We start from the raw sequence: 72,089 nt of genomic DNA, 5'->3' as shown, positions 1-72,089 counted from the left end.
TGTCGGAGTGACTATCCAGATGTTTGATACATAAAAACAAGAGTGATTCAATCTTAGAAATCACACTTAATTCATCCGGAACTAAACCCTTAACTTCTTTCACATAATTGATTTTGCCCTTAAATGATTATGTTAGAACCCCAATCGTCTCAAGGGTTCTTCCATCATCTTTCTAAAATTTTATCCCAATGCATACGAGTTCATTTCTCATGGAGGTAACTAACTCTGCGAGTTGATTTATCAATTTCACGAAGTCCTCATAAGCCTATTTTATCAAAGAATTTCTCCATTCAATGTTCCTCTGGCACACACACAAAATACTATCATCCAAGCCTGCCATAGGTTTTTTAGCAAGAAACTTCATTACCCCATAATTTTGCACTTCTCACATCTGTGCAGCTTTTGATGCCCATTTAGCTTCCTTATTTTTCCAATTGATGATTTCAACCTCCAACTCCTTCATCACTTGTATCCCCCCATCATTTACTCTTCTTAGATTAACAAAGTATTCTCCACTAGACTTTTGAATTCTTTCTAACCACTCCATCACAGTTTTTGTGATGAATCTACATTTTTGTATTTGTTTCAAAGTCTTCTGATTTGTAGGGGACTTAAGAACAAAGGACATTGGAATTTGTGAAAAAGGTTGAGGGTTTGGAGCATAGATTGCCTCAATATATTATGCCATTCTTTGTAACATCTCTTTCATCTAATGCTTATCTTTCTCATCTTTCTAGGTCCTAGTTATGATCTTCTTTGTTGAAGCCTTAAGGTGAAGAACATATGTGGCTCGAGAAGCAGTTCCAATATTTATCTTTTCAACAAAAAGTCCTGAGCTATAAGGTTCTCTGTCTTTTCATCTATTAATGGACATGCAATCTCCACAATCCAGTTCCCACTATTTGCATCAAAATCAATTTTTGACATAGTTTGTTACTTCTTCGCTTTAGGAGTTTTTCCTAGGCATTTACTCACCACGTCTTCTACTCAAATCGAGGCTGAAACAATGTTTCTCTTCTTGCTGCTTAACATGTTTTCTATCCATACTGGTCCTGAAGGAACTTGAGACTTATCTAGATCAGTTCCAGTTTCCTTTCCATCCCTTACTACCATAGTAGTAACTTCATTTAAGGTGTCCTATTCCTGTTGATTATTAACCTCATCATCCAAGCCTTATTGTTCTTTGATTGGATCAATTGACGTGGTATCCATCTCAAGGTCAACCACCACAGTATCAATAGGCAAGGATTGACTTTTGCCCCTTGTTCTGGAGTAGATGAATCTAACAGAATTTGTCTCCTCTTTGATTTGCATTATCTTTGCACTTTGTCCTCATTTTCCCTATTTCTGTGAACCTACAACACAAGATGGGACAAGAGAATTAGATACCAACACCTCAGTGGGTGAGGTTGAATCTTTCCTTGAGTTTCTACTCAGTCTTTGCTTTCTAAGCCACTTCTTTGTTCTTCGAATGACCAAGATTGTTCTGGTTTCAATCTGTTCTTCCTAATCATTTTTCCAATCAATCTTTGGTATTGCTCCTTGCTGCCTATCATCAACAAATTGGGGATCAAGCAAATAATTTTCATCATCCACAATATTTATAGTGTTTCTCTTCAGACCATAATCCCTAATTTGTTGCAATATGAGTCTTAGGTGAGCTCTTTTTTGGACTTCATACTCATCCACACAATCCGCCCAAAAGTCTTCTAGATCAGGTACATGTCAAAAATTCTCCCTAAATGTAAAGTGTGTCCTTGCAAATCCTTTAGTATCAAACTTAGTGTGGGGAAAATACAACTAAATGTTGAAACCTTTGAACTCTAATTCCAAATTCAAAGCATCTGACACACTGTTACAAGTTTAATGTGTCAATTCAATGGGAAAGGAAACCCCTGTTTGGTCTTCTTCCCCATATTTCTTATCTATATGAACAAGTTACCCGCAAACTTCAATTAACACTTTCCTATGAAAGACATATCTCGACAATTTGTAGGGTTCTCCTTCAAAATGACCAACCCTCAAATAAGTGAACCTGGAGAACTGAATATAAAAGTGGCCATATATATTTATAAACTCCATAGCTTCCTCAGTTAATATCTTATGAATATTTCCTTTCAACTCAAATACTGGCCTGCCAAGGAAAATATTATGAACCTTGTAATAATTTTCAGTGACCCTCTGTTGTTGCAAATGCGGGTGATATTCATATATCCTCATATCATTCTATCAAGTTTCATGATACAAACCTACTCATTGATGGGTGCAGGCTAAATAGTATATGAGGTAAGAGGACATATGAAAATTTTTGTTTCCAAAACAACTTAAACCCTCATGCATTCTTTCTGCAATTAACTCTGCCCAATCTATGTATCTCTTTTCACCAAAAATTACCTAAATAAAGAAATACATCCAATCCTCCCAATAAAAGGCTATCTGATTTCCCCACATTCTATGTAATAAAATTACTATTTCCCTTACTTCCTAAATCAGATGCTCTTGGGTTAATGGGCTTGGCAATATTGAACCCCCTTCTAAAATTTCAATAACCAATTTCTTGCAATGAAATTCCTATAACATGACTTCTTCTCAGAGAAAAGTGCTTGCGACTTGCATACCATCCAGTCCTCATATTGCTCCTTCTCTGGTATTTTCATTACAGTGGAAACAACCTCCTGACTAATTGAAAGAAAAATATTACCCTCTGCGTCTCTCATACACCTCTCTATAGGATCGTATATGCTCATACATTCCAAAACTATTTCTGGACATGACATAGCTAGAGGAAATGTTGTAGCTTCTACCAACCCACTATCTGAAATTTTCTACATTAAAGGGGAACTAGCAGAATTTCACACTCTTTCATGGAATTCCTCTAGTCTACTAACAGTAGAAAAGTATCTCCTATGTTAGGAAGGGAACTAAGTAACCAAGACTTTTGGTCTATTTGAGGTACTTCCAGTCTCATTTTAGCTTTACAATCAGAAAATGCACAATAGGAAGAATTGACTGAACCAACTGAAATATCAAATAACACTTTTAATTTATGAAAACCAATGAGAAAAGAGGAAGAACTTGCACTCACCTTTCATGCAGAACTGAGAATTCACAGAGTCAGGAGCAAGAAATGTCGCATGTGATAATCTTCTACTTACCAAATTGGGAAAATAATAAAGGTAAGTAACTTGTTTTAAATAAAACAGATCTTAGGGATTGGCCTAAAATATCAGTCCCATGATTCATCATGATTTGAAAGTTGCATACTCATCTATGCTAAATCATGCTGAAAAGATTAAATTCTGACAGTTTATTAATAACTATTCTCCTCCATATCCTTTACTTGAAATGATTACTTGGAATGATTATTCCCAAGTATGGATTTTCATCACAATTCATTTTCTTGAGGTTCATCTTTTAAATCCAAAATATTCCCTATATGTCGATACTTGTTCACTTTATCTCCAAAGTCATCAATCCTTGAAATTTGAACCTTGAACCTTGAACCCTTTGAAAATAAGTTCAAAGGTTCAAGTTCAAAACAACATTACTATGAAACACATGAACATGCCTACGCTTACCCATTATAAAACATGACTTACACAAGACTTTCTTTAACATGTTGAACCTTGAACCTTGAACCACTAGAAAGGTTCATGGTTCAGGTTTAATGAACTATGGCTATTAAGACCTTTAGCATCTTATTAAAAACAAAGTTGTTATACCACATACCTCACTTGAATTTGAACATTGAACTCTAGAATGGTTCAAGCGAGAGGTTCAGTTCAATAAAAATTGCAAAGGGGGAAAAATCTAAAGAATGCGAAAAAAAGACATAATACAAGCACAGACTAACATTGGCTCTGATAGGGGACTGGGACTGTAAAGGACCAAGACATGAACTTAGAATCTCTAGTTTCACAAGCAAACTTGCAGAAAGAAAGGACTGAAACACAACAAAACAAAACCAGCGACTAACTACACACAACAAAAATCTTATATACAAGACCTATAGAGGACTCCTGTTTACAATTTATATAATTTCAAATCATGTCCATTATAAGATAGGGGAAGAGAAGTACCATCTTGATATGCAAGTTTGAATGAATTTGGCCCCTTTACCTCATGAATCAAGAATGGTCCTTTCCAGATCAATTCGAACTTCATATGTGCTCCTTTTGGTTCCCTTCTTCTATCCCATAATAGTACCTTATCACCTAGCATGAATTTCCATGGCCTGGCCCACTTATCAGATATCTTCTTCACCCTTATCTGATGCTCTGTTATCAGGTCTACTAATTTATCTCTTTCTTCATCAGTCCTCATCAAATGCATAATCCGTTTTTCCAGAGAATCCTGAAAAATAAATGTCCTCAATGACAGTCTGTAACTTAGTAGCTGCAAGTTCCAAAGGAAGTGCTACTTGAGCCCCTACACCATAGACCAGTTCAAATGGTGACATTCCAATAGCTCTTTTTGGTGATGTATGATCCGCCCAAAGAGATTCATACAAATTTTTATGCCAATCTTTGAAATTTTCGCTCACTAATTTCCTCATAATATTTATAAGGTTTTTATTACTAGATTCTACCTGACCATTTCCCTGAGGATAATAATCAGAAGAGTGAGTGAGGAATATCCCATGATCATAGTAGAATAATGAAATCTCAACAAAAGAGAAATTAATGGCAATATCAACCACAATTTTTAGCGGAACTCTGAATCGAACCAAGATATTCTCCTTGAGAAAGTTACAAACAACCTTAGAAGATGTTTTCTATACCAAAATGGCCTCCACCCATTTAGTAAAGTAGTCTGTAGTTGTCAGTATATGTGTATGTCCTGCACTTGAAGTAAGCATCAAAGTACCTATAAAATCCAAACCCCATTGTTTGAAGGGTTCATCCACAATCACAAGTCAGAGCGGTAATGCTGCAAGCTGCGGCTTACCTGTGAACAATTTACATTTCTCACACTTGGCTACCCATGCATATGCATCTTTGAACATTCCTGGCCAATAATAATAATTCCTCAAAATTTTGTAAGTAGTTACTCTTGATGAAAAATGGTCGCTGCAGGCTTCATCATGAAAAGTTTTCAATAGACACTCTTGGAGCGATTTATCTACACAGTGTAAGAAAGTTCCATCTAATCCCCTTTTATATAATACATCATTAAAAATGACATATTTGGAAGCCTTCAATCTCAAGTTCCACTTTTCTTTTGAATAAAGATGTATTGGGAAGTCTCCATAGGTCAAATAATAAGGAACATCTACAAACCAGGAATCCTGGAGTCTAACAAACAAGACTATGAGCAATTCCTCTATCACTTCCTCCTTACTCTTAGTAATTAATTTGCACAAACCCTATCCTCTTACCAGTTTTGTAAGCTTAATATCTAAATTGAACTCTTGAATTTTTGACACCCAAGAGGCTCTATTGTTCATTCCTATATCTTGTTGTGTCAATTTTCTCTTGACTATGGAATGAGGCATATAAACAATGGCATGGGAATGGAGAATATAGTACCTGAACTATTTTATGGCCTTCACAACCGCATATTCTTGTTTTTCCATTAGTGAATATTTCAATTCATTCTTTTTCAATGGTACACTCATGAATGATATTGGGACTTCTTCATTACTCTAATTCTTCTATAATAAAATTCTTGACATAGTATGCTTTGAGGCATGACTGCAGATAACAAAATCCTTCCTAAAATTAGGATTAACCAGAACAAGCGCATGACCAATAGAATTCTTTATTGATTCAAATGCTTTCTTCCCTTCCTCATTCCATTTAAAGGCTTGTTTTTCACTCATCAAATTCACAATATACCTGGTAGTCTCTGCAAAATCTGGAATGAACCTCAGAAAATTTACCTATCCAAAGAAGGATATAACGACATTTCTATTTGATGGTAGACCTAGTTGTTGAATTGCTTTTACCCTTTTAGGGTCTATTCTTACTCCTTCCTTGGAAATAATATGGCCAAGAAACTTACCCTCTGTCACTCCAAACATTGACTTTTTTGGGTTTAGGGACACCCCATGCTCATGACATCTCTGTAACACTTGTCTTAGATCCCTCAGGTGATGTTTTATTCTTTTTGAGAAAATGGTTAAATCATCAAGATACACAACAATTATCTTATCCTTCAGATGACCAAAGGATAAATCCATAGCATACTGAAATGTCGCTCCTGCATTGATTAAACCAAATGGCATTTAGTTATAAGAAAAGGTACCCCAGGGAGTAATAAAGGCAGTTTTATGTTGATCACCCTCCAAGACACTGATCTGATTGTAGCTTGAAAATCCTCCGAGCATGGACATCATCTCAAAACTTGAAATTGTTTGTAAAATGTGGTCCATAGCTGGTAATGGATAGTTATCTTTTAGGCTGGCCTGATTCAGATTTCTAAAATCTACACAAATCCTTATTTCTCCATTTTTCTTCCTAACAGGAACAATGTTGGTTATCTATGTAGAATGATGGATGGGGTATATAATCCTAGCCTTTAACATTTTATGTACCTCCTAAAATATGGCCTCAGCTACCTTAGGATTTAAAATTCTGAGCTTTTGTTGAAAAGGACTTACTCCAGGTTTCAAAGGAATTTGATGCTGGAATTTGCCCTCTCTAAAATTCTTTAGATCATCATAGAACCAAGCGATTACATCCTTGAAATCCAGCAGGAGACTAATGAATCTCTCTTTTTCTGCAGGCATACAACATTTTCCCAGGTTGATATATTTAGGTTCATCTTCAGTATCGATGTTAATCCTTTCGTAACCTCCAACATCTTGAACTTCAGGAGACTTGTCACCTTTTTTTTTTTTCTTGTAGGCATCATGACGATGGAATAGATGCTCCAATGAAACCAACCCTTTAGGGATCTTGTTAGCTTTTAATTGCATAACTCCATCAGTCAACTCCTTGGCCCGTTCAGGTGAAAATTCCTTACACTCTGCATCTGAACCTTCAAAATATGTAGTAGAAAATGTTTCTACACTTTGCATAAGATTATTAATTTGTTTGTCATTTTCAAATACTTGCCAGAATTCAGAGTTATCTAGGACACTAGGTCGATATACTAACTCTACTCTATAAATATCATCAGCAAATTTAGGATGTGGAATCAATAAGGAGGCTGATGTGGATAAAAAATCTGCTTTTGAATTCAGTTCTCTAGGAATAGCCTCAATGGAAAAGGCACGAAAATATTTGATTTTGTCCCAAACTCTATTTCGATAGTGTTTCAACCTTTCAGTTTTTACATTAAACAACCCTCTGACCTGTTTTACAATCAATTCAACATCTCCTTTGACTCGCAAGAGTTTTACTCTCAATCTCCTAGCTTTGTCCAAACCTAACAACAAATCCTTATACTCAATTGTATTGTTGGTGTTCTTGAACTCCAATTTAAAAGAAAAGGGAATATGATTGCTAGAAGGCAGAATTAACACTACCCCTGCGCCTGAGCCTGACACTGCACAACTACCATCAAACTCCATTAACCATAAAATTTCTTCTCCCTTAGGCTATGGTGGATCTCCCACTACCTCATTATCAGACAAAATCATGTAGCTTCCAAATTGACATTCATGATACAAAATTTGAGCTCTTGGATCATCAGAAGGGAAAACAGTGAATTTAGACTTTGGTTCAGGCTACAGAATGACTCATCGTTTTCCAACAGGAATTGTGGCTTGAGACCAATTCATTTTTATTTCACCTCCTAAGTCTCTATAGAAAGTATGACTTAGTAACATGCCATAGATAGCTAGGATGTCAACTATTAGAATAGTCAACTTGATTCTTTTATTCGGGTGGGTGGCAAGAACTACTTGAGCATCCTTAATTTGTCCTAACAAAGGAATATGTTTTGAATCCATAGAGTAACATCTGCCAAAAGTTTTTGTCAAGGATAACCCTAGTGCTTTAACTGCTGTAAAAGGCATTATATTATCAGATGCACTTGAATCTATAATACAATTATTTAATTTATGACCATTTATAAACAATGATATGTAAAAGGGTTCAGGTTTTGACTCAAGGGAAGACAAAGAATCATCTGTTTGGAGAGAAGTTTTTTTAGGCATCCTTTCATGAGCAACAGGGTAAACTGATTCATCATTGTGTGAAGACAATATGACATTTACTGACTGTTGTGGTCTATTAGCTTCTAAAACATTATTCCCTTTTACAAACTGAATGAGTCTATCTATCTCTTTGAGATTTAACTTAAGATACTCGATAGATATAATTTGAATTTGGGAGGATTTGCAAAATTCTACAATATCAAATGAAATTTCCTTTTCAACAGACCTTAACAGTGAGGACTCTTGCAATTTTTGATCATCGTTATGAAATTTTGAAATAATCTCCTTACCTTTGAAATTCATAGCAAAAGATGAAGAGGTGCCCATAGGTTTTACATTTTGTTGATTCCTTGTAAGAACAACACATGAAGGATCTTCTAAAGTAACCAAAATGTCACCTCCTCTTTCTAAATCTGACTTGTACTCTAGGAAGTGGATTTCAGAGTCACCACATTGCTTTAAAGATTCTTCCTCACTCCACTCATTTGGGGTATCTTTAGAGTTCATCAATTGTGCATAACGCACCATCTCAGGATAGGAACTACCATCATTTTCATTTGTAACACACATACTCCCTTCAGGTGGCAGTGCCTTAATTGCCAATCTTTGTTGAACAGGGGGTAATTGCAAAGACTTGTTTCCAAAGCCCAAAGACTGATTTGCATTTCTCCTAGGTACGTCTTGATAGGGAGATGGGTGTGATGTCCAGGCTTTAGGTAATTGTCTTTTAAGAGTAATCACATCATTCATCAATCTCTAGATCACAAGGTCAGAAGAAGTAGAAGGTTGGGCAGTGGGTGTCTATACTTCTCTTTTCCATTTCCCTATCATGATTAAATCATCTTCCAATTCAACGACAAGCATTTTGGCATCACTTAAATTTGCAACTCTTTGCCTGCGGATCAGGAAACCTATTTCTAAAGGCATAGAATTTATTAAAAAACACTTCAAATTATCATCTAAGGGTTTTTGATTGAGCCAAGAGAGAGTGTTCATCTTCACCCACTTTGAATCTTGCCTCAAACCTTGTTTTCAAATCCTGCCAATTTGATATCACACTGTTTGGCAAGTGATAGAACCAATCCGTTGCTACTCCAGTTAGTGTTTGGATAAACAATCTTACAGTGATATCCTCATGTTGAACAACTATTATCCCATAAACCACATTGAATGCATTCAGGTGCTCATCAACAGTGATTTTCCTGTCATGCCCAAACTTTAGGGCAAAAACGGAAAAACAATTTTTTTTTAAAATAAAAATAAATGAGCTATAATAAAGATGGAGCAATTAAGTTTTGTCTTAACTATAGTTTAACTCAAGAAATAAAAGAGTGGTTTACTAAAGTTGATTTAATTAACTTAACCATGCAAGTGATAACAATTTAATGTGGAAATAATTCTCCAAAAGTGTCATTACCATTTTATTAATTTATAAATTAATTTAGCCAAATAATCCTTAACTTATTAGCCAAGGGATATTAATTATCTCAAATAATATTTAATTGCTCGTAGGAATAATTAAATTAATGTTAACAGTAAGATTATTAAATTTAAATAATCATTTGAGAAAATGTAAATAATGTGATTAGATTCGACTATAAAGTTAACTAAAACAATAATAACAATTGCTTATAAACATTCATCTCCCGAAATGCCAAATTTGATCCCCTACAATTATTAAAAAAATTAATATTTAATGTTGACCAATATAATCCCCTATAGACTAAATATTTACAATAGTCTTTTATTAATTCTCATTAATAAAATTTCCAAAAGGAATTTAACCTAAACACTCATATATATATATGTAAACATAGAAATAATAAACTAAAAACCCCTTTAAAATAAAACAATTATCCACATAACTAAAATATAAATGAGGTCACCCTTTTCAAATTTGAAAAGGGTTTTCCCCCCCTCATTTATTCTTTAAAATTAAAAATCCTATTTGAACCCTAACTAAAATTTATTAAATCTAAACCTATCCATACTTTTCTATCTCACAAAGCTAACCTTAACCTGAAATTGGGTTAGGGTTGCTTTGTTTTCTAAGAAACGAGAAATTTTATGTAGGTGTGTGTGTGTGTGTTATGCGATGGAAGTGGCAGAGGAAGGCAAAGAAGCAGCGAGATATTATATTGTAACCGCAGAGGTTTTAATGGCGGCAGCAGCAGAGGCCACCACTGCGGGTCGTGGCCCACAGCGGCACCGAGGCCACCACTGTGACGTCCCTGCGAGACACGCCCTGTAGTGGTAGTTGAGGCTGCCCCTAGAGGTCACAGCCCACAACAGCAACCAAGGGTCGTCCCTGTGGGTCACAACCCACACAAGGCCCCAAGCCACCCTGAGGCAGCCCGCATGGAGCTTCGGCTCCGGGCCACAGGGTAGGGTTTACACCCTTTTTTAATATTATTTATTTATTTATTTTTAAATATTTATAATACAAAGTATATATATGTGTGTGTGTGTGTGTGTGTGTGTTTTGTGTTTGTATTTCTAAAAAATAATCTAGAGCAGGTTTTAAATCAAATAAACAGAATGGACAATATTTTATATTCGTCCATTATCATGAAGTTCTCTTTTTTTTTTTAGAAATAAAATAACTAGATTTATCTTACTACATTTACAAAATGGAAAAAAAATAGCAGAAATTAATTTATTACAGCTGCAACTAATAATGTCTAAAATCATTTAATTCATAGACAACATAATGAGATGCAATACTAACATACACTCTAAATCCTATTTCCATTATTTTGCAATATGAACAATAGATAGAAATAAATGTTTATTTTCTTTTACTAACATCTATACTTCTACATTTTATCTATTTCCTTTCTTTTACAATATGCTATGAGGAAGAAATAATTTTCATTTCAAGAAGAAAATACAAGTAAATAATATCTCACTAACTATAGAAACATACTTCAACTTTTATTTTATTTCTTGCTTGCAAGATCAAAATCTAATAAAAAAATACATCTTAATTCATGATAAAACATAGTTTAAAGAATACATTTATTACATCATGGTAAACTTTACAAATAGGTAGATACCCAACTTAGCCTCTCATTTCTACTAAATGAGGGCTTCCAAAATAAATAAATCTTTTTTTTTTTTTTTTGCAACTAAAAAACAAATAACAATACTATCAACTCCTAGCTTTTTCTTTCCATCCTTTCCCAAGCAAACCTGCAATAAAAAGCTTTTAGGTTGTGATCATGGAGGCTCACCTCTCATCCTAGGCTTACTAGAAGCCACCCCAGAGCTTGGAGAACCAAGACCTAAATGGGATACACAAGCAATACACAAAAAACAAGTCAAACTTCACGACATTCACATTCCCATCCCAAGGCTAAACAATGTCACTTATGTGAATTTTTAAGTGGGGTAAAGGTAGACTAAATACCCTTGAGGATAATTCTGCAAATAGTGCACAAAATTCCATAACATGGCTACAAATATAACATATCCACAAGTTCCAAAATTGTCCCCTAAATTCTTTATAACCCCCAAGGCATACAAGCCACAACTCCCCTTATGACCCCCATTTTATAAACATAAAAATATGCAGCAAGGGCCACAATAATCCCTTGAGAATCACTCTCTTCCAAAGAGAGCCTCTCACTCAAAAGGGTTGTCAAACAACCCTTCACCCCAAGGCAACTCTACCCTCCCAAGGGTGAGTTTGGCCTTGAAAACTCCCATAAACAAGACATAAAAACACAACAAAAACAACAAATGGAAGGAATCCACATCTTCCTACACATACATAAAAACAACAAGGAAAAGCAACAAAGGAAACAATGCAACAAACAATCTTTTCAAATGCAAACAACCTCATACAATAGTTAGAAATTTAACCAACCTTAAGCTTCCAAAAAGGTAAGGAAATTTGTAGGAGAGCTGCCCAAATCCACAACTTTTCTCCTTCCAAACTTAGCCAAAAAACTTCCCAATACTACCCAAAATTTCTGCAAATTCCAAGTCTCCAAAATGGAGAGTGGGTGATCAAACTTTTCTCTCCCAAACTATTCCCTATGAAGTCACACCTCACTCTTTCCAACCCACTTGGGAAGGGTGAAGGATTCTCATTGGTTGGTCTTCCCAAAGCCTTACACACTCCCTAACCAAGGAACCTCAAAAAGGGAAATCTAACCAAGGAAGGCTCTTCTAAAGATGAAATTCGGCCAACTTGGGAAACTCACTTTTTGGGGAGATTAAACAAGTCCTAGAGAGTGGACACATGGCCAAATTTGGCCTTCATCCATAGGTACATCATATGGCCCACTAAAAATGCCCCAAACTTGACCCTGGGAGTTAGTTTAACCCCTTGGAAGTCCACCCAAAGTTTACCTACGGGTCAACTCTGAGTTGACCCTTCTAATGGCTCACTATCCTAGGTTTACTTGGGACCATCAAGGATAATTGAAAATATAAATATTGGTAAAATAAATCCTCAAAGAGAGACATGACAATGCCAACTCAACTTACAACATATGTGTCAAGTGACACTACAAAAAGAATTGCACATCACCAAAACACACATGGCAAATGTCTCTTTTGAAACAAATTTTCCAATTAAGCACTCATCCAAGCATAACATTTACAGATTAAAATACATTTACAAATGAGGGGTTGTCTCTCCAAATAGACAACCCCTGGCTTCACAATCATACATAGGCCTAGGCTTGATTCTCTGAATAATTTCCATGGTCACATGGATAATTTTCCTGCACATCTCACTTGCACATTAGTAATTCCAAAAATCACGTATAATATTATCAAAAGAATACAATTCAAACATTGCATAAAATTTCAATTATAAAATCAAGTATCTAATTATTTGATAACATCCACATACAATCATCTACTAAATGGCATCATCCTCATAAACGTGGAATTAAATCATTTATAAAACATGCATCCATAATTTCTAGTATAAAATGAAGTACTACAAATCAAAGTAAATGGCATAATCATATCGATGTTATCCATAACACAAGATCATATAAAATTTGGGTCCATAATGCATCAAAATATAGTATCCAAAATAGGTTCAACATGAAAATAACAGAAATGCTATGATGGCTCGGGGTAGGGCCTCACATTTCCCATCCCCATTGAATTTTGGCAAGTGATCTCTGGCACCTTTGGGTAAGGGATTCAGATTTAAACCTAAGTTTAATGGACCTACAATGGCCCCCCAAGGGTTATTTACTACCATTGGAAAGATGATATTGAGTGGAGTTAGGTTGATTATATTTGGTAAAGCAATACCATGCAAGGTCAGAGCTTGACAAACTGAGGACATAGGAGATGATGGCGATGAGGAAGGAAGCCTACTTCTTGCTCATCTTTGAGGTGAAAAAGTGGGTTGAAAATTGAGGTTCTATAACTCTTAAAAAATATAATCAACTATCCCCTCCCTTCTTTGGGACCTAGTCTATATCTTTGACTCTAGTCTTGTAACAAGGCAACCAGTCTTATGATTTGACTCCCTAGCAGAGTCACCAAAAATCTGTTGGTTAACAGATTTGTCCCTTTCTTGAAATTGTCATATTTGTTTTCACTAAATGATAATATGACTTCTATACGCCCCTTAATGAAAGGACACAAATAAGCCAACAGTTGGATGAACTAATCAAAATCCATCCTCTGTATTAGAGGGCAACTCCTCATATGATTTGCAATAAATTTTACACATAAAATATTTGAAATGAAGATGTTTTTAACCATAAAGCATAGAAAGGCTTTAGTATTCATCTATCAACACAAAGGAATGCCATTAACATAAAATAGCGATAAAATTTTGAAGATTAAATAAGAGCTCATAGACTTTGTCTCTCACATAGATTCATTTCACAAATTCAGAGCAAAGAAATTACAAAGCAGTATTGATTATGATCAATACTCTCTCATGCCTCACAGGGCAAGGGGGGTCAACACAACTCAATCCACAATGAATCTGCTAACAAGTAATAATAATAATGATTTCTAGAAAATCTAGAATTAATTGATATGAATAATTGTATCATGCACATAGCAGATTTTCTAAGAAAGATTGCCCATCTTTAAATGCTCAAATTCAAAGACTGCACACCATAATCATTTTTATTTATAAATCAGTCATTCTAGTTCCAAGGAATTCAAAACATAAACAGATATTGTTTGTTGCTAAAAAAATCACTTATTTTTGGACCTTTCTAGAGTCTCAAAAACATAGTTATATAGCCACACCCTGGCCAACGGTTATAACGGGAAACATGAAAAGCCAACAATTTTCGTCCCGCAAAGTCAATGAAACCAGTATTAAAAGAAAAATAAAATTGTTTTTGCAACTAAAAAGTGAAAAGGATCTATCATCAACAAAAAATATTACTATGCAATTATGGGAACTGCTTCTTTCTTCCAATCCACATAAACAGTGGCAAAGTGATGAATGATTGTGTTATGAGGTAATCCCAGGTGTGCCTTTCATTTCTTCCAGACCTCTTTTTCCCTATCAACTTGTGCAAAATTCTCAGAGTGACTATCCAGATGTCTGATGCATAAAAACATGAGTGATTCAATCTTACCAATCACACTTAAGTCATCCAGAACTAAACCCTTAGCTTCTTTCACATAATTGAGTTTTCTTTTAAATGATTTTGTTATAACCTCAATCGTCTCAAGGGTTCTTCCATCATCTTTTAGACATTTTATCCCAATGCACATGAGTTCATTTCTCATGGAGGTAACTAATTCTATGAGTTGATTTATCAATTTTGGGAAGTCCTCATAAGCCTATTTTATCAAAGAATTTCTCCATTCAATGTTCCTCTCACACACATACAAAATACTATCATCCAAGCCTGCCATAGGTTTTTCAGCAAGAAACTTCATTACCCCATAATTTTGCACTTCTTGCATCTATGTAGCTTTTGATGCCCATTTAGCTTGCTCATTTTTCTAATTGATCATTTCAACCTCGAACTCCTTCATCACTTGTATCACTCCATCATATACTCTTCATAGATTAACAAAGTATTATGCACCAGACTTCTGAATTTTTTATAACCACTCCATCATAGTTTCTATGATCAACTTGCATTTTTGTATTTATTCAAGAGTCTTCTAATTTAGAGGGGACTTAGGATCAAAGGACATTGCAATCTGTGACAAAGGTTGAGGGTTCGGATCATTGATTTCTTCAATATATTATGTCATTATTCGTAACATCTCTTTCATTTTATGCTTATCTTTCTCATCTTTACAGGTCCTGGTTATGATCTTCTTTGTTGAAGCCTCAAGGTGAAGAACATATGTGGCTCAAGAAGTAGTTCTAATATTTATATTTTCAACAGCGAAGTCCTGAGCTGTAGGGTTCTCTATCTTTTCATATGTTAATGGGCGTGCAATCTCCATGATCCAGTTCTCACTATCTGCATCAAAATCAATTTTTGATATAGTTTTTGACTTCTTCACTTTAGGATTTTTTCCCAGGCATTTACTCACCATGTCTTCTACTGGAATTGAGGTTGGAACAATGTTTCTCTTCTTGTTGCTTAACATGTTTTCTAACCATACTGGTCCTGAAGGAACTTGAGACTTATATGGATCAGTTCCAGTTTCCTTTCCATCCCTTACTACCATAGTAGTAACTTCATTTAAGGCTTCTTGTACCTACTGATTATTACCCTCATTAGCTAGGCCTTGTTGTTCTTTGATTGGATCAATTGAGGTGGTATCCATCTCAAGGTCAGCCACCATAGTATCAATAGGCAAGGATTGTCTTTTGCCCCTTGTTCTGAAGTGAGTGACTCTGATAGAAGTTGTCTCCTCTTTGATTTTCACTATCTTTTCTCTTTGTCCTCCTTTTCCTTATTTTTGTGAACCTGCAACACAAGATGGGACAAGAGAATTAGATACCAACACCTCAGTGGGTGAGGTTGAATCTTTCCTTTAGCTTATGCTCAGTCTTCGCTTTTTAAGCCACTTCTCTATTCTTCAAATGAACAAGATTGTCCTAGTTTGAATTTGTTCTTCCTCATCTTTTTTCCAGTCAATCTCTCGTATTACTCCTTGCTGCCTATCAACAACAAATTGGGGATCAAGCAAATCATTTTCATCATTCGCAATATCTGCAGTGTTTATCTTCAGACCATAATCCCTAATTGGTTGCATTGTGAGTCTCGGGTGAGCTCTTTTTCAAGCTTCATACTCATCCACATAATCTTCCCAAAAGTCTTCTAGATTAGGGACATGTCAAAAATTCTCCTTGAATGTAAAGAGTGTCATTGCAAATCATTTAGTATCAAACTTAGTGCGGGGAAAATACAACTGAAAGTTGAAACCTTTGAACTCTAATTCCAAATTCAAAGAATCTGACACACTGTTACAAGTGTAATGTGTTAGTTCAATGGGAAAGGAAACCACTGCTTGGTGTTCTTCCCCATATTTCTTATCTATATGAGCAAGTTTCCTGTAAACTTAAATTAACACTTGCCTATCAAAGACATATCTCGACAATTTGTAGGGTTCTCCTTCAAAACCACCAACCCTCAAATAAGTGAACCTGGAGAATTGAATATAAAATCTGCCATATATATTTATAAACTACATAGCTTCCTCAATTAATCTCTTATGAATATCTCCTTTCAACTCAAATACTAACCTACAAAGGAAACTATTATGAACCTTGTAATAATTTTCATTGACCCCGTGTTGTTGCAAATGCGGGTGATATTAATATATCCTTATATCATTCTGCAAAGCTTCATGATATAGACCTACCCATTGATGAGTGTAGGCTAAACAGTATATGAGGTAAGAGGACATATGGAAATTTTTGTTTCCAAAACAACTTAAACCCTCATGCACTCTTTGTGCAATTAACTCTACCCAATCTATGTATCTCTTTTCGCAAAAAATGACCTGAATAAAGAAATACATCCAATCCTCCCAATAAAAGGCTATCTAATTTCCCCTTATTCTATGTAATAAAATGACTATGTCCCTTACTTCCTGAATCAGATGCTCCCGAGTTAATGGGCTTGGCAGTCTTGAACCCCCCTTTTGAAATTTCAATAACCAATTTCTTGCAATGACACTCCTACAACATGACTTCTTCTCAGAGAAAAGTCCTTGCGACTTGCATATCATCCAATCCTCATATTGCTCCTTCTTTGGTATTTTCATTACGGTGAAAACAACCTCTCGACTAATTGCAAGCAAAACCTTACCCTCTGCATCTCTTATACACCTCTCTACAATATCATATCTGCTCATACATTCCAAAACTACTTTTGGACATGACACAACTAAACGAAATGTTGTAGCTTCTACCAACCCACTCTCTGAAATTTTTTGCATTAAAGGGGAACTAGCATAATTTCACACTTTCATGAAATTCCTCTAAGTCTACTAACGACAGAAAATTATTGCCTATGTCAGGCAGGGAACTAACTAACCAAGACTTCTCGTCTATTTGAGGTAATTTCGGTCTCATTTTAGCTTTACAATCAGAAAATGCATAGTAGGAACAATTGACTGAACCGACTGAAATATCAAATAACACTTTCAATTTATGAAAACCAATGAGAAAAGAGGAAGAACTTGTGCTCACCTTTCATGCAAAACTGAGAATTCAAAGAGTCAGGAGCAAGAAATTTTGTGTGCTCTAATCTTCTACTTACCAAATTAGGCAAATAATAAAGGCTAGTAACTTGTTTTAAATAAAATAGATCTTAGTGACTGGCCTAATATCGGTCGCATGATTCATCGTGATTTGAAAGCTGCATACTCATCCATGCCAAATCATGCAAAAAAGATTAAATTCTAACAGTTTATTAATAACAAGTCTTTTCTCCTCAATATCCTTTACTTGAAATGATTACTTGGAATGATTATTCCCAAGTATGGATTTTCATCACAATTCATTTTCTCTAGGTTCATCTTTTAAATACAGAATATTCCCTATATGCTGACACTTGTTCACTTTATCTCCAAAGTCATCAATCCTCGAAATTTGAACCTTTAACCTTGAACCCTTCGAAAAGAAGTTCAAAGGTTCAAGTTCAAAACAACGTTAGTGTAAAACACACAAACATGCCTAAGCTTACCCATTATAAAACATGACTTACACAAGACTTTATTTAACATGTTGAACCTTGAACCTTGAACCACTAGAAAAGTTCACAATTAAAGTTCAATGAACTATGACTATTAAGACCTTTAGCGCCTTATTAAAAACATAGCCGTTATACCACATACCTCACTTGAACTTGAACCTTGAACTCTAGAATGGTTCAAGCGAGATTTTTAGTTCAAGAAAAATTGCAAATGGGGAAAATTTTAAAGAACACGAAAAAGACATAATACAAGCACGAACTAACAAAAAGCAAGTTAGAACAACATTTAAGAGCATTACTGAGAAATCCATTAATATTCTTGATTTAATTCATACTATTTTATGTGGTCTAGTAAGAACAAGAAGTCTATAGGGTGATAGAAACTTTATGCTAATAATTGATTATTATTCTAGAATGTGTTGGGTTACTTTTCTCAGGGAGAAATCAGAAGCTTTTGAGAGATTCAAGATATACAAGAAAATGGTAGAGAATGAAACTGGCAAGATAATCAAATATTTGAGATTAGATCAAGGAGGAGAATTTACATATATTAAGTTTAATGCCTTCTTTGAAGTGAATGGGATCAAGAGACAAGTATCAGCACCCCGGACACCCTAGCAGAATGGAGTTGTTGAAAGGAAGAATAGAATTTTTCTGGGATGTAGCAAGAACCATGTTGATGGAAGCAAATCTACCTCATGTGTACTGGAGAGAAGCAATGAATACAATGGTTTATTCTTTCAATAGAGTTCACATCTAAAGTGAAACTGGTAAAACCCCTTATAAACTATGGTTTGGTCATACTCCTACTCTTAAATACTTCAGAATATTTGGAAGCAAATGTTATATTAGGAAAGATGAGTATATTGGAAAATTTGATCCTAGAAGTGATGAAGGAATATTTCTTGGTTATTCATTTATAAGAAAGGCATATAGATGTTTTAATAAAAGATTGCAGAAAATCCTTGAAAGTACTAATGTAAAAATAGATGAACATTTTAGAGGAGATTCAAGGTTTGTAGATTCTAAACCGGTAGTTTAAATAATTATAAATCAATCGGCATAGATTGCACCAGTACATAATGTAGATCTAGTCACATCGACATCATCAAAGAACTCAACTGTGACTAAAGAACAACAACATACGAATGTAAATCAGAATAAACCCAGGTATGTTAGATTGAATCATTTAGAGAATCAGATAATTGGAAACAAGAATCAAGGTGTTATGACTAGAGGAAGATTGGCTAATGAAGAGGTATGTTTAATATCTCAATTTGAACCAGCATCTATTATTGAAACATGTAAAGATGAACATTGGGTAAAAGCAATGGAAGATGAATTAGAACAAATTGAAAAGAATAATACTTGGATATTGGTTCCCCGACCTAATGAAAAAAATGTAATTGGAACTAAATGGGTATTTAGGAATAAACCTAATGAAGATGGTGAAGTAAACAGGAACAAAGCAAGATTAGTTTGTGAAGGTTATTCTCAAAAAGAAGGAATTGATTATAATGAAACCTTTGCACTAGTAACTAGAATTGAGGCAATTAGACTATTTCTTGCATTTGCAGCTCATAAGTACTATAAAGTTTATCAGATGGATGTGAAATGTGCATTTTTGAATGGAGATCTTGAAGAGGAAGTTTACATTGAACATCCTAATGGATTTTCATTAACAGATGATAAGGAAATGGTTTGCAGGTTAAGGAAAGCTTTATATGGATTGAAGCAAGCTCCCAGAGCTTGGTATGCTAGATTGGATAAATATCTTTTGAAACTTGGTTACACAAAAGGTAATGCTGACAACAATTTGTATTACAAAATCACTAATGATGACATTTTGGTTATTGAAGTTTTAGTGGATGATATCATTTTTGAAGGTGAAGATGGATTATGTAAAGACTTTGCTAACAAGATGCAGGAAGAATTTGAAATGTCTATGATTGGAGAGATAAAAAAGTTTCTAGGTTTACAGATTTCACAAACAGATAAAGGTATATTCATATGTCAAACAAAATACTTGAAGGAACTCTATAAGAAATTTGGTATGGAAAACTCTAAACTGGTAAGTACTTCTATGACTACAACTGATAAATTGATACTGAAGGATGATTCAGCGTCTATTAATATGACAAGATACAAATCTATGAATGGAGGTTTACTATATTTGACACAAACAAGACCTAATATAATCAATGCAATATGTATTGTTTCAATATTTCAAAGAAATCCTAAAGAAAATAATGAATCAATAGTAAAAAGGATTTTCTAGTACCTATAAGGCACACCAAATCTTGGTTTATGGTATCCTAAGAATGAAAATTCTTAGTTATGTGCATACACAGATTCAAATTGGGCAAGAGATGTAGATGACAGAAAGACTACCACTGGCGGTGCATTCTTTCTTGGCAGAAGATTGATTTCATGGATAAGAAAGAAGTAGACTTGTACATCATTATCAACACGAGAAGAAGAATATGTTGCAGAGGGAACTAATTGTACTCAGGTATTATTGATTAAGAAAATGTTGAAGGATATAAAGATAAAATGCAAAGAACCGGTAATTATTTATTGTGATAATTCAACACCAATTGATATATGAAAGAATCTGGTATTTCACTCTAAGACAAAGCATGTTAATATTAAATATAATTTTTTGAAAGAGAATGTTGAAGCAAATGAAATAAGATTGGTTTATGTGAATACTAAAGAGCAAATTGCAGATATTTTTACAAAGCCTTTGCCTAAGGAAACATTTGAATATCTCAGAGAGTAGCTTGGGGTAATTTCCCCACCAGCAGAGACTTAGATGTTGAAGATTGGCATCAAACCGATAATGACTAACAGAAATATCTTTTTTCTGGCTTCGATGGAGGAGAGATACTTCTCAAGGGGAGTTGTTGGATGAATTTTATGTTTTGATTCTTAACTACTTTGGCATTTGATGTCAAAGGGGGAGAGATATCTATGGGAAAACATTCTACCTTGGGGGAGAGATATACTCTTTGGAGTGATGTATTTTGGTTTCTATTTTTGTTATAGAACTTTCTATTGATCTATCTTTGGGAGATTGTTGTTTTATTCCTTTTTGGCATTCTATTTTTGGCACTTAGATGTTTTTCCATCTAGTGTTTCCATAAATGCCAAAGGGGGAGATTGTTGGTATTATGGATGAATTCATCATGTGTTGCATTGGTTTTGTCACTTATGTCAACACTTGTCCTCATGGAGGTCTATATTGTTCACCGACATGGTTAGTGGCTTATGCACAATCATCGGTATATGCTTCACTGGTAGGTTATATTGTTCATCGGCAGTGATGATAACTTGTTATCATTTGGAGATCATTTGGTTATGTTGAAGACATGGATTGGATGTTTGGATTCTGTGTTTTTCTTATTGGTCTAATTAGGTTGGCATGTTTGCCTTTACCGGCAAATAGGTCTAGGTTATGGACCAATACATGATATCTATTCCAGATCAGCACTACACGTTATGGAGAAGGTTTATTGATTGGATAATGTATTGAGCTGACATATTGTATCACATCAAGACTTATTTTGTAATTGATTTAATTGTAATATCTTTAGTGAGCTGACCTATACATTTAGTCTTAGGTTTTGTATAAATAAATGTAAGATCTCATATGTGAGATATGACATGGTATGGATATGGTATGAGTGTGTATTGAAGAGAGAAAATAAGTAGATCCTTGTGCGAATCATGCAGACATTATTTGAAGGGTGAAGGAAGGTTATGAAGGTGTTTATCACTCATGTTCAAAGCTTAAACCGGTACTAAATCCAACATTATAGATACTATTTTGCGTAGTACATTGTATTGGATTTAACCCTCCAGCTCTAGTCAGTGTGACTCCTATTTTGTGATTGAGCAGTGAGCTCTAGGCGGTTGGCCTTTTTGCATGTGCAAACCCCATTTGTATACACTTACTATCTACAGTAGTATCATCTGATTGTGGGTAAGGTTTCCCATCATGGTTTTTCCCCTTTTCGGGCTTCCATGTCAAAATATCTATGTTATGTGTTGTGGATGTTGTTTCTCTTTCTCTTTCATGCATTAAATTTTACCGGTACTGCTATAACTGTTAATCTGTTATATAGACATTTAAGTTTGGTTTACTAGAACTAATTTTAAGTTGGATTAATTTGTATTTGGGTTATAGATTATATACAATTGGTTAACAAATGATTCACCCCCCCTCCCCTCTCAGTTGTCCTTCTGGTTCTTAACATCATTTGTCCTTGATATTAAAAAGGGGGAGAAAGGAAAAAGGAATATGAATTCAAGGATTATAATTTTGAGGATTTGCATGAGTAAGGGGGAATTGGCGCAATCATGTTTTGAATATGTTTTGCCATCAATGACAAAGGGGAAGATAGTTAGACTTGTGTGAATAATCTTGTCACTGATATCAAAACAATCACCCAGTTCTATACCAGACAGTGTATGCAGGCCCAAATATTAGTCGAGATATCATGGATGTTATACGCAAAGTATTTTGGTTTTTGGTTAGAAGTTATTATGAAACATGGATGGCTTTGGATGATGATCTTTTGAGGTCCCACTGAGTTCTCATTACCCTAGTATTTTGATGTTAGGAATTTTGGTTGATCCCTATAACACTTATGTGTCTCGGTGTTTTTAGCTTTAGTATCTATCAAAAGTATCTCTTTGAGTTTAGTAATTGTGGTTTCCTTGGTACATGTGGAGTTTACATTTTGGATATATTGAGCATGATCTTTTTGTGATAGGTCCATTCTCTTAGGTTTGGATGACCCTTGTCCCTTTTTTGGTAATCATAGTATATAAATTAGTAATCAGAAGTATGTAAAGGAATTGTGTAGAAGTATTGCAGAGGCTGATATGGCTTATTAATAATGTGTTGGGCTTGGCTGAGACACTATTTTATAATTGTACCCTCTGGTATATATACATGTTCATGAGTGGTGGATGAGATCAATAAATCAAAAAGGGGAGTGTGTGTGATGTGTAGAAGATAGTTGGTAGTGAAAGAAGCAGTGTATGTGAGAGTTGCAGTCAATGAAGGTAATTAGTAGTGTAGTAGTCCTTTATTGGACTTGTTGTCTGAGTAGTGGTGTAGATATCTCTAATCGGATTTTCTGTATAGTCAAATATTTGTAATATGAGCTTAAATTGGAAATAATCTAATGCATTTGGAGATGCAAACCTTCTCAGTTCAACCCCTTTCAATTCCAGTGAACATTCTGACAGCTAGCCATTTCTTTTTGTATCTGTAGTGAGCAGTCCGATAGTGAGCCATTTTTTTTAGTCTAGCAGTGAGCTACCCAGCAGTGAGCCACCTATTTGTAAACACAACTATAACTAGTTATATTTTCTCGAGAGTTAACACTCTCCATGTTTTTTCCCATTTTGGATTTTCCACGTACAAATTTCAATGTTTATCTTGTGGTTGTGTAATTCTTGTTTATTCTGTATTAATTGTTTTACTTCAGTCAAGTCTATTTGATATTTTGAGGACAACTTCAATTGGTGAAAAGTTAATTGTTTTTAATTAAGTGGGAATATTGATTCACCCCCCTCTCCCACACCTCTCTGTATTTTAGTGCTTTCAACCTGATCAACATGTATGTGTCCAAGTAGGTTAAAATCAATAATTTTGTGATAGACATATACTATCGATTGGATAAACTTTTTAAGAAGATAAACTTAGACAGGTGCCCTAGGCATGATAGGATAGGATTAGGGTCAAAATCAACCACCATATGATAAACATGTAAAGCCTATTGGATAAAATATTGAGAGGATACACTCAAATAGATGCCCCTAGGTGAATAGGATGCTAAGAATGTTGGCATTCTGCACTCTAATGAGAATATGTTTGATGTTGTCATTGATGGCAACCAACTGGTATTAGGTCTCTACACACATCAACAACGACATCATCACTGATACCATCTACTAGCACCAGCAGGCATATTCACTGGCAATGAAGTATATACATCATTTTGTATTGTATGGTGTGGGAGATAATTGAAATAAAGGAGATTATTGTATGAAGTGATATCGTGGACAATGAAGGTTTTGGTTAAGGTATCTAATTGAGCTTAAACTGGTACTGAACCAAGCATTAGAGATTCTATTTTGAGCAGTACATTGTATTGGATTTAATTATCCATATTGTAGTTAGTGAGACTTTTCTATTGAGCAGTGAGCTCTAAGTTGTTGAACTTCCTGCATGTGCAGGCCCCTATTGTAAGTAATATTTATTAATATTGGCCAATGAGTAAATATTGTGGGTCACAAATTCCACTGAGGTTTTTCCCACACTAGGTTTCCTCGTTAAATATCTTGTTGTATGGTGTGCATTTATGTTGTCTTTTTAATTTATATTTACTACATTATTTCTTGCTTACTGGTACATTGATGTGGGTTGCAAAGTTATAAATAAGTTCAAATATTTAATTAACCGGTTAGACACTGATTCACCCACCTCTCAGTGTCTTTGGGACTGTCATTACAACTAACAATTGGTATCAGAGCCTAGTCCTCTATTTGTAAAAACCTAATAGCTCAAGGAAGATTTTGAAACTGGTATAGATGGAGAGTTTGAGAAAACAATTGGAAGGAGATCTTGAAGATTTTGATGCACAAAAATTGAAGAATATAAAACTTGAATATGACTTGAGGACTACACAGGAATTCATTAAAGGACTTCAAGAGAACCTGGTTATAGCATAAAACAAGAGGAAAGAACTTCATGAGAAAATGCAGAAAGATGATGATGAAAAAGAATCTCTTAGAGACATTGTAGAGAAGCTGAGACAAGAGAACACTAATGTAATACCCTAAAAATAGTCATCTAAATCATGGGCCCCTAATCTCAACAACATTACCAAGGTCCTAACCAAAGGCAATTAAATCAATCTTGAGCACATTATCAATTCTTCAATCATCAAATGTCACATGGAAAATCAATAACTCAATATTAATTAAATATTTATTTAATTAATTGAATCACTCCAAGAAAATCTTTTTGATCAATTATCCTATTTAATTTAGTAAATATCCTAGTATATTTAATTAATTAATAAATTTTCCATTAATCATGCAAAAAGGAATTAATTTATTACAAAAGAGGAATTAATCACAAAGTAAGAGTTAAATTGAAAATAGAATAAAAGAATTGAATTGAGAGAGAAATCAAACTTGAGATATTATTTCTTCTTCTAAATTGAGATGAACTTGAAATAAAAAGAGCAATTAAAAGGAATTTAATCATTCTCTAAAATTAGAACTCAAAGCTTTTGAGAAAAAAGAAGTTAAGTTGCATTGAAAAGACTCTTTTCTTGAAGAAATCAAATAATCGCATGAAATTACCTATTTTTATCACAAGTGCATGGAATTAATTAATTCCTATCACCAATGCAACTCAAACTTAGAATCTGAATGCATTTCAATTAAACTATAATTGGAATATATCTCAAGGTTAACTAAACCTGATTTCTCAATTATTTCAATTAACCCTAAATTGTGCTTTTTCTTGATCTCTCTTGTGATTCTCTATAAATTCAGCCTTCAGCTCTCATTCAAAACACCCTGGAGATTTTTTATTATATACTTTTTTCTCTAGAGTCATTGAATATATTGTGCTTTCTTTTTTATATTATTTGCATATTTAGTTTATCCATATTGCTTGAATCTTTCATCCATCTTGCATCCATTTAGCTTAATCTCATGCTCATATAGATTAAATCCTTCATCTTGGTGTAGTCTATGTTACAAGCTATGGTTGCCATTGCACCAAAAGATCAACCTGTCAATGCCTGATACAACCACTAGATTTATAGAATCCATAGGAGGCTATTAAACCATGTCATGAATCCCCATGAGGGACGCTGGCCCACTACTAGCAATCCCCCTCCCAGCATCACTCGTTGCGGCCTACGTGATTCGAACCTATGACCAAGCTCTGATACCACTTGTTACAAGCTATGGTTGTCGTTGCACCAAAAGATTGACCTGTCAATGCCCGATACAACCACTAGACTTATAGAATCCATAGGAGGCTATTAAACCATGTCGCAAATCCCCGCGAGGGACGCTGGCCCACTGCCAACAGTCTAGTCACTGGTATTGCTTTTACAAATCTAAGAGCAATCTTATACTCCCATCTTTTAGAAGGCAATTAGTCGATTTGTAATGGTTAATTATTCATGCTTATAACTATCTAACCATACATGTAATGACTTAATTCAAGTGTTGTGCCTGCACCTTACAGTCTTATTCCACTTTTCACACACACATTTTTGGCACCCACCGTGGGGAAGAAGACTACATCTTTCGGCCTCATAGACTAACTTTTTTTTTTCTCTTATTTTTTCAGATTTTTTGGTGCAGGAGTACCTCATCAAACCCTTCAAAATGGCATGACAAACTCTAATAAAGGAGGATAAGGCATTAACAATGTCTTTAGGATTTTTTATATAGGTTTTTAATCATGCATTATATGTTTGTAATAATGAATCCCATCTTGTGAGCCAAACTTCTATTATGTCATTTCTATGAGCCAATTAGGACTTTTGGACAATAGGGGATCCAATGTGTTGGTGTTGAGTGTTTTAATATGTTTTAGGAGGGGTTGAACTTGACCCAAGGCATTAGGAGGCAAAAGATGACATTTTGACAACTTTTTGAGCAACTTTTATGCACTTTTTGCATTTTGTAATTTGAAACTTCACCGATGGCTCTAACCTCTTGATTTTTGGTTGAGAGAAGTTGAGGACTAGTATACACACCTTGAGGATCCATTTTCCAAGAGTTTGTGATTGTACGAAGAAGAGCTTTGATGCAAACAAACCAATAAAATTATGAGTTTTCCTGCAATTCTGGAAGTTTTGGTCCGTCGTACGATTCTGTATGGACTGGGATCCATTCCCAATAATGTGAATTTATTTGAGAGGAGAGTTGAATCTATTTATATTTTGATTTGGAGACTTTATTGTGTGTGTTGCTCCTGATATTGAAGTTTTGTTGTAGGTACTCGGAAAACCAGGGTTTACCTTGGTTTTTCCTCATTCATGGCCATATCTTACACTTTATTAATCTGAGGCTCATGGGATTTGGTGAAAGGAAAGTATGGTCAATTTATTTTAGATTTATAAGATTTTTTTTCGGGAGGAGCAAGGGAGAGAAGTGTTTCAAGCGACCCTAGGTAGACATCTCTATGTGGCTACCTAGACCTTGAACAAACAAAATCACCTTGTGTGCAAACGGTGATGCTTCTAGGTGTGTAACCCTAGCATCCCTATTGATTTATGTTTACCAACATTTCCATGGGATTTTAATCCACCGGTTCATTTACCTAAGCATAGTTGCTTCACAAAAGAAACCTAATTAGCCCTTTTAGGACAACCAAATTCCTACCAGCAAAGACCTTTATTTTTAAGACCTTGACCCTTCCTTTTGGGGACTTGTATAACTTCCAAAAGGGTATTTTAATCCATAATTTTTTTACCAAGATGTTTGGTAAAATATTAACTTAAGGTCCCTTTACCCGCTAAATAGGGCTACAAGCGACTAGGGCTAATTGAGTGAGTTTCTTAAGGAATGTGTATGTACTCTTGTCACCGGTTCTTTGTTTGAACTTGGGGAGTTTTGTATGACCCAAAACTAGTGTAGAAATTATTTGTAACCTTTGGGGGTAACATGGAGTGTGTTGAAGCAAGATACCCCTAATTGAGTAAGAGAGGGTCTTGGAGATGTTGAGAAGATTGTACTAAATTTGTAGAGCCTTGCCTTGATAGGATCCCATCCATGTGTTAAGGGGTCAGTGTCATACATTTGGAGGTGTTTGGAAGGTAACAAGGAGGGCTCTACATCAAGTGGTATTAGATCTAGTAATGACTTAGGTAAGGAGATAGAGAATTGAGAGATGTCAGAGGGACAAGAAGAAGAGGTCCCTAGAGGACTAATCACCAACATGGAATTGGAAAAGATTGTAAGAGAGCAGGCCACTACTTGCTAGGCAATGCAAAGGGAAATAGAGAGGTTGAGAGGCAGAGTAGATGGGAAGGAAGATGGAGGCACTGGTAGTTGTGATGAAGGGGATGAGGATGAGATCCCTATGCCAGAGGAAGAGGTGATTCCCCCTGACCAGAGGGACTTCCTTAATACCCTCAAATCCATGGAGAGGAGAACCATGGAGTAGAAGATTGATTTGCCAACTTTCACTGGGAAGATGGAACCAAATGTTGTGATGGATTGGATAAACTCCTTGTCTAGTTTCTTTGAGTGTGAAGATTGCTAAGTCCAAGTTCAAGGGAGCAGCTCTAACTTGGTGGAAATTTGTCCAAGAGGAAAGAGAGAAGGACAATAATCCCAAGATTGTTTCTTGGAAGAGAATAGTTGTCTTAATCAAAGAGGCCTATGTACCCAAAGACTATGAAATACAACTCCATAAGAGGAGACAAAATCTCAAGCAGAAAGAGATGGATATGAACTCATATACAGAGGAGTTCCAAAGGCTATGCATGGAGTCAAAAACTAAAGAGGAAGAGAGTGAGAAAGTTGCCTGGTACCTGAATGGATTAAGGTACAACATTCAAGAAGAACTAAACCTTCTTAGCCCGGATACCATTGGTAGAGGCCATCAACTTGCTATCAAGGTGGGAGAGAAGATCAAAAGGAGAAAAGAGTCGAATAATAAAGAAAGAGGAAGAAAATAGAGGGGTGGAAGAAAAATTTTCAGAAGCAAAGGAAATGGCTTTGGAAATCAAAGTGAAACTAGTCAAGAAGGCACTAAAAGAGAGAGTAGTTCTAATAATAGTGGAGGATACAATCAGAGAGGTAATTTTAGAGGAAGAAGACCACCATTCAGAGGGAGATCTCAAGGTAGAGGTCCAATCAAATGTTATAAGTGCAATCAAGAAGGACACATGGCTAATAGATGCCTGGAGAAGCCTACTAGTTCCATAGGAGAAAGAAGAAGTAACTTGATTTTAGACGCTGACTACCAAAGTGTGGCAAGTGTAAACACATACCAAAGTATCAATACCCCTAATAGTTATGGATATCCTGAAAGAGGTAAAGCCTTGATGATCAGGAGAGCAATAACCACTATGAAGATTTTGATTGAGAACCCCCATAGAGGAAATCTCTATTCAAGACCACTTGCAAAGTAGATGGAAAGGTCTAGAAGGTCCTAATAGATTTCAGTTCAACTGAGAACTTTGTGTCTCTAGAGATGGTGGAGGAATTGAAGTTGAGGAGACTACCTCACCCTTGCCCCTACAAGGTCTCATGGCTCACACAAGGACAACAAGCTGTTGTGGAAGAGTAGGCTTGGGTAGAATTTTAGATTGGAACCTATAGAGATAGGTTGATGTTTGACATTGCAAAGATGGATGCTTTCCATCTCTTATTTGGGAGACCATGGCAGTTTGATTTGAAGGCACAACATGATGGTGCTAGAAATACATATTCCATTACCAAGGATGGTAAGGTGATTGAGTTGCTACCTTTAATGGAGAGTGAGGAGGAAACCAAACAAAAGGAAGCCAAGGTGTTGATATTAGGAGAGAACTAGTTCATGAAGAACATGGGAAATGAAGGCATGGTCTATTATGCCCTTATCCTATTCCAATAGTAACAAAGGTGGAGAGGTCTAAGGATAAGAAAGAGGACAGATTGAGATTGATTGACCCTATAGTGTAGCAGCTACTAGACAAATACAAGGGTGTCATCTCTGATGGCATGTCAAGGTCACTACCTCCCATGAGTGACATCAACCATTGTATAGACCTCATACCTGGATCCACATTACCTAACAAAGAAACATACAAACTCACACTAGATCAGAATGTTGAGATGGAAAAACAGGTTGAAGAATTGTTGGAATCCAGATTGATTGGAAACAGTTTGAGCCCATGTGCAGTCCCTACAATCTTGGCACCCAAAAAGGAAGGCACTTGGGTAATTTGCATAGATTCAAGAGCTATCAACAAGATTACTATCAGGTATAGGTTTCCCATTCCTAGGATTGAGGATTTGTTAGATTGTTTGGGGGGTGCTAGATATTTTACAAAAAATGATTTAAAAAGTGGCTATCATTAGATTAGGATTAGGCCGGGAGATGAATGGAAGACTGCCTTTAAAAAAATGAGGGGCTATATGAGTGTAAATTCATGCCCTTTAGCTTATCCAATGCACCTAGTACCTTTATGAGGTTAATGAATGAATTCTTGACAGATTTCATAGGGAAATTTGTTATAATCTACCTAGATGACATTCTAATTTTCAGTCAAACCAAAGGAGAACATCTAAAGCATGTAGACCTAGTCCTAAGGAGATTATATGAAGAACAATTAATGATCAACCTGGAAAAGTGTATATTTATGCAGGAAGAGATCATTTACTTGGGATTTGTGATCTCATATGGTGAATTGAAAATGGATCAAGAAAAGGTGAGTGCCATATTGTCTTGGCCTACACCTAGAACAATGAATGATGTTAGGAGTTTCCATGTCTTAACTACCTTCTATAGGAAGTTTATAAGAGGCCTTAGTCATATCTGTGCCCCTATGCTTGATACAATAAAGGGAGGACAAAAGTGCAGGTTTAGTTGGACAAAAGAAGCAGATAACTCTTTTGAAACATTGAAAAGAAAAGTTGTAGAACAACCGCTCCTTTCCCTACCTAACTTCAACAAGATCTTTCAAGCAGAATGTGATGCTAGTCACATGGCCATTGGATTAGTGCTCGGTGAAGAAGGAAGACATATTGCTTTCTTCAGTGAGAAGTTGAATGAGGCAAAGAGAAGATATTCATCTTATGACCTAGAGATGTATGCTCTAGTCTAGTCCTTGAAAAAGTGGAGACACTACTTGCTACCAAAAGAATTCATAGTTTTCATAGACAATCAGGCCCTTAGCTTCATAAGCAGTCAAGAAAATTTGAATCACCAGCACATGAAATGGGTAGAGACCCTACAAGCTTTCACTTTCATTCTTAAGCACAAGAAAGGAGTCAAGAATAAGGTGGCAGATGCTTTGAGCAAAAAAGTCCTAACTGCAAATTAAATTCAGTTGGAGAGTGTTGGAATAGACTCTTTGAAAACCATGTATGAAGATGAAGATTTTGGAGAGGCCTACAAGGTATGTACTTCATTTGATGAACGGTTTCATGTTGAGAATTCTGAATTTTTTATTCAAAATGGATTATTTTTTAAGGGTGCACAACTATGCATACCCAAATGCTCTATGAGACCGAATATCATTAAGGAAAAATATTGTGGAGCAACGACAGGACATTTTGGTCTTGACAAGACATTAAATTTGGTAAAAAGACACTATTTTTTGCCCAAACTATAGATAGATGTTAGGAGATTTGTGGAGACATGTGTGATCTGCCAAAAGGCAAAAGGAAAGTCCACCAATGTAGGTTTATACCAGCCTTTACCCATACCATCAAGACCATGGGAAAGCATAAGTATGGATTTTGTTTTAGGATTGCCTAGGACAAGGAAAGGATATGATAGTGTTTTTGTAGTGGTGGATAGGTTCAATTGGATGGCACATTTCTTGCCATGCAAAACAACTTGTGATGCTTCTTATGTAGCAGATTTGTTCTTTAAGGAGATTGTCCGGATACATGGCTTACCTTTGACCATAGTCTCTAGTAGGGATGTAAAATTTGTTGGTCACTTTTGGAGGACCCTTTGAAATAAACTTGGTACAAATTTATCCTTCTCCTAAGCCTACCATCCCCAAATAGATGGTCAAAATTAAGTTGTAAATAGATCACTAGGGAATCTCTTAAGGTGTTTGACTAGACAACATGGAGAAAGGTGGGATAGTATATTGTCTTAGGAAGAATTATCCTATAATGATATAGTGAATAGGAGTACTAGTAAGTCACCTTTTTAGATTGTCTATGGCATCCACCCAAGGGGTGTGTTGGAGTTGAGAGAGATACCTCAAGGAGAACCCATTAGTGCAGATGGAGAAACCTTTCCTACTACTATACAAGAGATTCATAACCAAGTGAAAACTCAACTTCAACAATCTAAAAAGAGATATAAAGCTCAGGCAGACAAAAAGAAGAGATATGTTTAGTTTGATGTAGGAGACTTGGTGTGGGTTCACTTGAAGAAGGAAAAACTTCCAAAAGGATGATACACAAAACTAATGCAAAGAAAGATTGGCCCCTGCCAAATCTTGAATAAATGTGGTTCAAATGTCTATTAACTTCAAATACCATCTGATCTTGGTTTGTCACCTATTTGTAATGTTTGTGACTTAACTCTCTATAAGTGTAGTGTTGATGCAGGAGAAGACATAATGCAGGATATTGAGCATGATGACATTCCTAAACATGAACCACCAAAGTTACATAAGGTTATAGATACTAAGGTTACCAAGCAAACTAGGAGTAAAATTTTACATGGATTATTTAGTGTCTTGGAAAGGACAACCTAATACTGAAGCAATCTGGATGACAGAGCAACAAATCCAAGATCATGGTGAAGACCTGTAGACTCTCATCTCAAGTGGACTTGAGATTTCTTCTTCCAAGGAGTATGGTGCAGAAGCACCTCATAAAACCATTCAAAATCACATGATAGACTCTGATAAGGGAGGATAAGGCATTAACTATGTCTTTATGATGTTTTATATAGGTTTTTAATCATGCATTATATGTTTGTAATAATGAATCCAATCTTGTGAGCCAAACTCCTATTTTGGCATTTCTATGAGCCAATTAGGACTTTTGGACAATAGGGGACCCAATGTGTTGGTTTTGAGTGTTTTAAGATGTTTTAGGAGGGGTTGAGTTTGACCCAAGGCATTAGGAGGTGAAAGATGACATTTTGACAACTTTTGCAAAAGTTGTCATGAGCAACTTTTATGCATTTTTTGCATTTTGTAATTTGAAACTTCTCCAATAGCTCTAACCTCTTGATTTTAAGTTGATATTAGTTAATTATTGGTACATAAAATTCAAGGATCTATTTTCCAAGAGTGTGTGATTGTACAAAAAAGAGCTTTGATACAAACAAACCAATAAAATTTTGAGTTTTCCTGCAATTCTGGAAGTTTTGGTCCGTGGTACGATTCTGTAGGGATTGGGATCCATTCCTAATGATGTGAATTTATTTGAGAGTAGATTTTAATCTATTTATATTTTTATTTGGAGACTTGATTGTGTGTGTTGCTCCTAATATTGAATTTTTGTTGTAGGTACCCAGAAAACTAGGGTTTACCTTGGGTTTTTCATCATTCATGGTCATATCTTGCACTTTCCCAATCTGAGGCCAATGGGATTTGGTGAAAGGAAATTATGGTAAATTTATTTTATATTTCTAAGATTTTTTTGTAGGAAGAGCAAGGGAGAGAAGTGTTTCAAGTGACCCTAGGTAGACATCTCTATGTGGCTACCTAGACCTTGAACAAACAAAATCACCTTGTGTGCAAATGGTGATGCTTCCAGGTGTGTAACCCTGGAATACCTATTGATTTATGTTTACAAACATTCCCATGGGATTTTAATCCATTGGTTCATTCACCTAAACATAGTTGCTTCATAAAAGAGACCTAATTAGCCACCCTTCCTTTTGGTTAATTGTATAATTTACAAAAGGGTATTTGAATACATAATTTTTGTACCAAGTTATTTGGGAAAATCTAAACTTAAGTTCCCTTTACCCGCTAAATAGGGCTACAAGTGACTAAGCCTAATTGAGCGAGTTTCTTAAGGAATGAGTATGTATTCTTGCCAATGGTTCTTTGTTTGAACTTGGGGAGTTTTGTATGACCCAAAAATGGTGTAGAAAATATTTTTAACCTTTGAGGGTACCATGGAGTGTGTTGTAGCAAGATATGCCTAATTGAGTAAGAGAGGGTCTTGGAGATGTTGAGAAGATTGTACTAAAGTTGTAGAGCCTTGACTTGATAGGATCCCATCCATGTGTTAAGGGGTCGGTGTCATACATTTGGAGGTGTTTGGAAGGTAACAAGGAGGGCTCTACATCATTCTTGTCCATACAATTTCTACAAATTATCGTATGCATTTTCCCACAATGTCAGACGACAAACTGCAAGTATCGTATGATTCTGTACGAATTATCGTACAAGTCGGTGAGAATTGTCATACAGATCTGTATTTTTGGGTTAAAAAGTAGATTTATTTTGTCAAGTTTTCTCATTAAATTTTTATCATACTGACGCTGACCCTGGCTAGTTTTCTATCTCTCTGAGAAATTTTCACAGCCTAATCAGTGTTTCCAGAATGCTTGTCGAAGACTATGCTTGTCGCACAAAGACTACGACTATTGTTTCGTTGTCTTTGCAGGTTACCTGAGGATAATTGACCAAACATCGTGTATTATTTAAATTCATTTTTGGGCACCTAACTTGCTATCTGGTTAAAGAACAAATCTATATTTTGTGTTTTAAGAAAATGCTAAGAGGTAGGAGAGTATGCTCTTGTCTTTATAGACAATCATAAATCTAGACCCTTGAAGCATTCTCTTTAAGTTTGAGATTTGTATATCTTTAGTAAGCCTATCCTCCCAAGGAGCTAATAACTTGATAGCCATTATGGCCAGTGAGAGGGGAACGACCCAAGTGGGAACAGTTAAACGCCAAGTACTCTAACCCATTATAAAATAAATGTGATTTGATGAAAATAAAGTCAATGACAATGCTCAAGAATAGGTCTCCTCTATACCTTCGGGTATATTAAACCATGGTTTTCAAGGCTGGGAGATGTCTTAATTGAGTTTATACCTCGATGTATTGAACAGATCCCTTACTAGTTCCAATTAAAATTAGAAGCTACCCGATTCACCTCCAAAATGGGGGATAATCTTTGTGCAAGAGAGATAGTAACTCTCCAGAGATACCTGTTATTTCATGCCCCCATTAGCATTTGGAGTTAGCTAATATGATGTTGAGAATCCATTGCATGAGACTTAGCGGTCGTATTCTAATTAGCTATTGGGTGTGTACCCGAGTCTACAAGAAAAGGTTTTCTTCTCTCATCAATTTCTGTGCGATTTGCATGTTATGATTGGAGTTATTATTCATATTACGTGTTTTCTATGTTTTAATCCCAAAAACTAAAATTGAAATAATAAAACTAGAGAAAATAAGAAACAATTCAGTGATCAAAACTCTATCCGTGTCAAAACTAGTCTATACTAGTCAAAACTCTATCTATGTCAAAACTAGTATATCCTCATCAAAACTCTGTCTGTGTCAAAACTAGTATATCCCAATCGAAACTCAGTCCCCCTCAAAGCTAGTCATACTCAGTCATTGAAAACTCAGAAATTTGCCTCTGTCCAGCAAACAGTCATACAAGTCTTCTGATTTATCGTCCTGCTACATACATATTTTTATACAATATTCCATCACTCCTAACACTGTCATTTATGCCCACATTCTGTGTTGTATGAGCCCTGATTATCTGTCATCCTATTTAAGGAATTGTTGTTTGAGCCTGCATCCTGTGTTGTATGGTAAACCATTACATTGATCAGCTTGTCGTTTTAGATATACCCATCTATCGTACGGTACTAGGCAGCAACTCATACAAAACACTATTGTCATCGTCCTAAAGCTTTTAAACTGTCATCTGGTCCTATAAAACCTCGATGAATACTAAGAGGGAGGTGAATTAGTATGCCTAAGAACATAACCAAACTCTTAAACAATTTTCCAGTAGATTGGTGTATTAGTTTAAACAACAAACTGGTTAAAACATAAATAAGCCAAATAGAAAATAAAGCATTCACCCAGAGAAGAACAATCACCATAACACAAGATATTTTGATGTGGAAACCCAAATGGGAGAAACCATGGTGAGTAAAACTCACAAGTCAACTATCTACAAAATAGTAACCAGACCAGTTAAGGTTAGACTGGTTAAGGCCTTATAATGTTCTTCACCAGAATAGATCTTGTTAGAAATCCATATCTCTATTAGGAGATAAGTCTTGTTCAAGACTACCCTCTTAAAGGATTTCAGATTCACGCCTGTGAACCACCTTGTTAGAGGATTTACAATAGGCTTGGCTGGGCCTACCTGGTTAAGGGTTTCAGACTTGTCAAAGATATTAGTAATCAACAAGTGAATGATCTAGATAGTAGCACATAATGCTTCATTAGATCCTTGACAACTCCTTTTTAATGCATTCAAGCATTACTTCAGTCTTCTATGATTTGCACTCTCAATCTTAGTCACAAGATACCTTTTCTCCTCTCAAAAATTTGTACATATCAACTTCTCTTCTATATTGAAAGCCCTAGACACGATGTCCTTATATAGGAACTTGATTTCATGTCGGTCCAATAGGATTAGACTACAATTTCCTAGGTACAGTGCATCTACACACATTTGGTAACATGACATAGAAATACTGCTAAAGTGTCGGTGGATGATAACTCATCACACATTACATGTATACTGGTTAATTACATATACCAATCACTGGTTAACAAGTGAAGACTAGAAAACTGGATCATAGTCGAGCTAATCAAAAGATTAACTGTTGCTCGGGGTCTTCATTCCGCTTAAGGTCTTCATACCACTACAACTGATAAGCTTCTTCTTCAAAACATCGATAGTCTTCAACAAATAAAGACTATACATACAATATCGGTTAGAATAGCTACTGGTTGAGAATAATTCATTCATCAAACAAGTGTGTATCCATCAATGACAATCACAACTAAACATCATCAAAATACCAACAAACTCATTGTATGAATCTCTGATTTTGTTAGTCCAGAACAGTTAAACTTGCCTAAAATAGAATACAATAAGAATTAAACTAGTTATCATTATCCCGAGCATAAGCAAATCAAAACATTGTACCTCTGCCATTTGTGTTGCACAATTTTGTCGATAATCTATCTGCTAGTTCAATCAACTACTTATAAAACTTAAGTCACTTAGATGACATCTTATACAGGATAGATCATTCCTGAAACCAGATTGAGTCTTAGTCACTTCTCTCGAATCACCTTAGACAACATCTTACATAGGATAGATCTTTCCTAAAACTAGACTAAATCTTAGTTGCTTCTCTCAATCAATACGTTAATCGAACAACTAGCTCTAAATTTGATCTTGACTTCTGCATTGCAAACAACTTTAGGTCACATCAATCAATAAAACTGCCTATTCAAACTAGAAGTTCTTGTAAGAAAGATGCCAAAGGAAAAGGGGAATCCTTTTCATATCAAGATAACCCATTTTACATGAATGACCTGCTCACTGATAAACCTTCATCATCAGATATTCCAGTTTTTTTATCAATCTTTATCTCCCACTATACCCGGAACATAACAAAATACCGAAGACAACCTCAGTATTCATGGTACCAATAATGATTCCTCATCAAGTGAATCTCAAGACTCTGAACCTCCAGAAATTGATATTCATAAATGTCAAAAGGATAAAGATTTCTGAAAAATGATGAAGGCTATCATGGCTAGAGAAAAAGAAGACTATTTTCTAGAACTAGCAAAACAAGGCGCTAAACTTCCTACTGGTTATGACATTCAAACTCTCATCACTAAAAAGGAATAATCACCTATAATAATGGTACATAGAAAATTACAAGCCTTACAGACTAAGATCACAGAACTGAAAAACAAGGATAAATCCCCAAAACAATACTCTTTGGATACAATATGCCCATTTCCGTTTGACAAAAACCTAAACATGCCTCCATTTCCTTCATGAGTTGAGATCCCAAAATTTGACAAATATGATGGTACCTCAGATCCTCAAGATCATGTCAAAGAATTTTGTGCTTCATGCATGGAGTTTATGCATGAACAAACGTATCTCATGCGCTTTTCCCAAGAAGTTTGGGAGGGCAAGCTATGATGAATAGTGTGTCCATAGGCTGTGAACAGATCATAGGGCAGTTTGAAGTTGTCGATGTACTTCTGTAACTCTGTTTGTAATAGTGTCTTCTATTTCAGATTATCTTCATAGAATAGGTGAGGTTGATAGATTTTACTCAAGAGTAGGTGACCTTCACCCATAGATGAACTTATATCATATTTTTGTTTAAGCAATTTTTCCTGGTTATAATTCATGTGTTGTACTAAGGCAACTGTGAGTGCCTTTCCATGGCTTTTATTTGTAGTGGTTTGGGCAACATCTTCCAAACATTGTACCTAGTCATCGATTACTATGCAAAGTAGTTTGAGCTTAGCCAACGAGGAGTCGAACTGGGGAGATTAGTATCGGGAATTAGATTGGAGAGGGTGTCAATGGCAAACTAAATGAAATCCTACTCTTTTTTTTTCCTTAGTTCTTCTAATGTCTCCTATGCTAAATGAATGCTTCATAGTAGCTTACTTTCATCAGCCGATTGGGTCAAACAGGCAAGAGTCAAATCAGTGGAGCTGGTGGAATCAACCTACTTGGCTTGATCTCCAGTTGCCTTAGGAATATGTTCTCCTTCTTTGGCCTAGACCTCCGCTTTGATAGTTCTGATACTTAATTTTTAAGTATAGATGGCAAGATAACAAGATGAGAGGGGGGGGTGAATCATACAAACTTAATCTTCCATAAAAACAACAGATTCAACCTTGGTAACATATACTTCAGCAATATAACCAAAACTGCTAAACATGAAAACTTATAAGCATATAAACATCGTAACCCTCATAACACCAGATTTAACGTGGAAACCCAAATAGGGAAAAACCACTATGAGATTTCGGACCGACTAAGAAATATACTCTTCTAGAGTATTCTCAGTTAAAAGCAAATCCTGTTAAAGATTACAAACACATTGCTAGATGTGACCCAGTTAAGGGATTTCCCTCAAATCTGTTAGGATCTTTACCTTGTTAGAAGTGACCTTGTTAAAGGATTTCAAACACTCAATTAGAATGTCACCTTACTAGAGGGTTTTACAAATAAGAGTGTTAAGTCCACTCGGTTAAGAGATTTTCTGTCACTTCACAAAATAATAGTAATAAAAATCTATCTGCAACTTCACATCTAAAATGCTAAAGCAAATTCTTATTTGCTCAATACAATCTAGTCATAGGACTTATCTTGTCCATCTCCTGGGCTCTATACTCTGTTATTCAAATAGGTCTTCAAGCTTCTGTGCTTGGTAATCACTATGTAGCATCCCTGTGCATACACTTTCCCGCATACATTGTTTATCAACAGTTCCTTATTTATAAATAATTTGCTAACCGCTTAATCTCCTTGATCACATATCCCATGATCAATCATAGCCATCAAATCTTCAAACTTGACCAGGTTCAATGTATCCTTCAATCTGAAAACATTTTAGCTCACCTTGGAACTTGTGCTAAGGTATTGCGGTTCAATCTGCGTTGTAGATCTTTCTGCCGATTTTCCTTTGCCATAGATTCTTAACAAACTTAATATACAACATACCAATCATTTAATCAATTCCAGCTCATCAGCTTCCTTCATTAAATAACGCTTTTAATCATTTAATGCATTCTGTTGCAGCTCAGTTGCAACTCGGTAAATACTAAACTTCACTCGGTAGACATTCCGCCTTCATTAACCGATAGCAATAACCTTAGGGTTTACCAACTAGGTTCCTTAGGGTTTACCGACTAGGTTCTTTGCTCGGTAACATAGTATAGTATTAACCTTACAATCAATAACATATGTAGGATATCAAAACAATCTAAACATCATGATCTCATCATTGTCTAACTCGGTAATAGTTGCCCATTGAATAACTTATTTCGCCCCTTATTCATCACATTCTTTCTGTGTCTTTTACCGACATCTTTATACTCACCAAATCATACTTCTTAAGATATGGCAACATCATACTGAATTAGAAAATAAATTTCTTGACATCAATGACAAAATAATAATATTAAGACAGTAAACATCCTTAATCAGTTATATCCATAATCATCAACAACCTTCTCAATATCCTTATTGAAATGCCAACAATCTCTTATTGTCTGTTAAAATGCCAACACGCTTGTCTTCTCTTCTTCTCTTTCTTGAGCTACCTTGGTAGCCTTCTCCTCTTGTTTCTTCCTCTCTTCTTCTCTCTGTTTCTCCTCTTCCTTCTTCTTCTCTATTTCTTTCCTCTTTTCTTCTTCTTCCTTTTTCTTCTTCTCCTCTTCTTCCTTTTTCTTCTTTTCCTCTTCTTCCTTTTTCTTCTTTTCCTATCGCACTTTCTCCGCTTGCTCTTTCTCTTGTTTTTCTTTCTCTGCTTTCTCTTTTTCAAGTTTCTCATTTTGCACTTTCTCTTTCTTTTTCAGCTTACTCCTTATCTACAGTGGTAACTTCTATTTCTAGTGCATCAACATCAATGGGGTCATTTTTTTCTGGTATTCTTTCACCCATACTGTCAAAGACTACATTGGGTTTGGTTGTGGATAGATCAGGTTCTTGTTCAGCCAACTGATTAGCTTTGTATACTTTTTGCATGTTGACAATAGTTTTCACCTTCAAATGGGTGCCTTTTTCCACTTCAGAAGATTTGACTTTGAGTAGCTGAAGTCTTCTTCTTCGCATGAAGAAAATGCCTTTGTTCTTATCAATGAGTTCTAACAATTCTAAATTAGAGACATCTAGAAAATATTGAGCAAAAATTTTCTCCCTGATGTCTTGCTATTTTTCAATAGTAATGCGCCATTTGTTGTCCAAAGAATCATACAAAGATTTAGATGTAACAGATTTAATCTCAGAAGGTGACCAATCATTTATGCATATATATTTAATAAGTTCTTGTTCAACATCCTCCTTTTCATTATCATTGAAATCATCAAAATAGTCTTTTAAATCATCAAGGACTTTTCTTCTAATATTCTTTATGGTCCTTTGACAATGTGCCATAGGTTTGTAAGAAGAAATATCTAATTTTACAGATGCAGAGATTGTTGGTACATTACCAGTTGACTTCATTTTCTTGGTAGATTGCCTTGTCTTCTTTACTTCTACCTCTGATTCAGAGTCTTCTAGATCTAGTGAGTTGTTCCTGGTTTTCCTCGTTCGTTTGAGCACCTTTGCTGGAATAGCCTCCGGTTTCTTTTTAGTAGGTGACCTTTTGGTCACTTTGGGATTAGCAGCAGATGTAACTGGTGCCGATGTTGATGGTACTGCTTTACCTTTAATCTCCTTTGGTTCCCCAAAAGATTTGATCCTCTCTAAATATGTACCAGTCATCTTCTTTTTGGGTTCCAGTGGTGAGGCTAGTAGATTTGAGGCATATCCTGTCAATATATCATTTACCACCTCATAGCCCATAGACCCAACTACATCTTTTCCGGGTTTGACTACTTCCATTATGCATTCATCTATTTTGATGATGAAACAGATGTCATCTTCATATTTCTTAACTAAATTACTAGATATTCTCATTCTTTGGTTCATTTTTAGTTTGAATTCATCAAAATATCTATTCAAAGTCTCCGAATATGTAGTTCCTACTACTTGCAGACTCTCCTTTATTTGTTTGGAAACTAGCGAATCAGTTGACCATTGAACATCATCGACTCCATGAAAGTAACTTTGAAAGTAGAAAAAATAAACCAATAAGTAGTTGACCAAACCTGAACCTCTGAGTTTTATCTGATTTGATTGACTTCAGTTTATCTATGAGTAGTTTCTACATACAAGTACATAGGTCACATTCTGCATTTTCTTTTATCAATCTATAAGCGGCATGCACCACAGCTGAAGGAACAAAATTTATTCTGTTAGCATAGAATATTTTGTATCCAATTATGATACATGCATATTTTACCAATTCATCTCTAATGGTGTTGACAGTCATTACTCATTGGTCACTTATAGAACCAGTGAGCTCTATTACTTTGGTTTTGGGGATTTTTCGAAGAACGGACACTTCCCCAATATTGCAAAATCTGGTCATGGCATGAATTTCCTCTAGTGTAATGTCATGAGTTTGTTCAAGGTACATCTTCTCACCATGAACCCTACTAAGGATGATCCTGATGTGTTCCTTGGTAAATTCTTTGAGAAAGTATACTACATTGTGCAGTTTCTTCTTTTCTATTATGATATATTCAGGTTTAATATTTTTATCCTCTCCACAGAACAGACTCAACTGGGAGTGAATTACTAGGGACCCTAGGTCTTCTAGTCTGCAATCAATGTATCCTAAAAAATCACCTTGGACAATGACTCAGATGGGAATTTGGGATAGAGCATTATATCTCATCTTAAGAAGCTCAGGTGTGTCCTCAGATTCAGTAGAACTAGAGGGGACATTAGATGCAGATGCCATATCAAACGAATTCCAAATGATAAGAATATTTCAGTGATAAATACCTTTATTTTTTGAGCTTAGATTTTGCTGATGATGAGAAAAACACACTTCTCCGGATGCTTGATTACCACTTTGACTTTCACACTAATAGTATGAAGTGGTTGCAAGTTTTTGTGCAAGATTCCTTTCTGAATTCTTTTTGAATGCGAGATGAATAGCTCTGGTTGTGCTTCTCAGAATAAACAAAGTTTCTCAGAAACTAGGTAAGTAGAAATGATGATAAAAGTCACTTTTAAACATTCTCCCACCTACCATAATAAATGCATCACTATTAGGGTTCAAACCCTGATTTCACTTTTTACCACTCTGATTCTTCTCTTAGTTGATAGGTAACAACTATCAATAAAAGTGTTTTACCGATATACTCAGGGGGTTTCTAAATATTTATATTGATAAGTTCCCCCTAATCTTTTTGAAGCTTGGTTTACTGATTCAGGGATTTCCACACTTGTGCGAAAACTATTTCATCATGTGGCTTCACTTCAGATTTCTTTTTCCAAGTTTTGTCCATATCCGCTTGAACGGTTTCAACATTAATATTCCCTTCACTATTGATCGGTATGTCTCCCAATGGATTCTTTCTCAGTCTACATGCTCTGGTGGTGTGTCCTAGTTTGTTGCAGTGATAGCATACCATTCCAGGTGTTCTCCATGGTCCAGTGTTCACATTTCCATTCTTCCTTCTGCATGTTGCAGTAGTGTGACCGCTATCACGACAGATTAGACAGGTTTCTCTCCAACTTGTTGCTGCTTCACAACAATTTAACTGGTGGTAATGGATTCTGTACTGGTTTGGGTTCCGGTTCATAGGAGGTTTAGGGACAGCTTCATTGGATCTTGGTGGATAATTCCCAGAGTTGTTCATAACCGACCTACACTCAAAATCTTTATGCCCAAACTTGTTTCATGTATAACAGTGACAAATAAATCTACCAAGTCTAGCTACATTGTTTTGAAAATAAGGAAAATTATTGTAAGGTTTGCTCCTACATACATTGCCAGTATGTCCTTCCTTAAGACAATTAAAGCAAACAAGTTTAAACTTTTGCTTACCTTTACTTCTGTTGTTGTCCTTAGGTGTTGATTGCTTCTTCGGTGCATCATTCTTGGTTTTAGAGGTCTCACCTTCCTTGTATCAGAGAAACCAAGTCCAGTGGTATCCTTTGATGGCTTTACTGATTCTAGTTTTTGTTGTAACTTGACAACACTCCGGTTGAACTTAGCAAGTATTTCTTTTGTCTTAGCAAGTTCCTTGGAAAGAGGATCATTGGTCTTCATCAAGGTTTCATTTTGAGAGATAGTTTCATTCAGTTCAGCTTGCATTTCTTCTTTCTCTTCTTTACCCTCCTGTAGATAAGTGGTAATGGTACCGATTTCTTGCTTTAATTTAAAGATCTTATGCTCCTTGTCTTTTACCAAATCTTCAACTTTTCTTCTGTTTTCCAGTTCCTGACTCATCCTGATAGTTAGTCCTTCTAACTCCCTCCTTAAGTTATTTTTGGATTCATTTAATTTCTCCACTTCTCCAACTAGGGAATCCATGTCTGCTTCATCAGAAGAGCTATTTTTAGTACGTTCCATCGACCGCTCAGCAAGATCTCTTCTCTTGGCTAAAGAGGCTTTAAAATTGATCTTGAGTTCATCATAGGCTCTTTCAGATTCAGCCAAATGGTGAGTGAGTTCCCTCATGCTGTATTCCCCCATATCTCCTTCCAAGTGGTTATATTTATAGAAAGGTTGGCTCTGATACCAATTGATGAATTCTAAGAGGGGGGTGAATTAGTATGCCTAAGAACTTAATCAAACTCTTAAACAATTTTCTAGCAGACTGGTGTAGTAATTTAAACAACAAACTGGTTAGAACATAAATAAACCAAATAGAAAATAAAGCATTCACCCACAAAAGAACAATCACCATAATACATGATATTTTGATGTGGAAACCCAAATGGGAAAAACCACGGTGAATAAAACCCACAAGTCAACTATCTATAGAATAGTAACCAGATCGGTTAAGGTCAGACCAGTTAAGGGCTTACAATGTTCTTCACCAGAATAGATCTTGTTAGAAATCCAGATCTCTGTTAGGAGATAAGTCTTGTTCAAGACTACCCTCTTAAAGGATTTCAGATTCACGACTATGAACCACCTTGTTAGAGGATTTACAATAGGCTTGGTTGGGCCTACCTGGTTAAGGGTTTCAGACTTGTCAAAGATATTAGTAATCAACAAGTGAATGATCTAGATAGTAGCATATAATGCTTCATTAGATCCTTGACAACTCCTTGTTAATGCATTCAAGCATTACTTCAATCTTCTATGCTTTTCACTCTCAATCTTAGTCACGAGATACCTTTTCTTCTCTCAAAAACTTGCACATATCAACTTCTCTTCTATATTGAAAACCCTAGACATGATGTCCTTATATAGGAACTTGATTTCATGTCGGTCCCATAGGATTAGACTACAATTTCCTAGGTACAGTGCATCTAGACACATTTGGTAACACGGCACAAAAATACCGCTAAAGTGTCTATGGATGATAACTCATCACACATTACATGTATATTGGTTAATTACATATACCAATCACTGGTTAACAAGTGAAGACTGGAAAACTAGATCATAGTCGATCTGATCAAAAGATTAACTATCGCTTGGGGTCTTCATTCTACTTGAGGTCTTCATACCACTACGACTAATAAGCTTCTTCTTCAAAACACCGATAGTCTTCAACAAATAAAGACTATACATACAATATCGGTTAGAACAGCTACCGGTTGAGAATAATTCATTCATCAAACAAGTGTGTGTCCATCAATGACAATCACAACTAAACATCATCAAAATACCAACAAACCCGTCATACAAATCTCTGATTTTGTCAGTCCAGAATAGTTAAACTTGCCTAAAATAGACTACAATGAGCATTCAATTGGTTATCATTATCCCAAGCATAAACAAATCAAAACAATGTACCTTTGCTATTTGTGTTGCACGATTTTGTCAATAATCTATTGGCTAGTTCAATCAACTACTTATCAAACTTAAGTCACTTAGATAAAATCTTATACAGGGTTCCTGAAACCAGACTGAGTCTTAGTCACTTCTCTCTAATCAACTTAGATAATGTCTTACATAGGATAGATCTTTCTTGAAACCAAACTAAATCTTAGTTGCTTCTCTGAATGAATACATTAATCGAACAACTAACTCTAGATTTGATCTTGACTTATTCATTGCAAACAACTTTAGGTCACATCAGTCAAATAAAAATGCCTATTCAAACCAGAATTTCTTGTAAGAAAGATGCCAAAGGCAAAGGGTAATCCTTTTCATATCAAGATAACCCATTTTACGTGAAGGACCCACTCACTGATAAACCTTCATCATCAGATATTCTAGTTTTTTATCAACCTTTATCTCCCACTATACCCAGAACACAACAAAATGTTGTTTTTTATTCATGGTACCGACAATGATTCCTCATCAAGTGAATCTAAAGACTCTGAGCCTCCAAAAAGTGATATTCATAAATGTTAAAATGATAAAGATTTCTTAAAAATGATGAAGGCTATCATGGCTAGAGAAAGAGAAGACTATTTTCTAGAACTAGCAAAACATGGCGCTAAACTTCTTACTGGTTATGACATTCAGACTCATCACTAAAAAGGAATAATCACCTATAATAATGGTACATGGAAAATTACAATTCTTATGGACTACGATCACAGAATAGAAAAACAAGGATAAATCCCCAAAACAATACTCTTTGGATACAATATGCCCATTTCTGTTTGACAAAAACCTATACATGCCTCCATTTCCTTCATGAGTTGAGATCCCAAAATTTGACAAATATGATGGTACCTCAGATCCTCAAGATCATGTTAGAGAATTTTGTGCTTCATGCATGGAGTTCATGCACGAACAAACGTATCTCATGCGCCTTTCCCAAGAAGTTTGGGAGGGAAAGCTATGGAATTGTTCTCAAGTCTACCTAAGGGGATTAGAAATTTTCAAGAATTAATTCAATCATTCCCACAACAATACTCCTATAACATTCCACATCCCATTACTATGATCGAGCTTTGCAATACCAAACAAAAAATAGGGGAGCCTTTTCTCACTTTCCTCCAACATTGGAGAAACATGTTCTCTAGATATTCACGACCTATCCCAGATTTTGAGAAAATGGATATATTCATCAACAATCTGATCTCTAAATTGAAATATAGTATCCAAATGCAAGTGCACCCATCATTTAACAAAATGGTAGATAATTGTATCCGAATGGAAGATGTGCTTATAAAGAAAGGAGATATATCACCTTGGAAAGAAACACAACCAAGATCTAGCTCTAAAGAAAAGAACAAGTATTGGAAATATGGCAAAGACAACAACAAGAACGTTGTCAATGATGAAGTAGTAGACACTATTAAAACCAACTCGAATCGCATGATATTCAAATTGGCTAGTGGCACGCAAGCACTCAAAGTAGCTAAAACCGCAGTAGAAAATTCTCCGAAGAAAGTTAAAGAGTGGTTCAAATAAAAACCTTGGCTTTTGAAACCTAGATGCGAATTCACTCCTCTAGAAGAATCATACGAATCCACTTTCAAAACTTTATTAGCAAACAATTTGATAACATTACCAGATAATTCTTGGCCATATGATCCTGAAGTCAAACCAAAATGGTGGAGAGAAAATGAATACTGTGACTACCATCGAAACAAAGGTCATAGCACAAACAATTGCATGAAGCTCAAGCATGAGATTCAAGATCTCATAGACGCTAGTAAAATTATTGTTGGGAATCACCTGACAAATGTTGATGACAAATCATTTAAGGACCCTTTACCTATTTACGAACAAGGTGATTCTTCAAAGACAAAAGGAGGTGCCAAAGTAAATTACACTTATACCAGCAATGACAACATCATCAACATGATTGAGTCTTCCCAACCTGAATATTGCAATGTGATTATAATGAAAGACAAACAACATGAATTATGACATGCAAATGCTATGACCCATTCTCAAAAGAAAGTTACTCTCCAAGGAGCTAGTTCTTCAACTTCGGCTCAAATAACATCAAACCTACCAACCTCATCAAACAACAAAAACAATCAACATTTGATAAATTTAAATAGCTAACTTCATCATCATCCTCTGGATATAGCATTGTTGAATAGTTGAAAAGGACAAATGCTCAAATTTCCATCTTTGAATTACTAAAAATCTCTTCTACTCACAAAGAGATCTTGGACAAGGCCTTGCTCACCACTAATGTTCTAAAAGATTTAGATATTGAACTGTTTCAATCTATGGTGGGTCATCTGACTTCACCTCACTATTTGACCTTCTCTGAAGAAGATGACAACTCTCTAAATCACCCACATAACCAACCATTGCATATTGAAGCCATGATCCATAAACATAGAGTTAAATGTGTTTTGATAGATAGAGGAGCGGGGTTGAATATCTGTACTTACAATCTACTTACACAACTAGGTTCTAAAAATGTCATTGATCTAGCCAAGAAAATAACAATTAAAGTCTATGATGAAGAAGAAAGGACCTCTAAAGGTCTAGTATTATTACCAATCAAGGTGGGACCTATAGAAAGAGATGTCATTTTCTAGGTACTTGATCTTCCTCTGTCATACAATATCTTACTGGGCAAGCCATGGATTCATGAAATGAAGGTAGTTCCATCTACATACCATCAATGCTTAAAATTCCCTTATAATGGAGTTGAAGTTAGTATCCCTAATGATACAAATATCCCCTGTAATGCATTGACAAAAGGTGTTGATAACTTTGTGCCTCATAATAGGGTAGCCTCTACAAATGAAAGTCTAGAAGCTCTGATGAAGGACTTAGAAAATAAATTGAAGATTACAAATATTGGCATGGATGGCTACAAGATAGAACCAGTACTTTCCATCACCAAAACAGTTGGGCAAACCATCTTCAACTCCGAATATCATATATGATGGTCTTTTTGTACAGTCTTCTACTTTCCTGGTAAATGAAATAGAAGAAGATGTTGTTCTTAAATGGCTTTTCAAGGAAGATAGTCAAAATGAGGAAGTACGACATTGTGAGATTTCCCCAACCCAATATGGTCCTGGCTACAAAATGATCCAATGCATGGGATATTTAGGTTCCGGTCCTGTGGGCAAACATCAAGAGGGTATTATTGAACTGATTCAGCTACAAACAAAGTTTACAAATGATAAGGCTGGACTGGGATACAATCCAAAAAGGACATCGGACCAAAAGCATGCTTCTAAGTCTAAATGGAAGAAAAGGACATCGCCTTCAATATCACAGGAAGTCGACGCTCAACAAACTCAAGCAGAGTGTGAAAAAGAACAAGAGGAACTACCAATCAAGAGAGAAGAAATAGTCAGTACTCAAGTTCTGATGGTGTCAACTACAACAATACGAGGAGTTGAAGTTCTAGAAGATATGAGAGACGAAGTAGAAAGAATTAGAGAATTGTTTGCATCCCTGAAAGTTCCAGTCACATACACTAGTAGGCAACAAGTAGATGATTCAGAAACTAATTCAAACAAGTATAAATGGGGTCCAGACCACCTCTTTGATACATCCATTATAGAAACTCTAGAAGAGTCCAGTGATATCACAGATGACACTCAAGAGCTGATGAGCTTAAAGCTAGAAAAGGAAATACAAGAAATCAGACTAAAAAGACAAGAAGACTATGAAAAAAGGCTGAAAGAAGGAAGAATACCATAAAAATTTTCATCTATTATATACCTCTCTAATAAAATAGAACAAATCAAGTATGGGACTACACAAGAAGAACTGGAAACTACAGAAGCAAAACCGGTCATTAGTCTAGAGCAAGCTGAATGGAGTTGATGATAGGGACTCATAGAACCATCAAGGTTATGTCAACATGTATGTCAGATAAAAATGATAAATGAGCCAAATCTTGAAGGAACTTGTAGCATTAAAGATGTAGGTATTGATATCATATATACATTCACTAAATCACTTGAAGAAGACTCGGAAACTTCATCCGATGACTCTGATAACTCTGACAACAGTCCTATTTATGACAATATCTACTCAACATCAAACTCTAAATCATCTGATGTAAATTATGAGAATTTGTCTACTGATCTTATTACTGTCGAACCATGATATGAAGTCTATTCTGGTGTGAAGAACGATGCTACAAGTAGTTCTATTGAATTAGGACAACTAAATATTAACGTGCACTTTAATAATCATGTTTTGACTCTTCCTAGTCTCGATACATTTATGCAAGGTAGTCTTCTAGAACTTGACTTTTCGATTCGCAGTTGTGATGACAATGCCATGAACTCCCTCGAACCTGTCCACACTCTATCCTTGGTACATCTTGAATTAATTGGTTGTAGTCTATAAGACCAACCTACAAATGTAACTACTTGTTCTAATGACTACACGCTAGCCTATTACCTCAATGCAGTTGAACCCATGTACTCTTCCACCAGTGAACAGAGTGAGAACATGACTAAAATAGACATAAAGTATCTTAGTCACAAAAATAAGAAAAATAAAATAAGAGATCTGATGGCAAAAACCACATTGTGGTGGTGTCAGAATATAAAAAAGAGAAAATAAAGGACGTACCTAAGGGTGAAAACCTATCTGAGGTGCCTGAAGGTGAGATACTTGATATACTACCAAGTCATTTTCAGGAAAGGTATTCTATATTGATCGAGCCAACTCAGCTAGTGAACATTGGGAGTCAAGAGACACCACACATCATTCACTTAGCTCAATCGCTATCAATAGAAGAATTGAAAGATTTCACTCATCTCTTTTCAAAAAAGAAGACCAATTTTGCATGGACGTACTCTGATATGCCAGGCCTGGATCCTGATCTTATCATGCACCATCTTTCTATCACGCCATGAGTTAAACAAGTCAAGCAAAAACTCTATAAGATGCACCCTCGCGTGGCATTTCTAGTCAAGGCTGAGCTAGAAAAATTGTGAAAAGATGGATTTATCAAAGCTATAGACTATGTGGAATGGATTTCAAACATAGTGCCTATGTCAAAGGCAGACAAATCTATTAGGGTTTGCACAAACTTCAGAGATCTCAACAAAGCATGTCTGAAAGATGATTTTCCATTACCTAACATTGATATAATAGTGGATATGACTGCTGGGTATGAGATGTACTCACTAATGGATGGATTCTCTGGTTATAACCAGATCAAAATAGCTCTTGGAGATCAAGAAAATACAACATTCACCTGTGCATGGGGAACCTTTTGTTGGAATGTCATGCCATTTGGGCTAAAGAACACAAGAGAAACTTACCAAAGAGTGGTAACTACTATTTTTCATGATATGATGCATAAGAATATGGAAGACTACATTGATGAAACTTTAGTGAAGACTATGAAGAGATCCACGCATATTCAAGAGCTAGGCTTTATACTAAACAGAATGGAAAAAATCAAACTCTGGCTAAATCCAAAAAAGTGTACATTTGGGGTAACATTAGGGAAATTACTTGGCTACATCATTTCGAAGAAGGGAATCAAGGTTGATCCTAAGAAGGTCCAAGATATAATGGAAATGCCACCTCCGAAGAACATCAGTCAAATGAGAATTTTACAGGGACCTCTCCAATCAATCAGATGCTTTATTTCTCAGCTAGCAGACAAAGCTCAACCATTCACAAAAGTATTAAGGAAAGGAGTAATATACAACTGGGATAAGGAATGTGAACAACACCTTTAGAAAATCAAAGAATACCTGTCCAATCCACCAATACTGATGCCACCAATTCAGGGTAAAACATTGATCTTATACATATCAGCTACTGATTCATCATTGGGGGCACTTCTATCACAACGGGATGAAAATAAAAAAGAGAGAGCTATATATTACATCAACAGAATATTGGCATCTTATGAAATGAAATATACTATAATAGAAAAAGCATGCTTGGCATTAGTCATTGCATCACAAAAGTTGAGACACTACATGTTAGCACATTCCATCAAGCTAGTAGCTAAGATTGTTCCACTCAAATATCTTCTCAACAAAGCAACACTTACAAGAAGATTGGCTAAATGGGTCATGGTCCTTACAGAGTTTGATATTGAATATGTGGAATGCAAAGCCATAAAAGGATAGGTAATTGCAGATCAACTTGTTGAAGCTCCACTTGAAGACACTCAACCACTACATATAGAATTCCCAGATGAATCAATAATGCACCTTACTAAACAATCATGGAAGATGTTCTTTGATGGGTCTTTCACTCAAAATGGTTCTGGTGTTGGAATAATTTTTATTACTCCTCAAAAGTATTCAATCCTAAAGGCTTACAAGATTATTTGCCCTTGCACAAACAACATTACAGAGTATGAAGCTTTGGTAAATGGGATCAACCTGGCAATCGAATCGAAGGTTCCGGTACATATCTATGGAGATTCTCAACTAATCATCAATCAAATCAATGATACATATCAGACTCAAGATGAGAAATTGATGCCTTATAAGAGAATGGTGGATGATCTCAAGAAGTATTTTTCTTTTGTGTCATTCCAGCAAATTCCCAGATCCGCAAACAGAGCAACAGATGCTATGGCCACCTTGGCATCCCTACTAGAGTTACAAGAGTCTAATTTTTGCTTTGAATTCCTGGTGGAAACATTACATTACCTTGCCTATGATTCTCCTAAGTCAAGTCCCAGATGGTCTATTCTATTATTGGACACAACTCATCTTGCTATAGCCACATTTACTCTTATCTGCGTGACCAAATTATCCCTGAAAATCTTACCTGTAATGAGAAAAGGAACCTAACCCAAAATGCTTCATAGTACTTTATCATCGCTAATGATCTATTTAGGCAAGGGTTGGATAGTACTTTGCTTAGGTGTCTAGAAATTGAAGAGTCCCAACATTCATTATCAGAAGTCCATGAAGGTATTTGTGGATCTCATTCGAATGGTCTTACTTTATCTCGGAAACTACTATGGGCTGGCTACTACTGGCCAAACATGGAGAAAGACACTATAAAGTTTTCTAAAAATTTTGAGAAGTGTCAGCTATATGGGAATCTCATATATGCTCCAACAAGGAATCTCATACCCTTCATTACACATTGGCCTTTTTAGCAATGGGCCTTTGATCTCATTGGTCAAATATATCCTACATCACCTAATGAACACAAGTTTATTATAACTGCCACTGAGTACTTCACTAAGTGGTTAAAAGTGGTTCCGCTCATCAAAGCAACCGGTAACCAAGTAGCTCTATTCATCCTTAACTATATCATCTGTAGGTATGGGATACCTTCTTCCATCGTGGCTGACAATGAAGGACAATTCAAGAATAAAGATCTAGATGATCTCTGTGAGAAATTCAAAATTAAATAGCACTGGTCATCTGTATATTACCCTCATGGTAATGGACAAGTTGAGGCATCTAACAAAAACTTGCTGACTATCTTACATAGAACAATGAATAAATCTGGGAAGAATTGGCATCGGCAGCTCAATCCTGCATTATGGGCTTACACAACAAGTATTAGAACATCTAATGGGGCAACACCTTTTTCTTTGGTGTATGGATCCAAAGTAGTATTACCTATTGAAGTGGAAATACCATCTCTAAGAGTTTCTTTGCAAGGTCTTGTTACTGATGAAGACTAGAGAATATCTAGATTGCAAGAACTCGAGTTGTTGGATGAACATCGGTAAGTGGCATTTGATCATCTAAGAGTGTATCAAAAGAGAATGTCTAGAGGATATAACAAGAAGGTTCGACAACATGAATTTCAGGTTGGTGACCTAGTTCTGAGAGAAAATCCTAAAAAATCAACAGTTTCAAGACAATAAAGAGAAGTTTGAACCCAACTAGCTGGGTCCCTACATCATTACTGCAGTCTTTGGCTCTGGTGCCTATCAGCTCTCAACATCAAAAGGAGAATAGCTCCATGAACCGATTAAAACCATCCATTTGAAAAAGTTCTTCACTTAGCATTATCTACTCTAGGAACCTGTACAGCTGAAAAATATCTTGAAAAAAATCATAAAAATCATAAAAAGTCCTGAAAAAAAAAAGAAAAAAAAAGAGAAAAAGAAAAAAAGAAAAAAAAAGGAAAAAGAGAGAAAATGCCCTAGTGAAAACCTGGTAAATAGGCACCTTGGTAAAAAAAATAAAAAATGAATCTCTTCCAAGCAGGTGAAAACCTAGCAAACAGGTGCCTCTTGTACTCAAGTGCTCCATCTATCAACACAACGTTGGCATTTCCTACTTTCCCGCATCTTTGATTTCACTTGTACATATATTTCAGTCGTGTTTGTGACATCCTGGTTCGTTGGAACCCTCTTGGCTTGAAACTGATCAATGTCCTATTCTTAGGTTAATCGACATAGCACATTATATGTCCTAAGCAGTATCAACCAAGTCAACTTTACATCAGTGATACCCAGTCATACAATCAGAGTCAGTTACCTGTCTCCTAACTACTAAAGAGTTTTATCACCAAGTACACAAGCAAAACAACATAATAGAAAACAATCACTAAATAGTTTGAGCTATGCATTAAATTTTCTTTGTGTGTTGTCTTTTATATTGGTTTTTTATTATTATCCCTCTGAGTAACTTGAGGAAGTCTATCTTGACTAAGAGGAGCTAAGATTGGGGGAATAATATTTTCTTTGTTTTCTACTTGTAGGAATAATTCTGATGATGTGGAAACATCTAATCAGTTAGGTGTCAGTGATAAGAGCCTTCACATCAAGGTGAAATCTCCACACATACCTCGACTCCACTTATTTGTATGCTACAGGGAGGTCCACATCATTTCTTTGTTTGTTTTGAGGGAATTTCTTTATCATCCAATCCAAGTCCCTGTGAAATATGTCCAAGGATATGAACGAAAAAAGGGTCATTGTGGACAAGATAATTAACATTGCATATGAAAAGAAAGGAACTCTAATCTACTTGCTATATTTATTAACACTCAGTGATGAAACTTAAGCATTTCAAATCCAGTGACTAGGTTTAGGTTGCGTCTCATTTTGCATTTCATTCTATATTTTGTGAATTTAGAGTGATTTCGGTATGGTAATGATCTTTTTATCTTCTGAATGAGAATTAGAAGCATCATCATTTCTTAGCTAAGTGGTCTCTTTTTCATCATTTCTTTGATCGAGTACTTGTGTATTGAGATGTTAGCTACATACATAACCATTTTATGTAGATTCATTATCACTTATTTGTATTTATCTTATTTCATAGAAAAATAAAAAATTTGCATTCCTAGATACTCATTTTTCATCATTTTTTTGCATATGAAAAGAAACAAAAATGAACATTCACATTCATTTGCATTACATACATCCATACTGAAAAGATATGCATACATATAGAATAAAGCATATAGAAAACATCTCATAAATCAATCGACACAAGTACAATGAGGTCAAATCAAGATCTCGTATATATAGATCGCGTCATCTACTGGGAATAGGGAACAACTTGCTACGCTATAAGCCACAACATAATAAGCCACTCGACTGGTCTGATGAAGAACTTCCTACTAAAGAGCATCTCGCTCTACTCTCATCTCTACGACCTGATGATTGCGCTCTACTGTAAGCTCCACCAATTGAGGATCACGCTCATCTCTGACCTCGACTAACTGATGATCTCGCTCCACCCTAAGCTCTACTAGCTGTTGGTCTCACTCCACCAGTTGTGTATGTGCCACTGTCAAGTGTGACTGTAGACCTACTAATCACGCTCTCATTAACCATGTTGCATTAGCTTCTCCCTACTCTGTCATAGGCTCTCCACCTCCATCGCCACCTTCATCTCCACCTCCAGCTCCCCCTTGCTCATCTCTCCTCTATCTCACCTACCTAGGAGCTACTTACTCCTCCTCTCCTTCACCCTCCGTCACCCTAGCTCCACTCAGTCTGACACCAATAGCCCTTAAGGATCCACCCTCTCCTCTTTGCTGCTGCCTACCACCAGGTGGTACCCTGTTGTTTCTAGCACTAGGATCACCACCTACCCATCTCAGAGCCTTGACTCTCTGTCCCTATCCCTATGCTTGTGCAAGGGCATCATCCTCAATCTCCTCTATCAAAGGTGCCTGCTCCATCAAATCTATGAATCTATGGAATGGATGCTGCTAGAACCAATCCCTATACCGGGGCAATACCCTCGTATCTATAATATCCTCTAAATAGTCCCACCTAAGCCGCTACAATCCTGTCAACTCCTTCATGCCCAAGGTGTATGATAACCTAGGTCACCAACTCTGTCTCTCCTCCTCTGCATAGTGTACATATGCAATAAACTCTTGTGAGATCCCCTGAGGTCTACCATACTACCTCATCACTTGAGTAACCACAAACCGCCTGACCACTGTCATTGATTTGTCGATGAGAGGTCGAGTCATAAATGGGTCTCTGCGCATAACTCTCTAGTCATCCCAAGGCTCAAGACCCCTATATGGTCTCTATATGACAACTATAAGATCATCTAGCTATTGTCTCCAATACTTTGTCTTGCCTAGATGGGGCTGAGTAATATATCCAGAGTATCTATAAACAATGGGTTGTTGAGGATCTCAAGCATCATCCACTATCAGTCTACAAACTAGGAGGTGCTCCCAGATCCATACCTATAATATCAAAACCCCTGCAACCATACTCTTCCCCTCTCGATAAACCACCTCATGCATCTCACAATACATGTGTGCTAGAATACAAGAACCCCATCCTAATCTCTTGGGGTGCTCCATCGGTCTCTCTAGCATCCTACCCTAGCCACATAAGAAACCCTGCTATCCACTATCTACCATAAGGAAACAACTGATGAATCCTGCTAGTTCGCATGTCAGTGGAAACTACTCACTGTATCTATCCATCATGTCATCCCAACCGATAGACCATGTCAGAATGTCTACATCATGAAATACCTACCTCAGAGCTAGTAGGCCAGGATGTTGTGCTGAATCATAATCCACCTTATCCTCAGTGAATAGAATCTGAAGAATTTTATCTACATCCTTGGGAGTGATATTTATCTCCCGAACTGGAAAATGAAACATGTTATGCTCAAAATGGAATCTCTCTACAAGCACAGTGAGCATCCCATGATTTACACAGATATTTGGCATCTGTAAAAGGTGAGTCAATCCGCACAAATCAATATGTGCTATGTCTATATTAGATAACTCATGAACTAATGTCATAGTCCATGGATAGACACATCTGAAAAGAATGTGAGGTAGTCGAACCTACTAGAATTAAACAAAAGATTATAAAAAAACATTCCAAATTATGCTACAAGACAAGTAAAACATCACGCAAATCCAAAACAATCGATTGCAAAATCAAATTTTCAAGTTTGCACCCTTAAAAATGCTCATTGTTTTCCAAATGACATAAATCAGTAGAGGTAGAAACTCATATGAGTCAGGAATGGGCGGAGGACAAAAAAAGACTCTGATACGACACGAAAAAAGACTTCGCATGACAAAATGGTCTCTTTTGAACAAGCTCGTACGATACAAGGATATATGTGGAATGACAAAACTAGTGGACTTAAATGATAAAATAATTTCAAGTAGTTTGTCGTATGAGACAGGATGTCGTCTCGCACGATAAATCGACAACAACCGACTTTTACATGGCTAAAAATTTAAAAAATCAACAAAAAAATTCAAAAATAAAATGATTAAAAGTCTTAAGATCGATCACTTACTGTTGGCTCATAGTTCTGAGGTCAATTATGTCATCTTTGGTGCTCCAATTGATTCTCCTATGTGGTAACCACCATTTTTCTTCGCAGAAGGCTTTTTCAATTTTTAAACTTGGAGGGTTAAAATGAATTGAAAATGACACTTTCACCCCTTATATAGCCAAAACCCTAATTTTTCAACTTGCTCCGATGGACATGAAAATTGTACCCTTAGCTAATTTTCCCATTCTGATTCCATTTTTAGGATCGAAATTAAAATCTGAGATCATTTTTCTAGTAAATTTCACAAAATTTGGATCACTTCAAGATTTTTATCAAAAATCTCATTCTTTCTTCAAATTGAGCTCATTTTCTACTAAATCAATGCTAGATCTCAATTTTATTCTACAAATCAACTTTGTGCTCAATTTCTCATCAATCATCACCAAATTTTCAAAAATTCCTCTAACTCAATTTTTGTGCTCAAATAATTATCATCGTCAACAATTTCCTATAATCATGTACCCTCGCTATCTTTCAATTTTGCTCCTGAGGGGGCATACTCATGACCTTATAACCTCACATCTTCAAGTCGAGAAAATTTTCAAATCTTCATCAAAAGTCGAGCAAAAATATTTTCAACTAAAAAAATCAAATAAATTCTTATTGCTAAAGGGGCATCTTAGCTTCATCGCTTCATATCAAGTTGAGATCTCTCGATCATCTGAATCAGATCAATCGCTAGGGGCATATCAATTTCATCGCTTCATATCAAGCTAATATTTGTCTTAATCTGAATCAGTCTCTTGATGTTAATCAGTTTCATCACTTTTCATCCAGCTGATTATTTGTTTAAACTCAATCAAAAGTTTAAAGAGTATCTTTGATCAAACGCTCAATCTAAGAAGGTGTTCAGTTTCATCGCTTTAAATCAAGTTGGATAGTTTATCTTCACTCATCGTATCTTGATCCATCAAGTTCAAGATTGATTTTATCTTCGCTCACTATGTCTAGTTCAATCAAGTTCTAGATCAGTAAGATCCGCTTCTTGATCAATCAACTTCAAGTTTGGTATCTTTGCTCTCTATCATTCATAGTTCAATCAAGTTCGGGATTGATATCACTTTAATCAACTTTGTTCAGCTTCATCACTTCAAATCAATCTAAAAACCTTGCTCTTCATCTAGTTAGTGATCAATCAAGTTTAGAACTGGTATCTCCTAGAATCAACTATTCTTTAAACCAATGCGCTGCTTACACATTAATTCAAAGAGGGGAAAATGTAATACCCTAAAAATGGTTATCTAAATCATGGGCCCCTAATCTCGACAATATCACCAAAGTCCAAACCAAAGACAATTAAATCAATCTTGAGCACATTATTAATTCTTCAATCATCAAATGTCACATGGCAAATCAATAACTTAATATTAATTAAATATTTATTTAATTAATTGAATCACTCCAAGAAAATCATTTTGATCAATTATCCTATTTAATTTTAAAAATATCCTAGCATATTTAATTAATAAATAAATTTTCCATTAATCATGCAAAAAGGAACTAATTTAATACAAAAGAGGAATTAATCACAAAGAAAGAGTTAAACTGAAAATAGAATAAAAGAATTGAGTTGAGAGAGAAATCAAACTTGAGATATTATTTCTTCTTCTAAATTGAGATTAACTTGAAATCAGAAAAGTAATTAAAAGGAATTTAATCATTCTCTAAAATTAGAACTCAAAGCTTTTGAGAAAAAGAAGTTCAGTTGCATTGAAAAGACTCTTTTCTTGAAAAAATCAAATAATCGCATGAAATTACATATTTTTATCACAAGTGAATGGAATTAATTAATTCCTATCACCAATGCAACTCGAACTTATAATCTGAATGCATTTCAATTAAACTATAATTGGAATCTATCTCAAGGTTAACTGAACCTAATTTCTCAATTATTTCAATTAATCCTAAATTGTGCTTTTTCTTGATCTCTCTTGTGATTCTCTATAAATTCAGCCTTCAGCTCTCATTCAAAAAACCCTGGAGATTTATTATTATATACTTTTTGCTCTGGAGTCATTGAATATATTGTGCTTTCGTTTTGAGATTATTTGTATATTTAGTTTATCCATATTGCTTGAATCCATATTTAGTTTATCCATATTGCTTGAATCTTTCATCCATCTTGCATCCATTTAGCTTAATCTCATGCTCATATAGATTAAATCCTTCATCTTGGTTTAGTCTAGTCACTGGTATTGCTTATACAAATCTGAGAGCAATCTTATACTTGCATCTTTTAGAAGGCAATTAGTCTATTTGTAATGGTTTTATTATTCATGCTTATATTTGTCTAACCATACATGTAATGACTTAATTGAAGTGTTGTGCCTACAACTTACAGTCTTATTCCACTTTTTACACACACAACTAACATGAGGAATGAAATGCAAGATTTAACAATGAGGTTATGTAAGGATATTGAAGAAAGAAAGAAGAATGAAGAAGACTTGACTAGGACACTTAATGATGGAGCAAATGAAAATTTGAGACTTGATCATGAAAATGATATGCTAAAGACAAATCTGATTCACATGCAACATGATAAAGAGGAGCTTACAAGACAAGTTAGAATTCTGGAAAATGAGTTGAACACTGCAAAGGAATACGAAGACAAACTCAAGAAAAGTTTAGAAAGACTTGTTGACATGCTGAAAAGACAAAAACCTAATGGAGATACAATTGGACTTGGATTTGAAGTTGGAGAATGTTCTGGGACTATAAATAATCAAGATCACAACAAACCGGTAAGACAACCTAATGCTTATAAATTTAATGGGAAATGTTTCAATTGCAACAAGTTCGGTCATAGAGAAAATTAGTGCATATTTAGAAATAATCAGAATACAAACCTACCCATCGGTCAATGTTCCAAATGCAATAAAATTGGTTATAATTCAGAAAATTGCAGAATGAATGTGAAATGCTATGTTTGTGGAAGATTTGGACATTTATCTAATCAATGTAGAACACAAACCGGTCAAGGATATGGAAAGGATATTTAGAGGAATAATGTAACTTGTTATGCATGTAACAAGATTGGGCATATTGCAAAATTTTGTAGAAGCAAGACTATACCAGCGAAGAATAAAGGATCTAGTGTGAAGGGAAAAGAAAAGATAAGTGAAATAAAGAAAGATTTTTCAAAACAATGGATTAAGAAGGGAGATTAGAAAGTTGATGAAACCGTCTATGCACCATTAGAACAGAGTAATCCTCCATCGGTAGGAGATTCTTCATCCAACTAAGGAATAATCCTTAAGAGGTATTGTAGCAAGTTGGAAATCATGCATTCTACCCTTAGTTGATGGTAAGAAGATACATTTCTTCTTTACCGACAGATATGTTAGGTTTTAACTTAACCGGCGAGCATTTAATGTGGTTGTTGGAGAACCTTTTTTCTATATAACACCGGAAATCCCTCATTCCAATCACCAAGCATTCAAACATTCACAGAGCGCAAAATTGAGCAAGGGTATTCTAAGGCAAAGCAACAAAGTGATTTTCAAGCATTCAAATTTTGAGTAAGAGGTATTTATCATTTGAAATGGCATCTTCATCTTTTGTACCTGAGTTTATTGCAAACCCTACTGTGGTAGACAACATCAAGCACCCTAGACCTATATTCAAGATTATCCCTGAAATTGCTAAACAAGATGATTCTATCGGAGCTTTTTCAAAATTTCGAAGGGTGTCGCTTTTGCCGAAGACCAAAGAATCTATATCCACTGCAACATAGAAGACCTAGGAACTGAGGACTTGAAGAAAATGTTTAATGATGTTGTTAGTGATGAGAAAGATCTGATTAAACTTGAACACAAGATTGTTGAAGACTTAGGTTTTGTTGAAATTCTAAGCATTCCTGAATTTCCAAAGGAAGTAGTCCATCTTATGTTGAGAAGAGTCCATGGAGAATTTATGTGGTTAGAGTCAGTTTGCAAAATAACCAAGGAAGCAATTAAGGCAGTTACTAATTTACCCTCAACTGGTAGTAGGCCTGACAAAACCAAGAAAAAACCTAACAAGGGTGTGATGAGCTTAAGCAGAGCTACATCCGATAGAATATCTCTTAGGGTTAATGACATTACTGATGCAAATGTAGATATGTGAGTATGGTATGGGTATAGAGAAACACATGCAAACAGATTGAATTTGGCTTCTAGACTTTGTATTCACAATTCATATGAGATGGTAAATAACAACTCTAAAATTGATGTTTGTGAATGGCTTAAGGTTAAATTGATTGATAACTTGAAGAATATTAAAGGTGACAAGAAAGGAATTGTTTGCTTTGGCAACCTGCTTGTCTGTCTGATGCTTTACTTCACCAAAGAGATACCCGACATTGGTCATAAGGATTTTGGATATGATATCCGAGTAGGAAAATAGATTTTGGAAGCTTTCACTGATATGGGCACTGACTGTGACAAGATCATCATAGATTATTTCAAAACTTTTTCAACCAAAATGAAGGCAAGAGAGAGGTTACCACAGAGCATAGTAGATAAGTATGACAAACAAATCTGCTTTGTTATTAAATGTGATGAGACATGGATGGAAGCAGTTAACCCTAGAACTATTTGGGTTACTGAAATAGGTTATGAAATTGATCTAAATGTTCTTAAAACATATGCAAAAACACTACTTGATGCACCTAGAGAACCATCTAAAGAAATTTTTGGAAGTGCTGAAACTATTAAGAGTGTTGATTCTACAGAGAAGTAGAGAAAAATGAGAGAAATTTTATTTGAGATGCATCCAAGATGGAAAGTGAAATCAAGGAAAATCTAATGAATACGAGTGGTATATCAGCAAGTGAAATGGAAGGATTGAAACTGGAAGCACATGTTTCACCAGTTGTCACTTCTTCTGATACTGATAGTGGAAAGGAAGCTGAATTTAAGAGTGTAGAAAAGAGGAAGAGAAAACCCTCATTGGTACCTTCTCCTTCTCCCAAGAGAACCAGAACACTAAGGAAGAAGTAGCAGACAGCTAGGGAACCTAAGAAGAAGCTTACACAGAAGAAGAAATAGATGTTCGTTACCCCTACTCTAGAAGAACTATTGAATGAGATAACACAAGAAGAAAATCTGACTAATGTGAACAAATTGTATCATTCTTTTAAGGATTATGAAAAGGAAACAATAGAAGAGAGCATTATTTTTCATTTAGATATCTATAAGAAAGTTTTGATTGAAGTTGTTGGTTCCCAAAACCATAGATTGGAAAACCCAAAGACTTGCCAACTCCTTAGGAAATCCAATCAGCCTTGGCCAATGAACAGGGATGGTCGAAGACCAAATCCCTCCGCACTTTAGGCTCCACAAGACCTAGGCGGGTGTACCCTTCCCTCTCAAGCACAAAAGAGATATTTAAGTGTGGATTTAAGCCTCTAAGTAAGTTTACACAACTGGCAAATTAGTGTTCTGCAACTATGTTATATCATGTACTTTAGCTGAATACTTTGAAAACTGAAAAACTGAATATGAATAAAAGTGTATGTTAAAGATATTGTATATTGAAAATGAAATGCTTTCAGGAATTGAATGAAATCTGAAAGGATTAGTTCAAATAGGATATGGAAGAATGTTTCTATGTAGGGACCTTATGCATACAAATCAAAATCTCAGAAATAAATAATAGACCAGTGCCTCTATCCAGGAATATGCACGATACTTTGTGGACAAATAATTCAATTAAACTCTTGAGACAGTTTTCAGGCAACTTGTAACACAAGACTATCAATACAGAGGTTCCATTAAGTGCTATAAGAACATGAAGAAGCAAATCTTATATTCAATTATAACAACTTGTGGTGGCACACTGTATTAAACCCTTTATCAGATTTATCAAGAGGACAAAATGAAATTCATTAGCACAAAAGTATACACGAATTCTGGAATTGAAACAGTGAATCTTGTATATTAATTTTTGGAGAGTGAATGCATACAATAGATACACTTACAGATACTCCATTACACAGTGATTGCTCAAAATGATACTTCCATTCCTACAGACTTCTCCAATATAGACATCCCATAGCCCCTACTGGCAACCTCACAGATTGTGAATTGTTCTTTTTTTTTTTTTTAATTGAAAAAGACTCCCTATAAATACCTAATCCAAAAGACATATGTGAAAGGACACACCCTTTCGCATACCAGAGGGAGTTACAGACAGTTGTTTTTCCAAAGGACACACCCTTTGGTTTACAGAGATAATTACATTTGAATCCCTAAAATACACGCTAAATAAAGCTTTAATAATATATCCTTTATCCTCCGCTTTGATAATACTTCCCGTAAATATTCAATATCTCCTGCACATAAAATAAACCAATCAAATCCCTTATTAATTAAAGAATAAATATATTCCACTTTAGATTAGGCAATAATCATTTTACCCTATGTAAAATACTTATTTACAATAATTCACTTAAATCAAAGTATTAAACACTTGTAAATATTTATTCCAATAATAGTTTTTATTAAATAACATAAGGTAAAAGATTTTGTATAGTAAGTAAATGAAAATACTTCCCTTCCGATAATGTTACAATACTTTCTCACCTTTTGGTAATCTTTAATTTGGGTGGGAAATATTATATCATATGAAATAACCTTTGCAAGAAAGCAATCAAGCATTAAATGACTCACCCTAATGAATATGTTCAAATTATTTACCTAGGGTGAAAATAATATTAAGAGAATATAAAAATGACATAGTAATTTATCAAACCCTATTTAGGTCATCCAATACCACATATATTTTCCCTTTTGATAAAAAATATTACAATTATAATTTCTTAAAAGGCAAAAAGAAAATACTACTTGCATAAGTATATTAAGATGCTATAAATATCAAAATGCCTTTCGCAAGTAATAATTAGAAATATTATATCACAAAAAAATGTCAAAATGTAATCTTGGATGAAGAATACTCCCTTTTAATGTTTGCCCAAGAATTTTAGCTTTCTGCACATAAAACAACATTGTAATAAATATTTATCCTTTAATTAATCTCTTAATAAATAAAATTCACCCTAAAGTATTTAATTTAGTGATTAAGGGCAAAAATAATTTACAAGAGAGTAAAAAAGGTAATGACAATATCAAAATTCAATTTTCTTCATTAGTACATTTCACACCTTTTTAACATATTTTTCAAAATAAGATCCATTTATATGAAATAACATTTTACCCTAATATATATTTTACCAATGTTTTAGGGTAAAATTAATTTATTTAAATCACATATTTCAAAGTGTATTTCCACATTTGAAGATTACTTTAATAAATTAAAATCTTGTGGAAATATTTGTAAATTATTATCCATAGTAATTTACCCTAATAAACATTTTCAAGTAATACAATAGAGCAATTGCTAAAAGGGGAGGGTAGGTATGGGTAGTTAGGAAGGTCGGGTTTAGAGGTTGAGTGTTCAACTCCCAACTATTTCTATGAGAGCAGACCATCCTTGAAATTCTTAGTAAATACGTTCCAGTTGAGATGTATTATCTCTTTCAATCCTCAGGTCCCACTTGATTTTTTATCAGCATAGCTATGTCTCAAAGGATGCATTCTGCTGGCTGTTTTTGGACATATCTGGGCAATTTTGAGGTTGTTGGCACCTCATAAACATGTAAATCTGTAATAAACTTATCTTTTATCCATGGGATAAGGTCTGGAAGCTTTTTTACAAGCACAAACAGTCATTTAGAACCCCAAAACAACTTCAAAACTCTGCTGGAAAATTAAAAACGTGATTCCATCTCTTGAGTAGCAACAAAAATTATTTACTGTCTATCATTTTAATATTTCACATAATAATGGATTACATTTAGATTTACATATGATAACGTAACATAATAATATAATAATATCTGAAATGTAAACCAAAATGAGAATGTATCCTACTTTCAAATGAAACATTAGGGTTGTGAGAGCGCACCTGGCATGATTTGAATTTGTGACATATACACATACCTGAGTTAATTTCCTGACATGTGAATCAAACTTGGGTGGCCCAAGGCCCCCACAAATCAACATTTGCTCTTTCCGCTATCAAATACTTGATTTTGGTTATGTAACAATATGTCCTTCTTGAAAGCTTCGCCATTCTTAAATATATTGTTCTTTTTTATTTGGACTAGAATATGATACACATAGTTTCCTTCACACTCCTTTATACACCTTAATTGAGATAAATTATATCTCAATAATATTTTACCCTTACTCTGAAACCCTATTACTTCATTGTATCCCTTCTCTTTTAGGCAATTTTGGAAATCAACCTTGTCATCCCATGAGGAATTTACTTGCCAATGGTAATGAAAACTTTTAGTTTTATAAACTTGATTACCTTTTTCACCAAGCATAACATTTTTTGGAAGATAAATATTTGGTAAATTTCCTTTGCAACTTTGCTCTTTGGAAATATTTATGCCTCCCAACTTAATGTCCAGATTTAATTCTACACAACCTTTATTACAGCATTCTAAAAAATTTATCCCTTTTAGATTATGTTCCATTATTTTTACCATCTCCTTATTTTGGAAAAATATTTCACTTTTCTCAAATAATAGATCAGGGAACTCGTCACATATGACTTTACTATAATGTAAATTTGATAAAAATTTAATACCTTCTTTAGACATATTTTCTTTTTCCTCATGTTCTGGAAATAACTTATCCTTTTCACATAAAAACTTACGACATGTATCATTCTTGGCAATATTTGGCAAAAATACTATTTCCTTTTCCCCTAAAACTTTATCATATAATATTTCTACAACATCATCATTTGGTATATTTTTTCTTATGTCCTCTTCAAACAATGAATCTGAAAACATAGAATATATATGCATAACCTCATGAAAACCCTTTTCTAGTTTATTGCACAAAAAATCATCTGACAAATCACAATGCATACCTTCATAAAGTTTTTCTTGAGAGTTATCATCATATGCTTCACACACTTCATCTTCAATAACAATTTCTTTACAAATGTCCTTCATTGAAGTATCATCCTATGCATGAACTATATGAACATCAACTTCACAAAGAGAATTAAAAGATGATTCACTCTGGAAATATAATTCTTCATACTTCCCAGGGGTCTCATCATACAAGGGATTGTTGTAACTATCATATAATACCTTTTCTTTTTGATATTTATTTTTTTCTTTGGAATCATTATTTACTTCATCAAACATACCTTGAATGTGTCCAAATTCATTAATTTGCTCTTTTTGAAAAAAAAATGGACCATTTTTCTGAATGTACCTTTCATATTCCTTCTCTAATAAATAAGAGATTTCCTCTGTACTAAGCAATGTTTCTTCCTCTTCCTTACATTTAGCTACACACATGCCCTCTTCCTTTTTTAAACCTGTATTTTCTACCTCATGTGGGGTCCAAATAATACCATGTCTTTCTAAAGATTTAAATATATGCTTTAATTTAGGATCATGAGATATCCCTAATTCATCCATTTTGTTTGAAAATGAAGGCATGTTATCTACGAGTATTTTTACATAAATTTTTATCATCCTGGTGAGCAATCCTGCTATAGATTCACCCTCATATCTTTCTAAATCAAAGAAGGCATCCAAAGGAGATATGCATGATTCTTCTTCCATATTGCAAATCTGTTCCTGGTCCTCTTTATAGTAAATGTCATCTTCTTCATCATCTGCAACATGAAACTCATATAAGAACCATTGCTCAAATTCCCTCATTGATGAAATACTCTATGTAGGTAATGATTCATAAGCTTCTCTCGCATAACCCCATAATGTCCTGATGAAGAGCTTCATCACTAGACCCTCTGCATTGATTTCATAATCTTTTACAAATGTGTAAAATGCATTTAAATGATCAATCGCTGATTCATCCCATTCTCCATGAAACTTTGGTATCAGTGGTGAAAGTTTAGGGAGTATGCACTTAGTAGGGACACATTGAAATCCTCTGAGATCCAATGGCCTGATGCCATCTGGAATAAATGGTTTTCTTTGAAATGGTTGTCCATTTCGATACATCCTGAATTAATTTCAACTAAAAACAAATTTTTCATTTCCTTATGGATTGTCTCCCTTAGCAGAGTCACTGAAATATTTTGTTGAATAGAGTCGCCACCTCAAATTTGAGGAAAAACTTGTTCCTAACTTATCTGATCTTCTAGGATCTCTCCTCCAGTAGAGTCTAATACAACACACCAAAAACTCTGAATAGTCCTTCTATGACCACTCCCCAGTAGAGTCACCAATCTGTTGGTTGACTCATATGGGGAAAACAAAACTTATCAAATCTTCAATGAAAAAACACCAGAGCTTCTAGGTGAATGTCAAACTATGTATGGCAATTCCCCAGCAGAGTTGCCAATCTATTGGTTGTGGGACTCAGATGGGGAACTCTCAACTAGTTACTAATTCAATGATCTATCACCAGAGATTCTAGATTATATTTTACCAATATCTTTAATTTAACTCCCCAGCAGAATCTTAATAATTCATCCCCAGCAGAGTCGCCAATCTGTTGGTTGTGAGACTCGGATGGGGAACTCTCAACTAGTTACTAATTCAATGATCTATCACCAGAGATTCTAGAATATATTTTACCAATATCTTTAATTTAACTCCCTGGCAGAATCTTAATAATTCCTCCCCAGCAGAGTCGCCAATCTGTTGGTGCCCAAAACCACAGATTGGAAAACCCAAAGACTTGCCAACTCCTTAGGAAATCCAATCAGCCTTGGCCAACGAACAGGGATGGTCGAAGACCAAATCCCTCTGCACTTCAGGCTCCACAAGACCTAGGCGGGTGTACCCTTCCCTCTCAAGAACAAAAGAGTTATTTAAATGTGGATTTAAGCCTCTAAGCAAGTTTACATAACTGACAAATTAATGTTCTGCAACTATGTTATATCATGTACTTTAGCTGAATACTTTGAAAACTAAAAACTGAATATGAATAAAAGTGTATGTTAAAGATATTGTATATTGAAAATGAAAAGCTTTTAGGACTTGAATGAAATCTGCAAGGATTAGTTCAAATAGGGTATGGAAGAATGTTTCTATGTAAGGACCTTATGCATACAAATCAAAATCTCATAAATAAATAACAGACTAGTGCCTCTATCCAGGAATATACACGATACTTTGTGGACAAATAATTCAATTAAACTCTTGAGACAGTTTTCAGGCAACTTGTAACACAAGACTATCAATACAGAGGTTCCATTAAGTTCTATAAGAACATGAAGAAGCAAATCTTATATTCAATTATAACAACTTGTGGTGGCACACTTTATTAAACCCTTTATCAGATTTATCAAGAGGACAAAATGAAATTCATCAACACAAAAGTATACACGAATTCTGGAATTGAAACAACGAATCTTGTATATTGATTTTTGGAGAGTGAATGAATACAATATCTACACTTCCAGATACTCCATTACATAGTGATTGCTCAAAATGATACTTCCATTCCTATAGACTTCTCCAATACAGACATCCCATAGCCCCTACTGGCAGCCTCACAGATTGTGAATTGTTCTTTGTGTTTTTTTTAATTGAAAAAGACTCCCTATAAATACCTAATCCAAAATACATATGTGAAAGGACACACCCTTTTGCATACCGGAGGGAGTTACAGACAGTTGTTTTTCCAAAGGACACACCCTTTGGTTTACAGAGATAATTACATTTGAATCCCTAAAATACACACTAAATAAAGCTTTAATAATATATCCTTTATCCTCCACTTTGATAATACTTCCCGTAAATATTCAATATCTCCTGCACATAAAATAAACCAATCAAATCCCTTATTAATTAAAGAATAAACATATTCCACTTTAGATTAGGCAATAATCATTTTACCCTGTGTAAAATACTTATTTACAATAATTCACTTAAATCAAAGTATTAAGCACTTGTAAATATTTATTCCAATAATAGTTTTTATTAAATAACATAAGGTAAAAGATTTTGTATAGTAAGTAAACGAAAATACTTCCCTTCCGATAATGCTACAATACTTTCTCACCTTTTGGTAATCTTTAATTTGAGTGGGAAATATTATATCATATGAAATAACCTTTACAAAAAAGCAATCAAGCATTCAATGACTCACCCTAATGAATATGTTCAAATTATTTACCTAGGGTGAAAATAATATTAAGAGAATATAAAAATGACATAGTAATTTATCAAACCCTATTTAGGTCATCCAATACCACATATATTTTCCCTTTTGATAAAAAATATTACAATTATAATTTCTTAAAAGGCAAAAAGAAAATACTACTTGCATAAGTATATCAAGATGCTATAAATATCAAAATGCCTTTTGCAAGTAATAATTAGAAATATTATATCACAAAAAAATGTCAAAATGTAATCTTGGATGAAGAATACTCCCTTTTAATGTTTGCCCCAGAATTTTAGCTTTCTGCACATAAAACAACATTGCAATAAATATTTATCCTTTAATTAATCTCTTAATAAATGAAATTCAACCTAAAGTATTTAATTTAGTGATTAAGGGCAAAAATAATTTACAAGAAATTAAAAAAGGTAATAACAATATCAAAATTCAATTTTCTTCATTAGTACATTTCACACCTTTTTAACATATTTTTCAAAATAAGATCCATTTATATGAAATAAAATTTTACCCTAATATATATTTTACCAATGTTTTAGGGTAAAATTAATTTATTTAAATCACATATTTCAAAATGTATTTCCACATTTGAAGATTACTTTAATAAATTAAAATCTTGTGGAAATATTTGCAAATTATTATCCATAGTAATTAACATTTTCAAGTAATACAATAGAGCAATTGGTAAAAGGGGAGGGTAGGTATGGGTAGTTAGGAAGGTCAAGTTGAGAGGTTGAGTGTTCAACTCCCTCTCCCTGCCCTTTTGTAAAAATATATTTTATTTTTAAATCATTTATATGCAAAATATAATCACATTGCAAAAAATATTCTTGGTAAGATATACTCCCTATAGAATAATTTTATTACCAGGTTTTTGCCTGTAATTTTAGGTTCCACCAGAAGTAATAGATGATTTTCCAAATGTTCTATATATGAGATTAGAAGAAAAAAGACTATCAGTAATGGAACTTGATGAGAAGTTGAAAGTTGAAGCACTATTGGCAGTACATCCTGTAAATTCAAAAGAGGAAATTGATGAATTAATATCTGAGGCAAACCGGTCAGTTTTTATCAGCAAACACCGGCAAGTGAGCCTAATGGTTGGAAGAGTTAAGGAGATTGGTGATTAGATTGCAGACAAATGAGATATAATCTTTGTTGAAAAGGAAAAGAAAGAAGAAAGGAGCAAACCAAAAATGGATAGAACTTTTAAGGTATATCAGAATGATAAGGGAAAAGGAAAAGTTGGTGGTGTTCCTACAATAAATATTACATATAATATTCCATCTCCAACTCAGGATATCCCACCGGTACATACAGTCAGTCCACCTAATGTGGGAACTGAAGATGTTACTCTTGATAATACCAACCTGGATTCTGAGATTCTTTTTTCTATGAATGTTGATAAACAAAATATTAACATTATTGTAGATAAGGAGACCACAAAGGTTAAGATAGCCAATGGTGAGAATGTCAAGATCTCAGTGACAACGGCAAATACTGTTGACTCTCAGAATACTGAAACACTAGTAGAAGATAAAGGAACTTGTTGGGAGTATTTAAAACTGAGTCAAGTTTATAGGCCCATTTCAAAAAATTTGCCCTGCATTTCCAAATGATTAAAATAAGTCAGTTTGAATGGCCTAGTTAGCAAGGGGGTAAAATGGAGCCAGTTGATTTTCAGAGGGTAAGGCTCGGGATTCATGTCCCACGCCTTTCATTTGGCCTATTTAGTGTGTTGCAACTTTTAGAATTCAGTTTGGAGAAGTTTATCAAGTACCCATTTCGAGGGGTGAGTTGAAAGTGCATTCTAGGCACAAGTGCAAATTTTATTGAGTAGCCTACTTTGAGCGATTACATCTTTTGCCCTGTTGATCATCATGGAGAAATTCAAAATGGATTCAATTGTATGCATAAATGTGAGTCAACATGCAAAATTTCAAGTCCTTATGAATCCGTTTGCTCAGTTTTCAAAGCTCAATCCGTTTGTAGTTTGTGATGTTTGCACAAGTGTAAAAATGTCTTGGTGAGCGTCATGTCAGAATTTTTGTTCCAGGCTAATGTTGTTATAAATGGTGAGCTACATTTCAAATTTCAAGCTTCTACATATCTGTTTGATCGGTTTTCAAAAGAGCTCATTTTGCCATCAAATTCAGTTATCCACACTTCCAGTGTTATATCAGTTAATGTAGCCATTTTGGTGAGCGTGCCATTTGCATCCTGTCAGTTGGCTGATCGAACTGAGAATTCAAAGATTTAATATGTACTTAAAGGTACCTATGTTCCGAATTTGAGAGCCTACGGAGGTCATTTGATATTTTTGAGAAAGGCATCATGTGTTGCCAGAACATTGACTTCATCAGGTCCACAGTGTCGACAAAGCCAGTTGGCCATTTTCGGAAATTAATATCTCTTCGCTCGAGACTCGTCTTGAGAAACCATTTGGTAGATATCATCCTTGTATATCAAAGTACATGCCTGTCAGATGGCGAGCTCCAGAAAGGTGTTTTGACAGGTTTGAAAATTACGTCTTTGCGATTAAATGCGAAAATT

This window comes from Cryptomeria japonica, chromosome 8 (assembly GCF_030272615.1).
Source record: "Cryptomeria japonica chromosome 8, Sugi_1.0, whole genome shotgun sequence".
Classification (NCBI taxonomy): Eukaryota; Viridiplantae; Streptophyta; class Pinopsida; order Cupressales; family Cupressaceae; genus Cryptomeria; species Cryptomeria japonica.
This window is presented reverse-complemented; position numbering follows the sequence as displayed.